Here is a 72,089-nt window from a genome sequence, read left to right on the forward strand (position 1 = left end):
ATCTCAGTAGCATTGGAGGTGAGACACAGGCACAGGTTGGAGGAAAGGAAAAGGATATGAAGTAGTAGCTATAGAGGATGAAGAGTAAGCTGACTAGAGCCCCAAAGGCTGTAAGATGGTACTTCAGGCCCAGCCAAGTTGGGGTTCTGATTTTCTAGAAGCACCACTGTATCTCTTGCACTGTACGATAACCTTCTAGGATCTGTATTAATGTGCCCTTTTCCAGGTCTGAAAGTTGACTCAGAAGTCATGTAACTTGCTCACATTCACAGTAAGGATAGGTAGAACTTGGATTTGAACCCACATCCTTCTGATTCCAAAATGTGTATACTTAACTACTACCTTGCATATTTTTAGGTAGCATCAAGCACTACTTATGCTATTGACTTATAGCTGTTCCATGCTATATTATGTAAGCTTTCTTTGATTATGATGTAGAGGTATTATTGCTTTGATTATACACATATATGCACTTTCAATTCCACATCTGTACAGGTACTTTGGAAAATACTCCTTTCACGGCATGTGTAAGTTTGGAAACAAAGCTAGGAGAGGGAAGATCTTAGGTTAGGACGACTGCCTGCTCTGAGTCATAGGGTCACAACATACTGGATGGACCATTGGTTGTTGGGGGAGATCAATGGTGATATGTTACTCATAACAGTCATCACATGGCAATTTACATACCACTTATTTTTTAAAATAAAAAGAATTAGAGGCTATACAAAATTATTTTTTGCATGTATATGGTAGGGCAGGGGCCAGCAATTCCATAAACAAACACATTATCTCCCTCCTTTCCATTAACAATGGATTGGGAAACACTTTCCACTTGTGAGGCACCTGTGTGTATGCAGGGTAGGAGGGGTGGGGAAGGCAGGGAACTGATCTGCATTCTTTAGAGTGTTTAGGGAAAAAAACCCTGGAACTTCAAAGCTCTCATTGGCACTTGGTGTTGCCAAAGATAAATTCCTTATCATTTTGGGGAGAGATATAGATGTCATTTTGGTTTTTGGAGTAAACTTTTGCATGAACCTTGAGTTATGTGAAGGTAAAATAAGATCCTATTTGAGAATGACGGATTTGGAAAAAAAGAAATCCAACTGCTCCACAAAACAACGTAAATGACTGTGTTTTCTGTGATCACAATAGCACGTCTGTAAGATTGTTATGGGGTCAGCTGGTCTGATTTCTCCTGAGAGGCTAGAACAAAGTAAAGATAGGTTTTCCTCAGTGGGATGAATGAATGGGCCCTAGGAATTCAGCTGAGAGTTGAGGAATGATGACTGATTTTAGGAGTAGGGTTTCCTACTGTTTTGTGCTGTAACTGCCTTATGTTTCTATAAACTTTGCATTTATTCAACAGGGCTTTACTGCATGTTTTACCGCGGTCTTTTGAAGAAAAAAGTCTCATGTCAGCTGTGTTTGTAGAAAGAAAGGCCGTGTCTAGTTTCAGGGTGAGGCAGAGCAGAGACGACATCACCAGCATAAAGAACAGCTGTGAGATGGTGGGGCTGGGGAAACATGGTGAGGAAGCCTGGCATGGCCACAACCAGGAGGATGTCAGCTCCATTTGCAGATTCTCAGAACTTATGAAGGAGCACTTTGTGTCATCATACATAATAGAGACCCAGATGGTAATTATTTAGGTATTAGAAGGAGGGAAAATTCAAGAAGCTAGTGGGTTCTTGTGTTATGTCTATAATAACATGAATTTAATTCTCAAATTGTTGACTATATATACCTGGAGTGAAAGAAAAAGGTGGCATCAGAAAGAGTATAGAAATAGTATAGAAACTGTATAGAAAATTGAACTTCAATCTCATTTATGACCATTGCATATCTTCTGTGGAAGAAAGCTTAAGAATCATTGGTGTATCTGTTCCCCAGAAATATACTTACTAACATAAAGCAAGTCACTTGTCAATATTGTCTATTGACAAGCCACAGATTGTCCTCTGTCTAATAGAATCCTAGATTACATTTCTCATTAGCTATTGTCAGATGGAGATATTTTTATTTTCAACCCAAGGGTATTGTCCTTATAAATATTGCTTCCGTTCACCCTATATGGTCATAATTATATGATTAATCACATGATTATTTTTCAAAAACACACATCGTGTAAGAATAATTTTGGTTATTATGGTATTTTTCTATACATTTTTCTATTTTCTTCCCAGAGTTTTTCCTCCACTAATGAAATTCTATTCATTTTATTTTAGGTGCATCAGTAAGTTGTGCTTCTTTGTGTTCTATGATTACATTTATCAGGTACATTTCTAAATTCAGATACATTTCTAAATTCAGTTTGGCTTTTATTTTATAATACATGGTGTCTTCCTTTGGTTTCCTAACCACACAGAACACCAAATGGACTTTCATTTATTTACCTTTTAAAAAAATTATTTATTTATTTGATAGAGAGAGAGAGAGCGCGCGCAAGGGAACATACAAAGGGGAGGGAGGGGCAGAGGGAGAGGGAGAAACAGACTCCTCCTCGCTGAGCAGAGAGCCCTATGCTATACTCCATCCCAGGACCTTGAAATCATGATCTGAGTCGAAACCTGACTAAGCCACCCAGGCACCCCAAATGGACTTTAAAATGCTTATGGAGTTATTGACCCAAACCATTACTGACCTTTGGGTAACATTAACAAGGTATGGAGAATTTACGAGAAAAAATTTGAATTTTCAGTCATATATGAGTAAGCTTTCTTTGGCCTATGTGTGAAATCCTTCTTTAGCTTTAGCTTTGCCTTAAACATTCCAGTATCTTTTTAAATTCCATGTTGGATTCTTAAAATTCATCAGGTAGTACTTGGTCTGCTATGTCAGGAACAATAATGGCCACTCAAAGATGTCCACATCCTAATCCCTAGAATCTGTGAGTATGTCAAGTTACATAGCAAGGGAGAATTGAGGTTGCAAATGGAATTAGTTGCTAATCAGCTGGATTTAAAATAGGGAGATTATCCTGGATTATCTGGGTGGGCCCAATGTGATCACAAGGGTCCTTAAAAATTGAAGAAAGAAGCAGAAGAGTCAGAGGGAAATGTAATTACAGACCAAAGGTAGAGGGAGATGTGAAGTTGGCTTTGAAGACACAGGAAGAGGGCCATGAGCCAAGGAATGTGGGTGGCCTCTAAACCCTGGAAGAGGCTACCTAAAGGATTCAGGATTCACCTCTTGAGCTTTCAGGAAGGAAGACAGACCTGCCCATACTTTGATTTTAGCTTCTGAGCTCCTGAATGGTTTTATCTCAGATAAATTTAGGTATTATGTGGTTTTTGAACAATTATTAATTAGTCTATTTCATCTATATTATTTCATCAAATTTATGTGCATAGACATGTGTGTCATGTCCCCTCATTTTTCTTTCAGTGTCGGCTGAGTCTGCTGTGACAGCCCCTCTTTCGTTCCTGCTCTCCAAGTCTTTGCAGTCCTGTTTGGATCTGACCTGTGAGTATACCATATTTGATTTGCAAGTCTGGTACCTGGGCAATGATTGTGCTTTTAGTTGACTTCTCAGAATGTTTCCTAGGGCATCTGGGGTCAGCCCCGTGCATGCCCAGGTTGGGGGTGTGACCAGGAGTGCACAGCCAACTCTGGAAGATGGCTTCCTTGAGCTCCTCCCTTTCTGTGTTTTTCCCATGCCTTTCCATGTCCCCAAGGCCCCCCTTTTAAGTCCTGCTGCCAGAAATCTGAAATCTGATTTACTCTGCTCTGCCAGCATTTCTCATGGCTCTGCCAGTGTTTGTAGCTTGGAGGTTGAAAGAGAGAGAGGGAGACAAGCAGTAAGACTTTACCTCTCCCTCCCCACTCTCTTAGGTCTTAGTAGCATAGCTCTTCCAAGCAGGGAAGTAGGGGTTCCTTCTTCAGAATTTTAGACCCCCGTGGACCCTCCTGCTCCGTGCTGGCAAGTGACCCCTCAACCACTCCTCAAGCCTAGACTAGGGAGGTTTGCCTGGTTCACTAATGCTCACCTCTGGGTGTAGGCACTTTGGCAGTTAGGCCAGGGGAGAGCGGGGGTACAGAAAGGTAAATACCCCATTGTTTCCATGGTGTTCCAGATCCTGTCCTCCTTCCTAGCCCACCTGTTGCACGAATCACCGTTCAGTGTCTAGCTACATTCAGTGGGAGAAACAGAACAGAAGGCTGATCCTGTCTTCCTCCCAACTGGAACTGGATAGAAAATGCGCATTAGATCGGAAGGTAGTGCACGTTGAAGGGATGAACCTTTGCAGTCGTAGCCTTGGTGGAGGAAAGGGGCACCCTGGTGGGATGGTGTGGATGAACGGTCACGTGAAGGGGTCTTCTCCTAACGTCACCCAGGCTGTCTCAGCTCCCAAACACAACATCCCCCGCCCCATCCCTCCTTGAAGACACCATACATGGGAAGCCTCAGGGTTGCAGGAATATTAGCTGAGTGTCCCAGAATTCCACCCCCAGGGCTCACTTCCCTCTGCCTCCCCACCTACCCCATCATTGTCTTCTGATAGTTTCATTTATTAACACTTGCTCACCATCATTTTCTTTTCTTTTTTTTTTTTTTAAAGATTTATTTATTTATTTATTTGACAGACAGAGATCACAAGTAGGCAGAGAGGCAGGTAGAGAGAGAGAGAGAGGAGGAAGCAGGCTCCCTGCTGAGCAGAGAGCCCGATGCGGGACTCGATCCCAGGACCCTGAGATCATGACCTGAGCCGAAGGCAGCGGCTTAACCCACTGAGCCACCCAGGCGCCCGCTCACCATCATTTTCATGTGACATCTGGGGAAATGTAAAGATCATTACATATAAAATTTCTTGAATAAAGAATAAAGATCCTTATATATTTTTTTTAAAGATTAACGTTAAGCTGTTTAAAGGGTTTTTTGTTTTGTTTTGTTTTTCGCTTTTTTTGGTTTTGTTTTTAATTTTTCCATGCTCGCCGTTAACAAATTCAGGAGCGTGTTGGAACAGTGAGAGTTCACACTGCTCTAAAGCACACAGAAAGATGATTACATGTAATTTGCTGGAATCCTCCTTGAGTTTATGTCACTAGTAAATCTCCTGTAAGCAGTTTAGTTGTTCACACACTGAAAAGTATGTGGATTAGGGAGAGTAAAAGACTGTGTGGGAATTTATACAGATCAGGAACGCTGGCTGGCCCTTGTTGAATCCAATTTTCTCTTCTTCATGATCAGCTTAGAACCAGAATATTATTGCTGAAATGGGCTATTATTGCTGAAATTAGCCTAACAGGCTAATCTAACTTAAGAAAAAAAAAAAATTCAATGACTTTCTCGGGTCTCACGGCCGGTGGATGCCCACAGCAGGTGCAGGCTACAGGTCTTCTGACTTGCCGCCTGTTGTACTGTTTGCGAAGCGATTCTAAAGAATTCACCAGTCCTGGGAGTGGTGTTCAGGGTGCCGGTGGTCCCCCGTTGTAACAGGCACGTGGGGCGTTTGCCTCCTTTGAAGCCTATATCCTGGCTTCCCTTCTTGTTTGGGGTGGTGATGTTCTTTTGTGTGTTCGTATATGAATTCAGCTCCAAGAACAGGAGAGGGCTAAAGGTCAGGGGGTTTACGACTCTGTCCTTTGGTCCCTCAGCAGGACACGATCACAGACTTTTGGAGTTCGTGTCTACCCAGTTATCATCCGCAACCACAGTAAGGAGGGCAGACCTTCACGGGGAGCGTGTGAGTGCCAGGCCCCGGACGGGTCGCTGGTGAGAAAAAGACCAGTTGTGGTGTCTGCCCTTCTGAGAGCCGTGTGGTCTGGTCTGTTAGCAGAACTGTTTCCTGAGCTAAAGAATACGTAAGTGGAGGTTGGCCTCTTCTCCCCGCTCCGCTGGTCTTTTATTTTGTACTCGTTATTCTTTCTAAAGCTGAGATAGGCATGGGAGAACTCTTTAATCTTACTTGCCTTTTGGAAGGCCCTTTGGCATCCTTGGTGAGTCAAGAATCAGGGGCGGAAGCGGACGGGTTACTAACACTGCCTCATGAAAGAGGACATCACGGCTTTCTCTGGTTTCCTCTTGACTCCAGCAGCCTCAGACCTCCGAATGCCCTGAAGTCTCTACGGTCCTATCCTCATGCCCGCCAGCATGTGAGGGTGCTGCGTGTTCCAGGCCCGGCCCGCCCCTGCTGCTGCCTTCTCACCACCGGCTCTGACCGGGGCGGTTGGGCCATGTTCTCTGATTCATCCCAGCTTGTCAGCCCTGATATCCTGGCCGGACTCATCTTGTTGCACAGAGCAAGTCATCAACGTACATCGATATTACTGCTAAAGAAATTATATACCAAACATAGAGTTAAAGAAAAAAAAAAAAAAAGAGAGAGAGAGAGAAATTTGTTGCAACGTAGGTAGTTAAGGGATGGTTCCTGGTAGTGACTCCAGCTAGTTTTGCTTTGCTTTGCACCTTAATTTTGCTGGCTATTAGCATCCAATATTCTCAAAGCGATGATAGCTAATGAGGTCAAAGCAGCACAGAGACTCCTAGGAATTCTGTTTCAGGACTTGATGTCTTTGGCATCCTTAATATTTTATGTGTTCAAGGCTTTAAACCAATACCTGAGAGAAGCTGGCAACTCTCATCACATAATACATAACACAGTATGTTAATTTGGAAGTAATAGAATGGATGACTGTGGTGAATCCAGAGAGCCAGTTTAAGGAGGAGCCAGATACATTGGCTTCTGCAATCAAGGTATAGGTATCTAGGTATCTTTCCGTTTCTAGTCTCTGCAGTGTTTTGCTAAGATCGGAAGCTCGCCCGCCTTACCTGCTGGCCTTCAGGTCCACCCTGCATTCCCTAAGGAGGACTCCATGAGACTCCAGGGTACAGCTCCACATCAGAGGACACTTACAGGGCTCTTTCAAGGAGTTTCAGTGAGAACTGATTGAGGCGGAACACCTCGATCCCTTCAGGACTTAGATATCCAAGCCTGGAACTTTTTGTAGCACCTTAGAGTGGGGAGAATTCTCTGAGAGATTCCTGGACCTGTGGGCTGGTCCTGTGCAGACTCTGAGCCTGTAAGTGAGAGTCAGCCTGAAGCCACTGGCATAGCCTCTCAAGTTTCAGGAGAAAGCGCTGGTAGGACCATTATATGGTCTGTGAGAGGCCAGATGCCATGGAGCAAAACCATAACAATAAAAAATTATCACAGCTAACACTTATTAACCGCTTTACTCGTCATATCTGTTTACTCGTTATAACACCACTTAGAGATACTAATATTTTCCCCATTTTACAGATGAGGCAACAAAAATATTGTTAATTGTCCAAGGTCTCACAGAGAGAGAATGGACGTTTTCTTCGTGCCAAATGCAGACGGTTTGAATGGCTTAAGGTGGAAAAAGAGACATTCGTGTTTGAACACATCATGTTCTTGCTATGACAACAATATTCAATCGTAGCGTTAGATCTGGAAGATGTCCTTTAATGTGGTGGTAGGTAATCAGAAACCTCAACACACTCATATGCCCAAGATCATACAGTTAATAAATAGCAGAGCTGAGAGCGAAACTCAAGTGTTTTGATAACCGTGGCAAAGTCCTACCATTAACTTTTTGATAGTGGGATTCAGGATGCTACAGAGACAGAACGCAAGGCCTGCAATTGTACAGTAACCAGGATTCTGCTGCCATCTAGTGGGACAATTGTATAATATATTTTTTTATTAAAAAAAAATTTTTTTTTTAAATTAGTGTATAATGTATTATTAGCCCCAGCAGTACAGGTCTGTGAATCACCAGGTTTACACACTTCACAGCACACACCATAGCACATACCCTCCCCAATGTCCATAACCCCACCACCCTCTCCCTATCCCCCCACCCCCGGCAACCCTCAGTTTGTTTTGTGAGATTCGGAGTCTCTTAGGGTTTGTCTCCCTCCCCATCCCATCTGGTTTCATTTGGGTAATATTTTTTAAAAAGTTTCAGAACCTGGGCTTGGAGCCACACCACCAGCACAACAGTAAACTGCTGTCAGAGATACAAGGATGACAAGGAATTGGAGAGGTTATTTAGTGTCCTGGCAATATTTTGCAGATGGGACTGGGGGGCAGATTGGGGAGTTTATTTTATATGTATATATAAAACTCTGGTCTCTACTTTTGTTCAGCTCAGTGCTCTTTTCCTCTGGTACCGCACTGATGGGAAACAGAAGTTCCTTTCGATTCAGACTCCAAAATCAGTGTATTTACCTGAAGTATAGTGAGGCTTTCAGCACACGTGGTATCACTCAACTTTTTATTTTGACAGATAGTTCTTAGTTATAGTACTGGAAGGGAGCACTAGTATGTATAATATGGACATATATCTATGTCTCCATATCTATATATTTTACGACTATGTCTCCACCTTGATCTACCAATGCGGTCTTTTTTTTTTTTTTTTTTTTTAAAGCTTACACTAGAATAAATTTCTATTTCTTAGGCACTTGATAACTTATGATAGCCTTCAAATACACTGGCTGTCAATAGACTGCTGGTCATTATTTTTTAGAAAAGTTAATGAGATTAGTGGAGGCTGGGTGGCTCAGTCGGTTAAGCGTTTGACTCTTGATTTCAGCTCTGCTCATGATCTCAGGATTTTGAGATCAAGCCCCGCGTCAGGCTCCACGCTCAGTGGGGCGTCTACTTGAGATTCTCTCCCCCCTCCTTCTGCCCCAGCCCCCTCACATAAACAAATAAATAAATATTTTTAAAAATGTTGGTGAGATTTAAAAAGTTAATAGAGTATACATAATAGAATACACAATATACATCAATAAAATACACTGTATGCCACTATAGTCTTAGCAGTAGAGGAATTTTATAGCAAGCTTCATAGATGCTTATTTCAAAATAGATTTTTATTTCTACCTCTGATAAATTTGTTTTGTATATCAGGGTCCATACAAGATTTTAAACATTCTGTAAGAACTTGTTTGTTGAATCTATGCATGAAATGGACAGTAACTAAAAATGGTGATTTCTTCTCTCTTTGTCACATTTGCTAGTTTGTTTCCTCAATTCTTTTACCTAAAACAATGTACTGAATATCTGGGAGAGTAAGAGCCGTTTTCATTTGGTGCTGGTGTTTTTGAAAAATAGCATGGGGGCCGGGACAGAGAGAAACAGACTTCTATCAGGAGAAAAAAGAGCTCTTGTCTTTTTTTTTGGAGGATCTCAACCATAGGGAGGATTTTAAAGATTTTTCTTATTTTTACCTCTTTTCTGTATGTTCTAGATACAATTCTTCAGTAGATGGGAACTATCACCAAGTGTCTTATCAATTGTTATAATCTTGCAATTTTGCAAGATGCTGGACACATATTAAAAATTCTGCCATATTGGCAACCTGGGTGGCTCAGTGGGTTAAGCAGCTGCCTTCAACTCAGGTCATGATCCTGGAGTCCCGGGATTGAGTCCCACACTGGGCTCCCTGCTTGGTGGGGAGTCTGCTTCTCTCATGCTCTCTCTCTCTCGCTCTCTCATTCTCTCTCAAATAAATAAATAGAGTCTTTAAAACAAATTCTGCCATATCTTTAGCAATTCTGTGGCAGTATCAGAAAGGAAAGAAGGAAGTAAGAGAGGAAGGAAACTTTAAAATCTTCAGATGCAGACAAAAATAAACGAAATGAAGCTGGCTATTAGAATATATGGGTAGACAATGCTTTCCTGACAAAACCATGAAAAACTTCTTCTATTGTAACTTTGGCATAATTTAGAGAAGTTGCAGTGAGGTATATACATGTTGGGAAGGGTATGTGCTATGGGGAGTGCTGTATACACACACACACACACACACACACACACACACACACACACACACATTGAAGCCATGGCTCTGACGTCAGCCTGCCTAGCTCTGAATCCCAGCTCCACCGCCATTTACTGAGGGTAACCTTCAGCCCGTCACTTCATGTCCTATGTTGTCAATTTTCTGCTTTTTCACATAAATATTGCATAATAACTGTAGCTATTTCATAGAGCTTTGTGTGTGTGTGCTGGAATGAAGTAGTGCAGTTAAAATTGTTTTGAACAATGCTTGGCACATAGTCCACACTAATTTTCAGCTGTTAAAATAATTGTTACCAGTGGCTCCAGTTAGAGATCTTGAAGGGATTAAAGTCTAGTCTTAACTCAGTGGAATCATGAGTCTGATAACATTTCTTGTGAACCAGTCTCTGTTTCAACCACTTAGAACTAATTCTGTTCCCTGGAGAGTTGTTCCTCAACGTCTTGAGCAGATCAGAGTTTCTTCTGAGTCTGTTAAATCTGGCTCTGCTCAGTACCATGTGAGGGTTAGGACATTGAGGCAGGACTCAAACTTGGGGAGTCATTATCACTTTTCTGTCTCAGCAATTGTTGGAGTCGGTTGGTATTACAAGTGTAAATGACAACATAGGCTACTCTTCAAGAGCACATAGAAGATGAAAAGTGTGGCCTGCTCCTGGTTTTACTGGTCCCTGGGCAGGAGACCACAGGTGCACCTGATCTCTGAGAGTGGTATCTTTATGACAGATTGGGCCTGTGCCAAGGAGACATGGGTACGGGAGCCCTAAATAATTTACAATGGAGAATTTTTTTTGGACACCACATAATATCTACTTCTCCCTCAGCTAGTATCACAGACTGTGGGAGAGTTCTTGGAAAAACCGTGGACAGTGTAGAGCTGGACAAGACCTCAATTGTAGGAATGAGGAGGTCCTCAGGCCTTAATTTTTTTTTTAAAGATTTTAATTATTTATTTGACAGAGAGAGGGAGAGATCACAAGTAGGAAGAGAGGCAGGCAGAGAGGAGGGGGAAGCAGGCGCCCTGCTGAGCAGAGAGCCCGATGCGGGGCTTGATCCCAGGACCCTGAAATCACGACCTCAGCCAAAGGCAGAGGCTTAACCCACTGAGTCACCCAGGCACCCTATCAGGCCTTAATTCTATATCTGACTTGGGATCTTTTTCTCTTGTTGGGTCTCATGTGCCTAAGGCAAGTTAATGATGTTAATCATACCCTTCAGTTAATGCACGCTATCATCTTTGGGGCACGGAAGGCTCAGCTCTTGTTTAATTTACGCCCATTCCTCATACCCCATTTCCCTCTGCCTATGCTTGTATGTATTTTTAATCAACATAGATGGTCATGTATAAAAATTCCATGTGTTTTGTATTTTTTTTGCCAGCACTGTGATTTTAAGACCGATCCATGTTGCTATACATACACTGTTTGCTGTGTTTAACATGTGTGTAACTTCCCATGGTGTGCATTCTTAACATTCTACCTGTTTATTCTTCTAGGCTAGGACTGGAGATCCAGTTTTCATTTGACTCTCTGCCTGCACGAACAGTGCTACAGAGGCATTCTCCTGCATATTCTCCTGTGGACCATGTGAAAATTTGGTATGTTTTATGTATCTCCAGGAGCAGAACATACAGAGTTTCTGTGTATGTGTAATTGACCACGAGCCTCTAGATTCCTCCCAGAATGCATAGAACAGCCAGCTCTCCAACCAGCGGTGCATGAGGGGGCCTTTGTCCCCAGATCTCCACCAACCCTGGGCTTTACACAGCTTTGTAATTTCACTCAGTCTCACAGACATAAAGTGATATCTCATGGTTGTTTTAATTAGCATTAGTCTGATAATTAATGAGTTTGACTATCTCTTTATATGCTCTTAAGGTTTTTGGATTTCCTCATCTGTAAATTGCATTTTTAAAAAATTAATAGGCTTTATTTTTTTAAAGCAGTTTTAGATTTAGAGAAAAGCTGAGCCCACAGTGCAGTTCCCACACTCTCTCTCACTCCCACACAGTTTTCCCTATTAACATCTTACATTTGAATAATACATTTGTTACAATTAATGAACGATAGTTTATTTGGATTTCCTTAGTTTTTACCTCATACACTTTCTTGGTCCAGGATCCCAAACAGGTATCACATTTTATTTAGTCTTTGGGTCTCCTTGGGCTCCTCTCGGAGTGATGGTTTTTCAGACTTTTCTTGGTTTTGATGAACTTGACAGAAGTTTGAGGAATACTGGCCCAGGTATTTTATAGAATGTCCCTCTCTTGGAATTTGTCTCATGTTTTTCTCATTAATAAACTGAGTTTACAGCTTTTTAGGAGGGAGCCCACAGATGTCAAGTTTCATTTTCATTTTCTTTTTTTTTTTTTTTAAAGATTTTATTTATTTCTTTGGCAGAGGCAGATCACAAGTAGGCAGAGAGACAGGCAGAGAGAGGAGGAAGCAGGCTCCCTGCTGAGCAGAGAACCCTATGCGGGACTCCATACCAGGACCCTGAGATCATGACCTGGGCCGAAGGCAGAGGCTTCAACCCACTGAGCCACCCAGGCGCCCCTCAAGTTTCATTTTCATTCCATCATATCAATCATCAGCATGATTTATGATTGTTGATGTTGATTTTGATTAGTTGGCCAAAGCAGTGTTTTTCAGGTTTCTCTCTTGTAAAATCTCTTTTCTCCCCCCTTTTTAAACATAGAGAATACTTTGGAAGAAATTCACTATGCAATATCTATGCAGAAGGCGTGGGGACTTATGGTCCCTTTTTTTAAGGGGGAAAAAGTTCACATACTTTATTTGTAATGCTTTTGCAGGAAAGTTTTGTCTCTTCTCTCTCATTTATTAATTTATACAATCATTTATTTATATTAGTGTGGACTAACTCATGGACATTTATTTATACTTTGGGTTATAATTCAGTACTACTGTATATATTTTGTTCCAGCTTTGACCACTAGGAACTCTTTATATTGGCTCCTTTGTCCCACTGACTTACCCCAGTCTTCGTGGGGTTTTTCCCCCCTTTTTTTGAGCACTTCCAGTCTTCCTGATACTACAATATACTCTAGGCTCATTCTGATTATTAACAGTCATTTCTACTAGGATCCTTTACTCCTTTTGTTGGTGAGAATGGCATTAGAAACTAGGGTCAGAGTGCTAGGTATGTTCATGGCTTCTGAATTATCATTTCTTTCAGGCCTTCTCTGTGGACAGAGCAAGCACACATGTGTATGTATGAAACCCAGTGTATATACACATATTCATAAATATTTCTGTATGTAACCATCTGTAGCTACCTTAGGTTAAACATGGGTTCTTACTGATTCTCCAGCTCGACTCCATTACCACCTGGATCATTTCAGCCTCCTCGCCTCTCTTATTTGTTAATGTCCGTTCCAACAGTGAGAAACTTGGCTCCTAGTATCTTCCATCCACTTACTAATAATTCAGTTCCAGCACACATGGTAGCAGTATCAGAATTGTTAGCAAGTATCTCCACGGGAAATAACTTTATCAGCTGGAGTGTAGTGCTTATGCATTATTCCTTTGGCCCTTCGTCTTAACAGAAGGTTTCTAAAGTTGTGAGGGTTGACACCATTTCCCCTGACCCTTCTGGTGAAGTTGTTTCGTACATTTAGAATACAGTTAAATTCTCTTGTCATAGTCTGCATTCTTTCCTCTGGTCTTTGACCTCATAAATGATGTTTTTGAAGTTGCGTACATTAACGTTCAGCATTTGGGTTGTACAGTTCTGTGGGTTTTGACAAATGCGTAATGTCCTTTGTCCACTGTCACAGAACCATGCAGAACAGCTTTACTACCCTAAAAATCCTCTGTAGGACCCCTGGCCATTTGATGGTGCATTTTATTTTATTTTCTTTGTGGACTTTCTTTTATTTTCTAAATTTTAATGCCTTGTCAGTTTTAGAATTGCAAATCTACCACTATTTTGCTTAAGATTTGTTCTTTTATGAATCTTTTTGAAGTAGGTTGTTCCTGACCCCATGTTATGAATATGTTTACTTACATTCTTCCCTATTAATTCCAGAGTATTATAAGTTTACCTTAAAGAGTTTAGTCCCTTTGTATCTTCAAATGTTATCTATTTGATAACATTCCAATTTAATTTTTCTACACATTGAAGAAAAATGTCACAATAGCTACAAAACAACCTTTTCACAGTGATTTATGATGCCATTACTATAGTTTTAAGTTCCATATAGACCTGGATTTCTATTCTGTTTTAATTAACTATTTGTATATGTTTTTTTATTATATCTTAATATCTACTTATGTACATTCCCACACATTACTTTTCCTTTTTTGACTTCTTTCTTGTAGATTTTAAAATTTCTGCATTCATTTTCAAATAAGGATTTTGAATTAAAAATTCACCTGGAATTTTAATGAGGATTGCATTTAACTTATAAATTTGAAGAGGATTGATACTTTTGTGATAGTGAGTTATTCACTTCAAGAGCATGGACTGTCTTCTCATTTATTCAGCCCATGTTTTATGATCTTATTAACATTTTAAAGTTACCTGAATGCCTGAGCAGATTATAGAAGCTTTCTTCCACTTACACTGCCCAGGGTTGAATCCACTCCACTCAACCTCTCTCCCAGTTCAATGTTCCCAAGACTAAGACGACTTTCAGGGGATTCCCCAGCCTTCAGACTCTCCAAAGATTCTCATAATTATTGTTGTTATGGTTGTTAGCTTTCCACATCATTTTAGTTTCCCTTCACATTTATGGTTTTCCAGCCTTGGAGGAAAGAGTGCCAGCAGCTTGCTTGACGTCACCATGCTGAAGAGCCTGGATGTAATTCGCTGGTAAGCCTGTGTGAGCCCCGCATCGGGCTCTCTGCTCAGCGGGGAGCCTTCTTCCTTTCCTCTCTCTCTGTCTACCTCTCTGCCTGCTTGTGATCACTCTCTGTCAAATAAATAAATATAATCTTAAAAAAAAGAAGCCTGTGTGAATGAGGCTGTGTATTGTTTTCATGTTTTTGTGGGCATCGGGGGAAGAAGTCACCGACTTGATCCATTTCAGTACCTGTAAAATGAGGACCTGACCTGGACTTGCTGGCCCAGGTGGACAGGCAGAAACAGAGGCCCATAAAGCACATATCTAAATATTTGACAGTTTGAAATACATCTGACAAACTGTTAAATAAATAAAATATGTTTTATCCTCCTTGTTTGGCAAACGTAATTTTATAACAACCTGAAAATCCAGGTTCAGGTCTGAAATTCTTAGATCCTCTGAATTCTGTAGTAGAACTTGGCAAAATGCAGAAAGGCCGCCTTGACCTGTCTCGGTTTCCCTCCCAGATCCAACTCTCCGCCTCTGTGACGATCTCATAGCATGCACGTGCACATGTTGGTCCATCTGTCTAAAGCCTATCTACACCTTCTACAAACAAGTGCCTCTTGGTGCACCAATCATGTGGTCCCCCTAGAGAGGAGACCTATGTAGATGCTGGAATGGAATGGAATTCTGGCATCCTGGGTACTAGAATAAGGTCTGGAAGGAGGAAGAGTTGATTTTAGGGTGGGCATGTCCCTTTGGCTTGATAGATGCCTAGCCCCTTGGTGGGAGGGAAGGGGGTCCCGGCTGGACAGAGGGGAGAATAGGGCATCTTAAATTTTGTTGCCCAGAGTTAGAGCTCTGTGTGCCTAGGCCCAAGAGAGGGACTGGTCAAGTACTATTGCTTCTTTTAGGCTTTGAAGAAAGAAGTATCATCCATTCCTTTTAAATTCTGAAGAGACTTAGTTGTTGCCTAACCCCCTGATGCAGGGGAGAAGTTTCCATTTTGGGGGTCAAATAAAGTATGGATTATGAGAAGAGGGACATCTTCCCCCAAATCCCTCTTCTTTCTGTTCTACCTGCATAATGTAGAGATGAACCACAAGTTCCCTCTTAGCCCGGCTATTTTTTTTTTTTTTTAAGATTTTATTTATTTGTTTGAGAGAAAATGAGAAAGTATGAGCAGTGGGGAGGGGCAGAGGGAGAGGGACAAGAAAACTCCCTGCTGAACAGGAAGCCCAAAACAGGCTGGGTCCTGGAATGCCAGGGTGCCAGGATCATGACCTGAGCTGAAGAGAGCTGCTCACCTGACTGAGCCACCCTGGTGCCCCTAGCCTGGCTGTTAAGAGAAAAGGGAGTGACTTAACACAGAGGCTGGACGTGCGGATGGTGGCTGGGGAAAGTCTGTCTTTCTAAATGAAACTTCACTAAGTCCGGACAATGTCGTCATTTTAAAGTTGTGTTGTGGCTGGGTTTAAAATCAAATCATGTGTTTTCTTAATTATCTATGCATAGAGAAAGGGGCTCCATCCTGAAAAGTCCTAATCACCACTGATGTTCTTAGCAACTTAGTTGATGAGATAAAAGAGTCTTTTATGAGGGAGAGGGGGGTGAGGAGCACGAGATACAACCCTTGATTCTATTTTGTAAAGATTGTGTTCTGGACTGGCAGAGTCACAGATCCATCTCCGATTGGAAAGGGGTCAGTGGTACTGAATTTTGTATAAAGCAGCAGAAAAGAATCAAATCTCTTAGGTAGGCAAGTCAGAGAGACAGTGGTGTTCAAATGACTTGTTACTTCTTGTCTTTCCTTTGTCTCAAATCTTCCTGAAGGAGATGAATGATAAGTAGTGATGACCTCGTTGCCCTTGGAGCATGAACAAAGGTGTGGGTAGATGGAGGTCTTGCAGCTGGTATGCTCTGAAAGCCCGAGTTTCTAGGTGGAAGTCCAGTCCTTTCATGTTTTGCATACTCGTCTCGTAAATTTCAGAAGAGTGGAGACAGTGATCAGTGTCACAGACGCGTGCTCCGGGGAGAACGGTCTCTTCTTTTTAGTTAAGTATTAAACCGCAGCACATCCTGGCTTCATGGTTGTCTTTCAGGAATAGCTAAGTAATAGAAGAAAGACCTGGGCGGTCTATTTTCAGGAACGATGATCTATCATATATGTACGGCAATAATGATGCAGTTCTAAAATTTTAACGTGTCAGACAATTTTACGTAATGTTTGCATTATATTCACTCAGTGTTTCCAAGATTACATGGAAATGCTCGGAGCCACTATTTTGAAGTACAGACTTACCAATTAAAAATTATATAAATGACTATATATAATTGCCAACCGATGAGAGTGTTGATTTTACTTGCATCAAAATTAATCACAGGTTTCATCATTGCTATCTTTGTGTTAATAACTGACGATGCATCGCTATGTGATTCTCTGCTTCTTTTTTTTAAATATTTTATTTGAGAGAGAGACAGAGCATAAGAATGGGGAGGGTCAGAGGGAGAAGCAGACTCCCTGCTGAGCAGGGAGCCTGATGTGGGTGGGGCTCAATCCCAGGACCCTGAGACCGTGAGTCAAAGGCAGATGTTTAACTGACTGAGCCACCCCGGTGCCCCTAATTCTCTGCTTTTTACATACAGATAATCTATTAGAAATTAGAGCAACAGCTGAGTGTATTTGTTGGTTTAACGTGAGTGTATGAGACATCATAACTGGGAACGTATGAATGACAAGGAGCCAGATATGACAGACTGGGTGACAAAAGCTCATTGGAGACGAATTCACTTTATTTGATGTTAAGTTCGAAGCAATATTGACCTTATTCTGTTTATATTTGTTTATTATTTTCATCTAATTTTATATCTAAACTTACTCTACGAACTACTCCACAGATTACTAACCTAGAAAGTAATTTTTTAAAAAGTTGGTGATTTTCCTTCTGGTCAGCAAATCTGTGCTGGGATCTGATCCCTATTTAAATACATCATTTCCCCAACCTTTGGAGCGCGTTGACGGGTTCTGCATTCCCACTGCGAGGACAAATGTGTTGATCGAAACATGTTGTACCGACGGTGGAAACTCCGTGGATCAAACACCGCAGTGCACGTCGTCTCCTCGCCGAGCCGCCGGGGCGTCCGCGGGGCCTGCGGGCCAGACGCAGCGGGAGGGACGCCGCCTGCATGCCCAGGGCGGACGCGAGAGGACAGCTTGCGCCGGTCTGTCCTGGGAACCGGGGGCACCTGCAGCCGCCGCGGGAACGGGCTGGCTGCCCTGAGGCTGCCTGCGGAGACCCTGAGCGCAGAGCGCCCGGAGGGAGATGCTCCCGGGGCCCCGCGGTTGGAGGCTTCCACGCAGGTCCAGCTTCTGCGAAGGAAAACGCCTTCGGGACGGGCGCGCCGCGGCCCGAGCGCAACTGCCCGGGAAACGCCGAGCTCAGTCCGCACGGACCGGGGAGCAGAGTTTTGGCGGTTGCTACTGCTCTCAGCGGCTGCGTCAGGCCACGGCCCGAGCGGTCAGGGTCGGGCGCGAGTGGTACCCGCCCCGCCCGACGTTCGGAGGTACCCGGCGCTGCGCTCTCCGTGCGGCTCTGCGGGGGCTCGAGCTCGTCCCGCGGAGCCCCTGTCCCCTGTGCATTAGTCGTAGCAGGACCAGATTCTCGGCCACAGGTAAATCTGACGAAGACGGAACCAGATAAGATGGGAAAGTTTCCGAAAAAGTAACACTGAAACCGCTCAAGAGCCTAAAGTTGGACAAACATCAAAACGGCTGCACCAGGGTTGCCGCGGCGGCTGGGTGATCAGTCAGCGAAGCATCTGCCTTCCGCTCAGGTCATGATCCAGGGTCCTGGGGTCAAGTCCCGCATGAGGCCCCCTGCTCTGCGGGTGCAGGTTCCCTGCTGAAAAGAGCCCGACGAGGGACTTGATCCCAGAACCCTGAATCATGACCTGAGCCCAAAGCAGAGGCTTTAACCCTCTGAGCCAACCAGGCGTCCCAATCAATAAAATCTTAAAAAAAAAAAAAAAAAAAAAGAAAGAAAGAAAAAAAAAAGATTTTATTTGTTTGTTTACAACAACAGCTATTTGTTTGTTTATTTGTTTATTTAGAGAGCGATTTCGGGGAGGAGCGGAGGGAGAGGAAAGGATTTCCAGCAGCCCCGAGCTCAGTGCCCAGCTGAACCCAAGACCCCGAGATCCTGACCTGAGCGGAAATGGACTTGGATGCTGCACCCACCCAGTCGCCCAGGCTCTCAGGGAAGATCTATTTTTTTTTTTTAAGATTTTATTTATTTATTTGACAGACAGAGATCATAAGTAGGTAGAGAGAGAGGAGGAAGCAGGCTCTCTGAGAGCCCGACTCGGGGCTCGATCCCAGGACCCCAAGATCATGACCTGAGCCGAAAGCAGCGGCCCAACCCACTGAGCCACCCAGGCGCCCCATCAAGGAAGCTCTATTTTAAATAAACCTTTTAACTCTTTTCTGAAAAACTCCCCTCCTCCTCTCTTAGCCTTTTGTTTCAGGAACCTGGTACCACACCCAAGGGGGCTAAGGCTGGCAGTGCATATATGGTTCCTGATGAAACCTGTAGATCCTGTATTTCCCCATAAAACCCCCAGTCCCTTGCTCTGGGAGGGATCTGCAGCCTTGTTGTTGTTATTGTTGTTGTTTTTAGTATGTGTGTATTTTTAAGATTTTATTTATTTATTTGAGAGAGAGCGAGCAAGCGGAAGCCGGGGGAGGGGTCCACGGGAACGGAGCAGCCGAGTTGGGCTGAGCTGGGAGCCGGAGGCAGGACTGCATCCCAGGACCTTGGGATCATGACCTCAGCAGGAGATGGAGGCTTAACCAGCTAAAAGCTATTGTTCTTCTTTATCCCAAACCGTGTCTTCCAGTCATAATTGGGTTCAGAAGCTCAGAGGGCGGCTATTGACAACAACACAGTGTGTAAAAAGTGAAGTACTGTACTGTTTTTTACATTTTCTTACCTAAACTTCGCAGGAGTTTAATATGGACACGATAGTCCTACTCCATCACTAACATGCTATCTTTTAAGAAAAAAAAATGGCGTAATTTTCTTTTCTCAAATTTTTAAACATCCTCAAGAACTAAATGAAAAAAAAATTAGATCATCTGGCCTATTGTGTACAAAATGGCGAAATTCACACAGTTGCTAAAATCTCTGGGAATAATGGTTGCTCATTCTTTTAACTTGGCTTTTCATGTTGTTCTACACAAAGCTGTAGCACAAGGTGATCAGTCCCTCCCACTTTTATGAAAATCTGTTTTCAGAATAGCTTTCTGCACAGCTATCTGCATTTAGGTCTGTTAGCCACAAGGTGGAGGCAAAGATATTTTTATTTGAAGCAAGCGTGTCCTGCCTGGCCAGGCTTGCCGCGGTGCACCATCCAGGGTTGCAAGGATCTGTGTTTCTGGGCTTGTAGCATGATAAAGACACTTAATCCATTATTGGAAACTTTCTTACTGGGGCAGAAGCAATATAGGAATTCCGAACCCCTCCTTGGTGGATGGGTAAGTGGGTATTATTACTGCAAACTAGAATTTGCCGGAAAGAATTAGTTGTAAAACGATAAGACTTGCGGTGGTGCATGTAGTGGAAAGAATAATTAGGTATTTTCTTGGCCTGGTGGGGAAAAGAATATTTCAGATCCTGAAATGGACAAGGAAGAAACTGCCTCTGGGAAAGGCCATCTTTTGACTTGATTATCCATGACCGGGTTTTCTGTAATGGGAGACAAACATTTCATTCCATAATTGACAGCCTTTTCATAATGCAATGGCAGACTGAGAGAAAGTAGTATTAGAAATTCATGCTTGCCCAGTATAACCACTTAGCCCGCAGGTCCTTCACTGGTTGATTTCAGATGCTTCCCTTTTTCTAGTTTGGGTGAGGGTGCCAAGACTTTTTTTTCTTTTTTTTTTAAGATTTAATTTATTTGAGGGAGAGAGACAAAGAAAAGAGAGAGAGAGAGAGCACAGAGGGAGAGTGAGAAGGAGAAGCAGACTCCCCACTGAGCAGAAAGCCCGACTTGGGGGCTTGATCCCCGGACCCTAAGGTCATGATCTGATCCAAAGGCAGATGCTTAACCAACTGAGCCACCCAAGTGCCCCATGTACTAGGCTTCTAAAGCAGTGAGTTAGACTTTTGTACAGCAGGTTCCATTTAAGACTGATTAAAACTGAATCTCTGAGAATCGCTGGTCTCTACACTGGGTGAAGGCCAGGCTTTGATGGTGGGGAGGGGTACACAGAAAGAGTCATAAAACAGAAGCTTCTTAGTCTTCTTGTTTATTTCTAGCTGTTTGGAAATTGGGTAGACTGTGAAGTTGACTCAATTCTTGTTTCATTAGAGCATATTGCTGTTGGATCAAATGACGTAATAGAAAGGCTTTCCCCTTGTTATGTTTTTAAATTAAAATCTCCATAAAAAGGAGCTTTGCTTTTTTAAGAATTTCCAGGAAAAGGTATTAATATACTATTCCTGTGTAGACCACTTAAGGTGATGATTTTCAGGTGATGGTTTAAGAATCACCAACAAACTGAGGGTTTTGGAGGGGAGGGGACTGGGGTTTGGGTGAGCCTGGTGGTGGGTATTAAAGAGGGCATACATTGCAGGGAGCACCGGGTGTGGTGCATAAACAACGAATTCTGGAACACTGAAAAGAAATAAAATAAAATGAAATGAAAAAAAAAAAAAACGTACAAAAAGAAAAAAAAGATTCACCTGTGGAGTGATTTAGGCATCTAGAAAAACACAGGGTGTTAGTACTACAGTTTGAAAGACATTAAGTCTTGTATAGGACGATGCAATTTCCAGTTCTGTGTGATGGCTGAACTTCATGGGTCAACTTGGCTACTAGAGTATGGTGGCCATTTGTTTAGTCAAATGTTAGGCTAGAGGTTGCTATAAAGGTATTTTGTAGATGTGATTAACATCAATCACCAGCTGACGTTAAGTAAAAGAGATTACTACCCTTTAGGATGTGCATAGGCCTCATCCAATCAAAGGCCTTAAAAGCAGAACTCTATTTTTACCTCGAGGCTGCAACACAGAAACCCTGTGTACGTTTCCAGACTGTCCGCCTGCCTCGTGAACTTCAGACTCGCCACTCCACGACTGGGTGAGCCAGTTCTATGAACTCTCCCTGTTTTTCTGTCTCTTGGAGAACCCCTACGGATACAGCTGTGATTGCCATTTTTAGAAACAAGGAATTGTGTTTGTTTCTATTATGGTGAGTACCTTGTTTTTGGAAGAAGGTGATAGGTAATGCATATAAAACGGAGGATTGTTTATATATAACAGACACTCAAAAGTTAAATCACTTCTGGTTGACAGTAGATGGAAATTCAAAATCATCTCTTTAATGATGAAAAGCACTTAGGAAGTGTGAATTTTGACAATATCTTCTCAAAAGATCTCTGCAAAGTGTAACAAATACAAGCATAATTATGCATATAAAGTCTCAAATTTAAACTTGTATTATAATGATGGTATATTTGGGTCAGAGATCCTTAATATTAAAAAAAAAGCAATGAAAGTTTTTCAGGGAACCATGAAAACATGCACGTGCGCCTGTGTGTACGTGTGCCTATGTGTATGCACACCTGTGTGCACCTGTGTGTACACGCACCTATGTGTGCATACACCTGTGGGCACCTGTGTGTACGTGCACCTGCAGGCACGTGTGTACATGCTGCTGTGTGTACATTATATAACTACTTCCACCATTATATAACATTTATTGAATATTTAGTGACCAAAAAAACCCGGTTCTCCTTGGTCGGGCATAAAAATGCTTGACCAAAATGGGCATGATTGTAGTGGTTTATGAATGATTTCTCAAGAACAGAGCAGAATTTTCCAAGATTAATTTTACAGAGCAATAATTCTGGGTGATACTCAAAAAGGATCAGTGGTTAAATTAGGGACACTAAATGGTACTCGGTCGATTGTGACTCTTCAAGGAAGATACATTATATTGTTTCCAGAACTGATTTCATCAGGGAGCACATTCTTCCAATATACCTTCCAAGACTAATGGGCGCGGCATCCGGACTTGAAGGCTAAGGCTCTGCTTTGTTCTTCCCTGTTACCGTAGGCCACTCATTTGCCTTTCTGGAGTTCCATTCTCTTAATTTTATCAATAATGTTTACATCCCAGAGTTGGTTTTGAAGCTTCACCAAGATACTTTGGAAGTAAAAAAGGGCTTGAAGAAATTTAAAATCCTGCCTAAATATGTAGTGCATAGTTTGTTCCCCCCCTTTTTTTCTTTGAGGCATCTGAAGAACTTTCTACTTGAGGTTAATTTCCCATTTTGGAATCTTTGTGGGATGTAGGACTGACCCCTTCTACAGAAGCTGCAAGGAGACAGGCATTTTATTTTCCAGTTACTGGCCGCTAAAGTCTTGAGGATTTGACCTTGCCTTAGTTAATGATATATTCTTCCTGGTGAGAATACTTAGAATCTTGAGGCATGACCAAGGATGATTTTGGTTAATGTAACTCCGCTTATATTTGCTGCAAAATCTGCTTCATCTCTACCATATAACTCTACATCCACTATGAGATAAATGTAAATTCCTTCAGGCAATTACTTATAAATATAGAAGTTTTCCCTGGCTTGTATTGATTTCAGCGAGGTGCTTATTCTAAAGGTATGACTGTTTTTCAAAACAAAACCCGTCCACTTAGAACATTCATTTTTCCCTGAGCAAAGGAAGCACACAGAAATAATATCTTCTACAGTGTACATGTGGTAAGTTGAATTAAGCTGAAATCAGGTTTTTAGAATTTTGACCCAATAAATTGCTCTGAGGGCTCATCTTTAGCAAAGCTAAAAATGTTCAGACCACAGAGATTTTTATGCAAGGCAGATGTTACCTGCTTAATGCCACACAACCTGTAGCTGGGAGCACAGAGGTGTTCTCAGGAAGGCGGTGGTGGTTCTTTAAGAAGTGAGCTATCCCAGGCTATTTATGATAGAAGTCTGGCTAACTTTTCCTTAATGGTACTTATTAAACCTGAGAAGCAATCAAGAAAGGGAGCTTAGTGTGCTGGGAATTTGAAATTGGATACTTAATGTTGTGGATCTTCTAGAAAGACAGCAGAGAACTAGAAGAAAGCAGGTGCTCATGAGGTTGGGGCTGCCTAAAACAGCATCTTTGTGAAAATCACAGGGAAAGAGCTGAAGATCAACATTGTAATATTATCCTCAGTAACATTTGTGGTCTGCATTATATTTATTTTCATAGCAAATTATCAAACTTATCATTGTATAAAGATATTGTAGCTGATAAAAAGCAGGGAGTATCCTACTGGTCTCCCCAGGAGCTCTGGCTTTGCTTAGGTTAGGCCATCAGATGTTCCCAGGTGGTTTCAAAACCAGATCTATAAGAATAATGAAAATAAATGTTAGAAAAACAGCTAATGGGCAAGAGTCATAATATCACTTAGCAAATGTTTATAAGGTCTGGTTATTTTTATGTTTAAAGAGAAACCTGTCTAGCATGATGCATATATCCAGCATGGCCCAATTCATGGGTCCAGACCAAAAATGTAAGAAATTCCCAAGACCTGTCTAAAAGGCCATCACTGTTGTTATGTCAAGGTACATCGTAGCTTTTCTTTTTTTCTTTGAATTAATGTTGTGTGTAACTTTGCACTCAGAGAATGAATGGTTACAGCCAAAACAAAAAATGCAGCAACCAATAGCACATGAGCCTTCCTCGTCATGGGATTGAGAGAGTAGTTTTTTTTATAAAACACTTAGTGTAAGTTTTTATCAAATCCCCCTCTGCTTTGTAATGAGGCAAATATGTCCTCTCTACCCCTTGGTTACCAAACCCACTGAGACGCGGCAGCAGAGTTATACCATAGTTCAATCTGTACAGTTCAAGGGATTCCATCTTTCATTGTACTGAGTTTATGCCTTTGAGGAAGAGACAGGAGAGACAGGAGACTCATGCTTTCTTCATGAGTTTCTCTCAAGGTGCAAACACCTGGCTGTGGTGAGTGTGATTCTGGTGGTTTCTGTCCAACTTGAATCTGTGATGGGAGCCTGACGCCTTTATCTGTCGGTAACCCAGGGAACACTATTTCCAAAGCTGAAGGTAAAAACAGCTAACTGGCCTCATGGGATTTCACAGGAACCTGTAATTCTCTCTCTAGTGAGGTATGCCATGATGAATTTTGGGGCTTGAAGAAAGAAAGTGATCGAGGGGACCAATATCGGTCAAGAGGACAACTCCGGTTTATAATATGATATTAGTTAAGAACGAAGTTGTGTCTCACTGTTGGCTGGAAGACTGGGATCATAGGTGTACTTAAGGATGAGAACCCCTGAGGTCAAAGCTTCAGCTCTTCATCTGATGAAATACAAATGATATGATACAGATTGACGCAATACAGATAACTCAACATCTCTCACCGAGGTAGAATGCATAGCCAGCTGCAGTTGGTTTAACGGTGTTAGGAGCTACTTCACACTGAATAGTACGTGTCCCTTCTGCCATGGGAGAGTTGACATGTTCTTGTGAGAGAAAACTCAGAAGAATATGAATCTATACTAGAATCTATTCTATTCTAGAGCAATTTAGAATACGAGAAGACTGATCTATCTGGGGGAAACCCATTTGAGTTTAGGTTCATGTTATCTGTAGTTGAAGCCGCAGCAGCAACTTTGTGGGTAGGACTGCCATTTCCTAGGTATTTATCATACATTCCCTCCCCTTCATCATTATAACAGTGCTGAGAGCTAGACACTGGAATGCTTTTTTCACACACACACAAAAAGACACTGAGCTTTAGGGAGTATAATAACTTGCTAACAAAGATAGATAGTTGAAAGGGACATTCTAATGTAGAGTGGGTAATTTCAAGAGTTTCTGTGACCACCCCATTATCCTGCCTCTCAGGATGTTAATTTTCTTTTTTACTGTTTGATGTTCAAAGAGTTTATATTGGATGTGATGGAATGATTTGATTTCCTTAGTCAATGGTCTTTGCTTCCATATCATTTTGAGGAATGTTGTCAATAAATCAGCAAAATAACAATCTTATAACATTAAAAAAGCCTCTGTTCAATGAAGGTCTGAAATAAACCAAAATGATTTTCATCATTTTTAATCTCAAAAGTAATATCTTTAAAATGAATGCAATTAAATCTGGAGAGAATAATCTTGTAACATGCAGAGTTGAGGTCAACTTCAGTTTACGGTGTGAGGTTCTATTTTATGCTCTTAACATCATCATGTATTTTTTTTGTGGGTGAAAGTGTAATATCTAAAATAAGCAAGTGATAATACTTTAAACATGTTGATTTAATTTGAAAAATGCCTCTTTCCTTCTAAGAACCCTGTTCTCTTTAAGACTTGATGGATTCTGACTTTAAACTGAGTCTTTAAACTTTGAATGCATCAAAGTTGCTGAAATGATCTCCATGTTGTCATTATCTTAAATGTGATGTTGTAATGGGTACAGTACCAAGCTGGGGACCTGGATTCTAGGCCTAAATGGGTCAGAAGTTGGTTGTGTATGTGTGTATAAGCTCCTTAACTTTTCCATATGCTTAATGTTTTCACTGTAAAATGAATTTGAATAGATGATAGTTAGCAAGGAGACTATTCAAATTGTTCTTGGATTTTTTTAAGCACATATCTGGGACTTTAAAAACTATACTTCACTGCCTTTAAAAACTGTACTTACCTAAGACCACACACATGCATCAGGACTATAGGATGTTTTTCATTTCAACATCAATCTGAAATGAAAAAACATTATCTAAGTCATAAAGTATCTCATAATCTGTTGCAGAAGGTATACACAAATTTGAACCTTGCTTGGGGGAAAAGATTCTTGTCAAACGTAGCTTTATATTAAATTTTTTATTAGTCATCATTCACATTTATTTAGTTTTATACTGACCCTGCCCTTAGAATTTACTGTGTCGCAGGAAAAACAGACAAGAAAGAAAAGACCGTAGTTCCCAAGCGCCAGTTCCTGGGTGTGCATGGAATGGTAGGGGCTAGCGGAAGAGCGTGAGTGCCAGGGAAGGATTCCTCAAGGAGGTAGGGGAGGTCTAAATTGAATCCTGAGACTTGATGCAAGAGTTAGCCAGGTTGGAGTGAGCATCAGTCTGTGGTGAGTTATTATGTGCAAAATCCTTGAGGTAAGAGCAAGCTGAATGTACCTGAAAGAATGCAAGTAGTTCAGGAGGACAGAAAAAAAAAAAAAAAAAAAAAAAAGGGGCAGGAGGAACTAGAAGTAATGGTGGGTCCGACTGGAAAAGAAGTCAAGGGTCCAAACTCTCTATTACAAAAACAAAACTTTAGATGCAATGCAGATAGAGGAATGTGCAAACTATTTTGTATTCTACAAAGGTTATTTTGACCTCTCTATAGAGATGAGGTTCAGGGTGAGGCATGGAAAGTGGTGGGACTGGAAACAGGAGACCAACTGGGACATTGTAATTCAGGCTTTTGCCTACACTTAAGTACCAATAATGTAGAAGTGGGGAGGTAGAGATAACTGATGTGTTAGAATTGATGGGATTTGGTATTTGGACATATATTTAAAAAAAAGACAATATCAAGGTCACTTGTTAACTTAGACAATGAGTAAATGGTGGTGATTCTCATAACCTTAGGAAACTTTTGAGGGGAAGATTTTGGACATGTTGAAATTAATGAAACACTTTTTTAGGCTGGTTCAGAAGTGCCTTTTGTCATTCTTCCAGTGGCTGTGCCGAGTATATTTAGAAAGGTAGATAGAGGTGGGTCCCTGGGTATAACTGACTTGGAGTCAATGTAGTAGATAGGCAATATTTTTAAGGAAAAATCTGTTAAGCAAATGTAGGGCAAAGAGATTTAATAAACTGTATCCCAAATATTATAGGAAGACAGGACAAATATTGACACCAAGCACTGAGAATCAAAACAAACGCTGTTCTAACATGAAGTCCTGGAGGCCAGCTCATCAACCTAGCTGCGAGATTAGTGTAGAAAACCATCTAAAGGGCTAAGACAGGGGCGCCTGGGTGGCTCAGTGGGTTGGAGCCTCTGCCTTTGGCTCAGGTCATGGTCCCAGGGTCCTGGGATCGAGCCCTGCATCGGGCTCTCTGCTCTGTGGGGAGCCTCCTTCCCCTCTCTCTGCCTGCCTCTCTGCCTCCTTGTGATCTCTGTCCGTCAAATAAATAAATAAAATCTTATAAAAACACATAAAGGGCTAAGACAAACAGCAGAGGGTCTCTTCTCCCAGCAATCCGGACAACCGCATGTGTGCGAGAGCCTCCGTTCCATTTGTCTCCCTCTTCTCTAGCAATTACTGAAAGATTGGCTCTTCGGCAGCAGCACTGCTCTACATTTGCCGGATATGAAGTAAGAAAATCACTGTAAGCCTGCCTTTTCATCATCGTAATTGAAAATACAACATTTCTAAAGGGCAATGTGTTATAATAAAAAATCTGAATGCAACTCAAAAAAAAAGAAAAGCAACAGACTTGAAGGAAGCATGCATTGTGTGCCGTTGTTCAGTTTGTCTTATATGATGTCAAAAAGGAAAGTGTGTCTATGGATAAACTGATAACAAAAACTGCTTTTTGACAAAATGTGAAAATATAAATACTTAGTCCTTTTAATAATTGGGACTCTCAGCAAAATATGCTGGTAACAAATTCTAGGTGAAGCAATTTTATTTTTCTGGGATAAGGAAACCTAATTCAGCTGCTGTAGGTTGGCAGTAAAGGAAGGGACGGCTCAGCCGTTTTATGCTAAGCGTTTTAATGCTGAAAATGACCAAAATATTCTAGCAATCCAACTCCTCCAATTTTTGTTTAGAATTTCACTTGGCTTGCATTTTCATGAAAGATGAACATAATCTACTTCTCAGCAGAATTTAAAGACTAGGCTTTTATTCTTCATCTGGAGTTCTAACTTTATAAATGGCTACAAACAAGATTGACTAATATGTTTGGTTCTAGGGTGTGAATGTACAAATTAGAAGAGAAATCAGGATCTCCTAGGATATTAAGCAGAAAAACAAGGTGATGTAGCTCAGTTTGGCAAACTAATTAGGACTTTGTTAGGTGCTATACAGCCAGAAACAAATAAAACGTCACTAAATTGTTAGTACTCAGAGCACAAACTTGCCTAAAATTTAAGTTTTAAATTCCAGCAGAGTGATTAGTTTCAGGTATATGACATAGTGATTCAGCATTCCCTGTATCACCCAGTTCTCAGATAGTGCTCCGTAATCCCCATTGCCTGTTCAACCCATGCCCCTACCCCTCTCCCTTCTCATGATCATCAGTTTTTTCTCTAGAGTTCAGGGTTTGTTTCTTGATTTTTTTTCCCCTTTGCTCATATGTTTTATTTCTTCAAATTCAACATAGGAAGAAAATCATATGGTACTTGCCTTTCTCTGATTGACTTATTTCACTTAGAATAATACTCTGCAGCTCCAACATGTTGTTGAAAATGGCAATATTTTATTTTTTATGGCTCAGTAATATTCCATTGTGTGTATATATACCACCTCTTCTTCATCTGTTCATCAATAGGTGGATACTTGGGCTATGCCCCTTCAGATCAGTATTTTTTGTATCCTTTGAGTATTTTTTGTATCCTTAGGAGTGTAATTACTGGGTTATAGACCAGTTCTATTTTTAACCTTTTTAGAAAACTCCATATTGTTTTCCAGAGTGGATGTACCAGTTTGCATTTCCACCAACAGTGTAAGAAGGTTCCCCTTTCTTAGCATTCTTGCCAACACATATTGTTTCTTGTGTTGTTAATTTTAACCATTTTGACAGGTGTGAGGTGGTATCTTCTGGGAGTTTTGATTTGTATTTCCCTGATATTCGGTGATGTTGAGCATCTTTTCATATGTCTGTTGGTCATCCATATGGCTTCTTGGGTAGAAGACATGAATAGACATTTATTCAATTTTTTAAAAATTGGATTATTCAGTTTTTGGGTGGTATCTTATAAGTTATTTATATATTTTGGGAGGCCAATGCCTTATCCATCAGGCCACTGGGGCTTCTAGTTATTTATATATTTTGGATACCAACCCTTTATCAAATATGTCATTTAAGACTTGACTAACTTTTAAAAAGCCATTTTAAGTATAAAAAAATACTTATATACATATAAGTATTCTCAATGTGCTCTAATAGAATATTAGAAACAGAAAAATGGTAGAATAATAAGATGAAACCAAGCTTTTGTCATTTTCATGATTTAAATGAAGATCTTCAAGGATTTACACAAATTTATCCAACTTATAGAAGAGGACTTCTAACTGACATTAAATTATTAGCCTAAATATTGACTTACATAATAGTTAAATTCTTTTCATGTAAAAACACAAAAAGGTTGGGTCAATAATGGATCATAAAGGATGTTTCCCCCAACACATGACAAAATAAACAATAGTAAAATCAGTCCAATCTCAACAGCCACGGCCAGAGCAAGAAAAGGATATAATTTAATATCATAAGCAGAAAGAGGGGAGCAAAGGAAGAAAATATTTTGGCATAGAGTTGTTCTTTTTTTAAAATACTTTTTAATTAATTTATTTGACAGAGACAGAGATCACAAGTAGGCAGAGAGGCAGGCAGAGAGAGACAGGGAAGCAGGCTCCCCACTGAGCAGAGAGCCCGATGTGGGGCTCAATCCCAGGGCCCTGAGAACCTGACACTAGTTGAAGGCAGAGGCTTAACCCACTGAGCCACCCAGGGGCCCTGATATAGAGTTGTTCTTAACCCAGCTTCTCTATTCCAGAAGTGGAATTGGTGAGACAACACAGTTCTTGGAATTATTACTAATACCTCCAAATTCACAGTAAAGTGAATGCAATGTTATCTTTTTGACTCTTCTAAATAATTAATGACTGCTGGGGAGTAACAGGTCAAATGGAAGATGCAAATGAGCTTCCTGTATCTGAAAAAGGCCAACAGAAACTCTCCCCATGGAATGGGATAGATACAAGTTGACTTGGTAGAAGACATCCTAGTTTAAAACATTTAACAAAATCTCAGAGAATGACCAGACCTACAGGCAGGGAACCCATATGGCTTACATTGGGCTCTCCTCCCCTCCTTCATAGGTTCAGTCTGCATAAAGGTAGGACACTAAGTACTTGCCTCACACTGGCTTATAAGAGAAAACTGGCAGTCTCAGATGTAGTAGAAAGGATACAATAACAGACTACAGAAGAAAGGCTTGCTGGAAATGCCTGTTATGCACAAGGTAAAAAAATAAGTGACCTGGCATCTATGCAAATTTTATTTAAGGGACAGAAGGAAAGTTAGGAGGGGAATAGGGGAAAGGGAATGGAGGAGGAGGGGGATTAACATGTACATTGAAAGGAAAGTGAACACAAGAGCTAGTGGGAGTGGGGAGGGTAATTGGAAGACGTGTGACTTTTGATTTCTTTAGCTTTTAAAGTTTGGAAGCAAATCAATAGTGTCTAAATTTTTTTTATATAATTTAAAATGACTCCTTTTTAAGTTTTAGAACCTCTTACTCTAGAGAGACATTAGTGACCATTAATTTTCAGTTGAACTTTTTTCTTAAAATCAATTTTTTTTTGATTAAGAGGGAAGGTTTGTGATCCAGGTTTCTAAAAGTATTTCTATCTACTGATACGGATATGCATGTACATATATGAAGTAAAATTCACAAATATTTATACTCATTGTGTGAGATGGACTCTTTCTACCACATTTTTTTTTTGTCTTAAAAAGCTGTTAATATGTTATAGCCTTCAGTTTGAAAAACACTGCAGTATACTTTGTTAACATAGGGTTTATGAATATAGGTAACAAAGTTTCCAACTGCCTCAATTTGCTTTCAAATTAGCATAACAAGGAAACAGTAATTGTTTTGTCTTTCCCATGAAAGTGTCAGGAAGAGTCTGACACATAATGGAATCTCAGTAATAGAGGAGTTAGTAAATCTGAGTATAGAAGTTCTTAAAATACTGTGCAGTGCTAAGTAGAGGGTTAAGTTTTCTTACCTCTGAATCACAGTAGAGTGGAGGTGAGTTTATGGAACAGCACTTGGAGGCAAAGTCTGAGCGCTTGTCAATCAGCCCTTGGAGTTCCACGGCGCTGGCATCAGGCAGTTGTGCTTTTAATTGCTCTGCTAGTCTGAAAGACCATGTGTATGTAAAGTTTTATTAGATGTATTTTATAAACCTTTCTGATGCAAGATCATTACTCCAGGTCTCTCACAATAAAAAAAAAAAAAGTGGAAATAGTTCTTAAATTTCAGATCTGTGGAGTGATTTTTGGCAACTCAGTTCGAGGTTAGAAAGTGAATCTCCATCTCTTTTAAGATCCTAAAAGTAAACTTAAAATTCACGTTGCTGGATTGAATTCCTGTCTTTCCCCCTTTTACTTGCTCAAGGATATTAACATGGCTCCTTCCTCTCCTATTCTTCCTGACTTTTCATCTTCTCTCCAGGGCTAGTTTTCAAGCTCCTTGAAGAGTATTTTCATCATGGGACTTTATGCCACCTTAATACTTTTTCTATTCTCTATTTTATACAATTTCTGCTTCAGTGTGCCTCCTTCTCAACTGGCTGTGTTGGAGAAACACAAAGAAGGTCAGAAAATTTGACTCTTGTTAGCTCTACTATCAGTTAACTTTCCGTCTCGTTTCCAAGATGGTGCTAGGACTTGAGTTCTCAGGATTGTCTGTAATAATCTTGGTATCTCTTGACTCTTCTAATGGGTAACTCAGCCTGGTTTTATGACCTTCTCCGGGAACTACTTGCCAGCCTCGTTGTGGGCAATGGAGGTGGTAGAAACCCAAAATTGTCTAGTTGAGGCAAGGTGGGTGCTGGGAAAGGACAAAAGGATGAGGGGCTAGTTGACTCATAAAAGCATTCCTGAAAGTAGTAAGTCCCAAGTTGGAAGAGGAGGCAAGTCAGACCAGAAGGAACTCAGAGAATGGAGAAAGAAAAAGTGTGGATGTGTGTTTGTGTATTGTTGTGCAGGATTTCAAATACCTGGATGCAGTTGCCTAGCCTTTGATTTCATAACCCCAAACGTCAGTTCTATTCCATTGTTATTTTAAATATATTGCGATTATGTAAATTGTTAGTTGCCCAGTGTAACCTTGGAGTACAAAACTTGTATTAACTATTTAATGTTATTCTATACTATTTTCTGACAATTGAGAAATAAGCATTTTGAACTTAAGGTTTTCATAATTTTTCATTTTCTTTTAGAGTTCTGCTAAAGCAGGCTTCATGGGAGTCATTGAAGGAAGTGACCTACTTTTGGGATTCTTATGTCTTTTTGTGGAGCTCTATTTGTGCTTGCTTTAGGTCTGTGTTGATCAAGATGATTTGAAATGGATCTAAGAAATCTATTTAATGAAGTTGGGAATGCCATGGATCTTTAGGAACCCAGTAAAATTCCTTTCATTACAATGGTCTTTCTTCTCTTACTTGAGAAACAAGACTGTTGACTCACATACAACATGACTGATGATTAGTTATTTTCAATTTGTAAAGAACACATGTTGGTCATGGGTGATACTACACCTGATGGAAAGTTTGTGTTGTCTTGTCAGACCCAATATGCCATAAAGTTAGGTAACTTTTTTAGCAGTTTTCTAGTTCCTCAATTATGTATGGGGACATCTACGTAAGCTTTAGGGCAAGAATGATGAACTTTGGGCTAATTTGTTGTTTTTTGAATCAAGTTCCTGCGGGTCTTATAATTCCTACTTCTGTGGCTATGTTTCTAATTCACCTCTCACCTGAAGCACATGACTTCTTTTCCCCCTCTGAAAAGGACTTCCTTTCTTCCTACATAGATACTAGATTCTACTTTTAAAACTCTTGATAGTATCTCTTCTTTTTTTTTTTTTATTTATCTGAAGATTTATTTTTTTTTTATTTCCAGCATAACAGTATTCATTATTTTTGCACCACACCTCGTGCTCCATGCAATCCATGCCCTCTATAATACCCACCACCTGGTACCCCAACCTCCCACCCCCCATCCCTTCAAAACCCTCAGATTGTTTTTCAGATAGTATCTCTTCTTTATCTTAATCTTCAACTCTACTTTCAAATCACAGTACCAAACTATTATTGACAAATGTGGAGAAAACCGCCAAAAAAATCCCTTACTTTTTCTTATACTCAGTAAAAGTGTTTTCTGAATAATCTGCACATAGTTTTTGTCCCTTCTCAATGAAAGATGATAACTCCTTTTTCAGTTGAGGGCCCTGTAAGAAAACAATTACATACAAAATTACTTGTCTTGAAGCATTGTTCTAGAAGATGTTAAATCAGAATTTTGTTTAATGTATTAGGATATGTGTTCATTATCTACATCAGACATTGGCAGACATTTTCTGCATAAGGCCCGATAGTAAATATTTTTGGTTTTGTAAGCTATATATAGTTTCTTTTGTAATTATTCACTCTGCCAATATGGCACAAAAGTAGCTATAAACTATGTGTAAACAAGGAGTAAGGCTGTGTTGTAATGAAACTTTATGAACACTGAATTTTGAGTTTCACATTTTTGTCATAAAGTTAAAAGCAAACCATTTTAAAATAGAAGACCATGCTTTGCTCACAGGCTGTGCAAACATGGGCACTGGGTCAGATTTAGCCCATGAGCTACAATTTTCCAACCCTTGCCTTCTACCAAGGTTGCTAAAGAAAATGGTAGGGAGTGGTACCTGAGCATTCATACAGCCGGTAGCATCTCCAGAGTCACAGCATTCGGCAAGGCTTTTCAAGGTTGGCTCAAGTATTTTACTGAGGAATACTTCTGGAAGATGAGTCCTCCTGCTTAGTTCAAATGTATACCTGGCATGAGCGGAGAAGGAGAGAATATGCTTTAACATGAGTAGATTGGTGTATGTGTGTCATGTTTGAAATTGGACCTCTATTATGAAGGCTGATCACCTGGCTTGTGCATCTTAATTAAAAATAAAAGATTTAGGTACAACCGACTCCAAATCAACAGGTGTGGGATTAAGAGTCTCATCAAAATGCAAATTATTAATAATTGCTTTGGAGCTATTCAGATTAGTTAATACTGAATTAAAGCTTTATGTGTGCTACACACACACACACGCATAAACACACACACACACACATTCTATATAAACCTATCTATTTCAAATGCATATGGAACTAGCCTTTGTGTAACTATAATACAATGAACACTACATAAAGCATTAAGTAGGTACCTTGAATGGCTTTTCTGTGAAAGTAGATTTGTGTAAATCCTTCCATTGTCTTATTCCATTGCTCTCTTTGCATTTGTGAAAATATTTAGACAAATAGAAATTAGTCTAAAGTTAGTCTGAATTCCGCTCTCTAATACTGGCAATTTTCTGACCCATTAATCCATCCTACTTGTGAACTATTTCTATGCCATGAATATGCACATACTCGTAGTTTATGCAGTTCATGGTCTGTGCAACATACGGAATATTTTAGTTCCTTGTTGGATGAAAAGAGGTAAATGGGGAGAAATGGTAAACCTTTAATTTTTTTGTCATTTAATGCTAGTGAACATCAGTACTGTCAGGAAAAATATTACTCTGATCAACTGTACTTACTGATCTATGGCTTTGGTGTTCCCTTTATCACATACGTCTGAATTTGTGGGCAACTCAATGGCTGGCAGCTCTGGTGTTGGAGCGGCGGGCATGAAGTAAATGCACACAAACACGTCCATGGGCGTTTTTTCTAGACAGCAGTCCTTAAACTTAGAATCCTTTGTGGATAAGTTGTCACAGATTTTTACTGTGTATTCAGGCAGCTATAAAAGCAATTGTGAGTTTGTGCACTATTAGTTTCCTGGTTGGCCTCATTAAAAATAAGGAAGGGTTAGGGAGACTTACAAACCCCGGCATGGTATATAGGAAAGGTTCTAAGTCAGGTTATAGAAAAACACCTGTTAACCCAGACCTGTTTTCTTAGTGGAAAAAGACCAGGTAATACTACGTACCTATTTCTAAAGAGGTCCACAGACTTAGAGTAACCTTTATATAAAGCAACTCTTCAAATTCATATCCACTTGAAAGGATTATATAAATGAGAAATGGTGGGAAAAGAAAGCTGACACAGTTTATAACAGGTATAAACATGAGCAGTTTCCGATAATCTAAAGGTTGCAATATTGTTCAGTAGAACTTAATGATGAAGTGATCTGAGTCTATATTGTCCAATACTATTGAGCATTTGAAATACAGCTACTGGGGCACCTGGCTGGCTCAGTTGGTAGGAGGGTATGTGCTTTGGTGAGTGCTGTGAAGTGTGTAAACCTGGTGATTCACAGACCTGTACCCCTGGGGATAGAGTATTATGCCTCCATCAGAAAGGGCATGCGGCTCTTGAACTCAGGGTCGAGGGTTCCAGCCTCATGCTGGGTGTAGAGATTACCTAAATTTTAAAAAGAATTTTTATTTTTATTTATTTATTTTTAAAATATTGTATTTACTTATTTGACAGAGAGTGACACAGCAAGAGAAGGAACCCAAGCAGGGGGAGTGGGAGAGGGGGAAGCAGTCCTCCTGCCGAGCAGGGAACCTGATCCCTGGGATCATGACCTGAGCTGAAGGCAGATGCCCAACGACTGAGCCACCAGGCTCCCCTAAAAAGAAATTTTAAACTATATGGCTAGTGTTACCTAGGGACTGAAGTTTAAATACTAAGTTTTAGAAATCATAATTAAGTTAAATAACTTATTTAATTATAATTAAACTGAATTGGGCTGTGCGGGTAGAGTAAGATCTCAGGAGTTAGATGATCTTGTCCTTGTGTGTGGACTTTGCTTCTTACAACTTCTTATTTGAAGTTGTAAAACTTCAAATTATTCATCCTGGTTAACCTTGTTTCCTTATCTATAGAATGGAGTTAACAATACACTTAAAATTCATAAGGATTCATTGAGTGAGAAGCAACCTCGAGTGCCTACCACTCAGTGCATGGCCCATGATGAGGATTCTCTTACCTCCTTGGCCATGCAGTCCTCAGAGGTGGACTCACAGCACTTGGACAGGACTGTGTTGATCTCTTCAGCGAGTGGCAAGACATCTTCCAGTTCAGCGGTTGGCACTTTCTGGGCTAATTTTATGAGATGGCTAAACAGTTAAAAATGAATTGTTAGCTTACCCACATTCTGTTTTCTTGGTTTCATTATGAACCTACACTCTGGAGGAATAATGTTTCAAATCTTTGCCCTCAATAGCTGCATGGAACCCATCTGTTACGTGTGTGATGGATCCCCTGGGCTAGAGCCACTATTCAAAATTCAGTCATCCCTAAGGCATCCTATTTTAAGCCTGATATGCAGCTTTTCTTCTTGCCAGATTTACCTCCTGAAAGCATGACTTTAAAATGTTAGATCTAAAAAAGCAATAAAGTACTAATGTCCCTGTTCATAAGGCCAATGTCCTATTTTTGTGGCCCCTCCTTATACTTCTAAAAATGGCTTATAAATGCATTTAGAAACCACAGATTAAAAAAAAAAAAAGACCTATAGCCCTAAGCCACAGAATTAATAAATGTGATATTTTGGTATATAACCCTGGAGCATTTTACAACATCTATCAAGTATTAAGTATTTCATAAGGGATTACACTCTGCCAAACTATTGATATATTTGCATTTTTCACTTAATATACCAGAAATATTTTCTGTATTAAGTATTCTTTTTAAATTGTGGTAAAACACAAAACCTTAAGTTTGCCATCCTAATTATTAGTGTATAGTTCAGTAGTGTTAAAATTATTTACTGTAAGTAAATAGCTGTAAATATAACAGATCCCTAGAGTCTTTTCATCTTGCTAAACTGAAACTGCATACCCATTAAATCCTGATAGCCTCCACTCCAGTCTTTTGGGAGCTACCTTCTTTCTTTGTTTCTATGATTTTTCACTACTTTAGATACTACACAGAAGTGGAGTCTTACAGTATTTGTCCTCCTGTGGCTGCTTATTTTACTTAGCATAATGTCACTTAGCATTCATCCCTGTTGTAGCATGTGACAGGATTTTTTTCAAGGCTGCAAAATATTCCATTCTATGTATATTCTATATTTGCTTTATTCATCTATCAATAGATATTTGGATTCCTTCTACCTCTTGGCTATTGTGAATAATGCTGCAATGAACATGGTTATGATAATATCTCTTGGAGATACCCCTTTGAATAAAAAGTGAGATTGCTGAATCATAGGGTTCTATTTTTAAATTTTTGAGCAAACTCCATACGGTTTTTTTATAATTGCTAAACCATTTTCCATTTCTATTAATAGTGCACAAGAATTTCAATTTCTCCATATTCGTGTCAACAGTCATTTTCTGTTTTGGTAGTGGCCATCTTAATGGGTGTGAAGTGACCTCTCTTTGTGGTTTTGGTTTGCATTTCTCTTATGATTAGTGATGCTGAGCATCTTTTCATATGCTTGTTTGCCTTTTATATACCTCTTGGATAATTGTTTAAACAACATGATGAAACAGAATTGAATACTTTCTTATTGAGTTATGGCAGCCCCTTACATTCTGGATATTAAACTCTTGTTAGGTATACTTGCAAATATTTTCTCATTTGTAGATGGTCTTTTTACACACAGAAGTTTAAGTTTGAAGTAGTCCTATTTATCTATTTTTTATTTTGTTGTCTGTCCTTGGTCATCTGTAAGAAATCATTGTCAAATATAGTGTTCTGAAACTTACCCTTTTGTTGTCTTATTCTAAGAGTTTTCTAGTCTTAGACCTCATGTTTAGATTTAATCACATTTTGAATTTTATTATGTGTATATAATTTTATTATGTGTATAAGGGTTCAATTTCATTTTTCAGCATGTTGATATCCAATTTTCCCAGCACCATTTGTTGAAGAGATTGTCCCTTCTGCATGGTATAGTCCCAGCACCTTTGTTGAAATTCATTTGGCCAAATATGTAAGAGTGTATTTCTGAGCTCTCTGTTCCATTAGTTCATATGTATTTTTTTAATGACAGTCCCGTAACATCTTGATTATTATTGCTGTATAGTGTGTTTTGAAATCCTAAAGTCTGAAGCCTCCAACTTTATTTTTCTTTTTTTGAGATTGTTAGGACTATATAGAGTCCCTTGACATTGCATCTGAATTTTAGAATTTTTTTTCTATTGCTGTAAAAATGCTATTGGTTATCCCTAGTGATTGCACTAGATCTGTACCTTGCTTTGAATATTATGAGCATTTTAACAGTATTCTTCCATTCAATGAGCATGGAATCTCTTTCCATTTATCTGTATCTTCTTCAGCTTCTTTTGTCAGTACTTAATAGCTTTCATTAAATGTCTTTTTACAATAGCATTATAGCAAGCCATATAGCATTCTCATGTGGATATACTATAACTAAGAGAGTTTTCCTAATTTCCCTAAAATGGAGAATCTTCTAATTTTTTTTGTATTTAAAAAGAAATGGTACAGCAATATATCAGCTAAATCTTTGTTCACATTCAATACTATTTCCCTGGGATAAATTCCCAGACACTAATGCAAGTTAATAAGTTAATGATTAAGACAGATATACATTTTATGAGAGGTTTTGTATTATAAACCTTTATGTTCTATTTGCCAAATACACCATTGTAATTCAAAAGGAAAACTAGAGGGAAAATGCCATTTAATATCTGCATGTTTCTAATGAAAGATTATTTTTAAAGAACTTAAGAAAGCAGTTTCTATTACCACTAGAGAACCTTGGGATCTGATGCCAGCACAAAATAGTTTTTTTTTTTTTCTCATTACCATGAGAGGAAAAAAGCTTGTTGATCAGAGTAAAAAGAATTAGAGACTGTAGATAGTGGAGTGATAAATCTGTGAAGTCTAGAAGTCTGGACTGTGTTAACATAGAAACTGTCAAAGTTAAAATATAGTGTTAACAGTAGCCACACAATCAAAGTGAAGGTTACAAATAAAGTAATTAGAATATATTCACAAAGCTTAAGAGATATACATTATATATACCACAAAACTTCATAGAACAAATAAGAATTTAGGAAGTCTCATGCCAAGGGAAAAAAATAGACAAAGGAAGTAACAGGTGATGAACAAACGAGTTTGTTTTTGTTTGTTTTTTTTTGTGATATGTACTAACATGAATACTGAAGAAACAGTTTCTAGTGGTCTACCAGTTTTCCCATCTGTATGTGGAAAGGTTAATTAAAAGCAAATCTCATGTTTTACAACATAGCCTTATTTATTCATATTTTATGTAGAGGAAAAGAACTAGACTGTATTTTTGTGAGTGATCGGAACGTAAGACTAAGGTGTATATATTTCATTACAAATATTTTCTCAGAGCATCCAAATATTACAGATACAGTAGAAAAAATGGCTAAACATACTGATGATGCTTAATCTTTACCTGAGCCTTGATTTCTCCTTCCCATAAGCAGCATATTGTGAGCAGACTCTATTTGACATGGTGGTGAGAAGTGATAAATGCTTCATCTGGAGTCTCTAGAAAAGAAGGGAGAGAATCCTATTAAATGGTTTAGATCCACTGAATACAGTGTGCAGGAAATTCTGAATTCTGATCAAAGAAACTTACTGATATTCCTTTCTAGAGGTAGTTATGTTTGTTTTGCTAGTGAACAACATGTAAAAGAGGCATTTTAGAAAGCTCTACTGATTCTAGAATCTGTACTTTCATTATTTAAGATGAATGGCATTAACAGAAGAAAAAAAATAGAACATAACTACATAATCAAATGATACTTACCTCTTTCAAAAAGCATACTGTTGGGCGTGGTGAGGTACAGCAGGACCCTACCATGGAGAGGTAGCTCTTGGTGTAACCAACTAAGAGCGATAGAGGGGCTTGTCCATAATTAATGGAATATTCATACATAAATCTGTGGAGAAGGAAGTAAGATTGGTTAAAACATTTTGTGGGAAGCAGAATCTACATTTTCATAAGGCTTTTAATGGAGAAAAGGATTCATTACATTAGTTTAGTTTTATTATATAAAAAGCACCAAGGATTTAAAGAACGAGTTTTAATACTAGTCACATTTAATCAGTATTTTCATTAATTTCTCAAATTTCCATGTGAATTACTTAAGAGGAAAGGTTATTTGTCTCTTTATGGTTAGTGTTTACCAGCTGCATGGCCCATGGTAATTGCTTATTAATGTTGATTGAACAAATTAAAATGAGATACATTTACCTTTCATGATCTATCCCAGTTTACTATTCTTGATAATTATGTGTAGGCTCGCTTATTTGCTGAAATCTAATTTTTAGGAACATAAGCCCTTAAGGGTCTATAGGATACTCTGAAATCTTAGGCAAAATCCTCTCTGAAATTTTCAGGGATGAGAAAGCCAATGGATTTTTTTTTTTTAAATAAAATCATGACCTTAATTTCAAACTTCTAAAACCAATTTGAAGGACATTGCATTTGGCTTTCGTATATGTATTTTGTCATTATCATAAACAGAAGTGTATTGCTGTACACTGTTGAAATGTTTAATGTTCAGAAAAGCTTTTTTTTTTTTTTATTCTTACATCCCTAGAAACAGTTGTGAACGTGACCTGCTCTACCACGTAAGTGAACATGTAACTTTGACCATCTCATTGTTTAATATTCACGAGTAGCCAGGTTGTATATTCTTATATTAGCCTTGGAAGATTGCAAAAACTAACAAAAATAGGGGAAGCACCTATCTGATGGAGAATGTAAGGATCCTTCACATAAGGAGAATCCCAATAGCTGTCAAATATTTGAAAACATCCCATAGAGAGGGAATCCAACTGATTCTGCTTCAGACAACAGAATCAAGTTTTGGAGTTTTAGAGGGTTGACTTCATCTCTGTCTGAGAAAGACATTTATAATAATCAGCACTGATGGAGATGAGAAGTCTTGGGTAGGAGTCAAGTTCTTACTGGAAATTATCCAGGTTGCTATAGAAGAGGTGTTTGTGTAGAAAGGGTTAGATTCGACACACTTCTGTTATTTTATGCCCTGAGAACTTTCACTTAAGATAAAAGCAGCTTACTGCTCAGCAAAGTCTTTGGGATCTTTCCTGAATGCCTCACAGATTTCATCATTTGTTGGCTCTACGTAGGTAGGAAATTCTTGTGGCTGGTGCCTCAGGGTAGCCATGCAGAGTTTCCGTTCAAGGCCCTCTCTGGTACAGCACTCAGCAGTTCCTGGGTGTACTGGGAATGGAGAGTCCTTTTCACAGGACCTGGCAGACAATGCTGAAGTCTAGAATGAGAGGAGGGAAACAAGTCAACTCCTGTATGGAAGATTCCAGGCTCTTAGTTCTCCATTCAATATGTCATCTTAGTTTTAAGTTTAAAAATTCTCATTAGTAACAAACCTTCCATGCCAAAAGCTTCATTGGATGTCTTGTCAACATGACAATTTGCAGAGTTATAGGCAAATACAGGGTCTTGGGGTAATAAAGGGCTCACTGGGATAAAAACAGAACCTTCACTAACAAATAGACCGTGTTTGTAGCCATTAGAGGTTGTATCCTTTAGCTCCATGTTGCGCTAGGGGGATATTAAGGGAGGTCATTTGAAAAAGCTCCACTGGTGATTCTGATATGATCTCCCACCTACTTTCTGCTGCAAATACCCCAATGAGAAGGAGCACCTCCTTTAACTAAATGAACAGTCTCTTAATTCTGGACTGTGTTAGTCTTCATTTGTTGACATTCTCTTGCTCAGTGGTTCATGAGCCCATTTTTGCATCAGCATCATTATGTATAAAATTAGGTGTCTGGGGTGTACGATGTAGAAATTCTGATTCATTAAGTCAAAGAGGAGGCCTAAGGAGCTGTTTCCCAAAGCCTCAAAGTTTATGCTGACATGCACAGCTTAAAAACCACCAGGGCAATTAATAATTTACTGCCTCCTCACTGGTGCACTGCCAGCCCATGGGCAGGTGAAACCCATGGTAAGGGCACTGCCAAAGCAACTGGAGTAGCAAAATGTTCTTCTTGGAAAGAATTTGATAATTGGAATAAATGTAGAATTGAAATTGTCCCCATATAAAAATTATCTGGGGATTTCCTTGGGTAAAAGTGCCTTGACATCCTTATATTTATTCTAGAAGTTAGTCATTTTTTTAAAAAACAAAACTTCTAAGGTTCTTTCATATAAATGAAGGAAAGCAACATGATGAATTAGTTATTTAAACCAAACCTAAGCCTTTCCTCCTCTCCCACACCAACTTTCCATCAGACTCTCAGAACTTCCTGAGAAGAATTCCTAGGAACTCTTTTCTTTAATCCTTATCTCTTTTTTCAGTGAATTTCTTTTCCATTTCTTTCCCTAGAAAATCTTTTTTTTTTTAATTACCTCCTTGCAAAAAAAAAAAAAGTTTGAAAAGAGTCAACATGTTTTTAAAAATGCTTTGAACAAATAGAAGGTGTTTAGGAAAAGGCAGTACCATCTCTGTTTCGTTATGATCTGTCTCTATAAACCTGGAGATTTTCTGTGGTCAAGGGATCACTTAGAAAATACGTGTAAAATAAAAATGTGTTCTGTTAGTGATCATGGTTGGTTGTTAATTTTAAGGTGGAGCAGAAGGTCAGGCTGCAAGTGATGGATATTTACAGAGTTGGTGGTGGGAGAAAAAGATTAAAACTCTTAGAAGGTGCATAAGGTAAATGAAATAAGATGGGATCGGGAGGGAGACAAATCATAAGGGACTCTTAATCTCTGCAGAACAAACTGAGGGTTGCTGGGGGAGGAGGGGTCAGGAGAGAGTGGTGGGGTTATGGACATGGGGGGGGTGTGCTGTGGTGAGTGCTGTGAAGTGTATAAATCTGGCGATTCATAGACCTGTACCCCTGGGGCTAAAAATACATTATATGTTTATAAAAAAATTTTTAAAAAATTGAAAAAAAAAGAAGGTGCATAAGGGCCAGATGAAGAAATTAATGGGTGAAAATAATCACTGTGTAGGATATAATCTGATCAGATCTTTGGAGCATGGTTTCTGCAGGCTTGAAGAAGCAGGTAATTGTCTGTAGAGGCCTTTATCAAGATGTATCTAAATATCCTTTGCATGAGGCTCAATGACTGCATTAGTAGATTGCTAGAAACACCTGTGGTTTCACCTTTTTCAGCTCCTGTCTACGTTTTTTTAAGTTATGTAATGTATCCAACTTTATTCACTTTGATTTCAAAAACAGAGGAAATTGAAATCTTTTCCTCAATAAATGATATATAACAAAAATTTTAAAAAATATGTTCTCCTCTTCTATTTTTGTTAAGTAATACAAGCTTTTTTCCAAACACACCCATATTACTAGAATTAATTAATCTTTTATTTAGAGAAAAAACTTTTTAGCCAGTCTACAAAACACTGAAGATATGTGTTTGTTTGCTCAGGTGTATTTTACATGTTGGCACTGGATGCTTTGTATTTGGTCATTTTTTCATTGCTACTATACTGACCTCTTAAAATTTGAAGTTCTACATTTTGAAACTACATTCAATCTTGCATATAAATTCTTTTTTATTAACATATAATGTATTATTTGCTTCAGAGGTGCAGGTCTGTGATTCATCAGTCTTACACAATTCACAGCACTCCCCATAGCACATACCCTCCCCAGTGTCCATTATCCAGCCACCCGATCCCTCTCACCCCTTTCCCCTCCACCAACCCTCAGTTTGTTTCCTGAGATTAAGAGTCTCTTACAGCTTGTTTCCTCTCTGGTTTCATCTTTTTTTTTTTTTTTTAAGATTTCATTTATTTTAGAGAGAAAGAGAGAGAGGGAGAGAATGAGTGAGCGAGAGCATAAGAGGAGAGAGGTCAGTGGGAGAAGCAGACACCCCACCAAGCAGAGAGCCTAATGTGGGACTCAGTCCCCACACTCCAGGAACATGACCTGAGCAGGAGGCAGTTGCTTAACCAGCTGAGCCACCCAGGCACCCCACTGGTTTCATCTTGTTTCATTTTTTCCCTCACTTCCCTTATGACCCTGTCTTGTTTCTCAAATTCCTCATACCAGTGAGATCGTATAATTGTCTTTCTCTGACTGACTTATTTTTCTTAGCATAATATAGCCTCTAGTTCCATCCACATCATGGCAAATGGCAAGATTTTGGTTTTTTTGATGGTTGCATAGTATTGAACCCTGTCACTTCAGCACTTTAACTTTTGCATATGCACTTCAAGGGAGAGTCTGGTACATGATTATAGGGCAAATTTTGAACCCCCAAATAATTTGAGGTGAAACCAAATTATTCTGGGGGCATTCGGTACCAGTCTTAACATGATAGATGGATGCGTAGGAGTAGGCTTTTAAGAGTAACAATATATTATTACAGGAGGTTCATGAATTAATATATTTCTCAGTTTTCCTATTTGAACCTTGTAGGACTGATGGCCAAACTGATACATTACACTAGAATAAGTCTGGGCTCTAAGGGAAATGGGCTTTATAAGTATCTCAAACTTGGAGTAGGTGGAGTTGCTAAGATTTCTCGAAGATATGGAAGAAAAGCCTATCCTGGCTTCTTTCTCTGGGCCACCCTGGACATGGCCAGCCATGTGAACCTACCCTGCGGTCATAGCAGTCGGGGTCAGCCCCTTCGGCGCAGCAGGTTTCTGTCAAGGAGACAACTTCTTTCACAAGCTGACTGATCTGTTCAAATGTGCCACTGGGAAACTTTCTGCTGTATAAGACCATTGATCTGAGGGGAAAAAAGCCAATATATATAGAATTTTTAAAAATTTCAAATTTGCACAAATTAAAATATGAAATTTGTTCAGTCTTTAACAAGAATATTGCACACCTTGATTAGTGAAAAGAAAAGGAGGTTGGCTTTTAAAACTTAGTTTTTGTTCTAGGCAAACTTCTCTTGTAAAGTGGAAGTTGGATTTGGGGTTTTATCTGAGCAGCCTCCTGTTCTTTCCTCTCTCAAGCCTCCCTAGTAGGACCCATTCTGTATCTTGTCTTTGTTCGCCATACTCTTTGCATTCTCATTTACCTGAGAAAACTGTGCTTGTTCTCTTAACTCTCAATAAACTTACTGCAAACAAATTCTTAGACACTAGTAACAATAATTCAACTAGAAACTTTGAATGTCCCTCACTGGCCTGATGTCCATGCCCACACTGAGTTTGGGTTCTATCCTTTTTTTTTTTTTTTTTTAAAGCCTGAGATCAGTAAGTGAATTCACTCAATATGTTGAAAGCCTATTATATGGCCATGGGCTAGTCTAGGCAAGTGCGCATGGAGTATCAACAAAATAGACCAGAATCCCAGCCCTGGGGGACTTACATCCCAGGAGGGTAAAATTAGAAAAGTAAAATATATACTATGTTAGATCAGTGCTTTCCAAACTTTAATGCCTCTAGAACCGAATGGGACTCTTGTTAAAACTGCTGATTATGATCGGTAGATGGGGCCAAGGTGAGGCCTCAGATGCTGCCTCCTTGTTCGGGGGAGAGGGAGAACCTTAGACAGGCTCCATGGAAACCCTGAGATCATGATCTGAACTGAAAGCAAGAGTCTGACCTGACGCTTCACTCCTTGCACCACTCAAGAACCCCTAGGACGGGGCATTTCTCTACCTGCGCCCAGGGGACCAGAGGATGCTGAAATCGCTGGGCGATGGGCCACAGGAACAAAGGTGACAAATCCTTGCAAATAACTCCGCAAAGCAGAGTAGGATAGGAAGTACCTTGAAAAGGGGCTTTTTCCATTAGGAACAGAGAAGAATTTCTTGAAAACGGCTTTCCTTGCTGGCTGAACAACGCACGTCAAGTACACTGACAACACCGAGAAACAAAAAGCCACCCCCAGCCAAAGGCACGCTAGAGCACGTCATGCACGGAAAAAAACCACCGCGAGTTGCTGCTGGTACCGTCACCGTGCACCCACTAGGAACCACGCACAGGCACATCAAAAATATCTGACGAGGGCGCCTGGGTGGCTCAGTGGGTTAAGCCGCTGCCTTCCGTTCGGGTCATGATCTCGACCTCGGGGTCCTGGGATCGAGTCCCGCATCGGGCTCTCTGCTCCGCGGGGAGCTTGCTTCCTTCTCCCTGCCTACTTGTGATCTCTGTCAAAGAAATAAAATCCTTAAAAGAAAAAAGAAACTCGGACGAAACGCCTGTTTTTTGAAAGACCAGAAAAATCAGGGGAAAGCGCGAACGCAGTCCCCCACTACTACAAATTATGCAGTCGAGTTTCCCACATTTGGGGAAATCGCAGGGGTCAGCACATCCGGAGTGCAATGGATAAGCCTCGCCCTGGGAAAACCACCTTCGTGATCATGGTATCTCCCCTGCCAGGTAAGTATGGGTTCTATCCTTTTAAAATGAGCAGAGAGCAGTTCAGCATGCTGAGTTGAAGTTTCCTCAGACATGGTTTCATTCAAGGTCAAGTAGATCAAGGTCCAGTAACCAAAAGCATGAGCAAACACCTCATACTTACAAGGATGCGAAATCATCTTTTCCCAGGTTGGCAAGTTCCTTACAAACTTTATCCTTTTCATAATCTCGGCCTAGGAATCAGAAATAGAAAAATCTATATCTTTTCCTTCTTGATGAATGCTACATTGTATGTATAAGTCTTCTATAGGATTCATCAAAGGTGAAAGTAGCATTTTTCTCTATATTTAATTTCATTTTTGCTTACCTTTTTAACTATTTTCTTACAGATAAATTTTATGGCCTGCTATAAACTGTGACAGACAGCAGAAGAAAAGCACTAATACTGAAAGTAGAAAAGTCAAATGAAGTCAGAACCCTTGACATGGCAATCTTTCTCATAGGCCCCTTCTTTACAATAATGCTAAGATGGAAATTTTTTATCCTTCCCTTCTTTGTCTCCATGTCACCCAAGTGTTAAAAGAAATAATAAAAAGAAAAAATGAAGAGTATGTCTACACACATACTTAGTGGAGAGCTAGCCCCACCTGATGCAGAACTTTAAAGGATGTATGTGAGCTCGTGTTGCCACAGTAACTCCATTATCCACCTCTGATTTCTATCCAGGAGTGGTAAGCATTCAGCTGAGGGGGAAAAATGGAAATTTGACCTCTTTCTCCAAAAAATAATTTGCCTGTGTTGTGGGTTTGGAGGAATGGGTCGAGAGAGCTTCCCCTCACTTTAAGCACAGCAAAAGACTTAAAGGAAAACACGCAGACCCTGGTAGGTGACTTCTGGAGTCTGGGAATGATGACAGGTGTCTGGTTCAGACTAGAGAATGCTAGAGGAAGAGGTTGGTGACGTGGCCTGGGATAGCAAAGGAGAAAGCTTTGTGTGGGCAGCTTTATTGTGACCTGTGGGCCTAATGTAGATCAAGCAGGAGAGTAAGCTGGCCTGGAGTGGTCTTAATTTTGGGGTGGGGCTGAGCTGTCTAGAGGGCAGTTGGCTGCCAACAGTGTACATCTCTGTGCAAAGGTGACAACTTGAAATCTGAAGGTGTGGCTGGATGTGAGAGATCCCAGAAATGATAGGAAAGAGTGCTACAAAGAAACCATAAAGGAAAAAAAAAAAAAAAATCAACCTGGAATATCTCCCATAAGCAGGGGAAACACTCTCTCACAAAAATGTCCCTTGAATTAATGTTTCTGCTGCTTATCTCTCCTGCTGACTTCTCCCTTCCCTATGTTAACCTTGGAAAAGGTAAAAACAAGTCTAGAGAATGGGAGGAAGGAAGAGGGAACAGAAGTAAAGTATATGTGTCTCTTGTTGCCGCCACAGGCAACAGGACTGATATGGGGTGAGTAGCTTCAACTTCAAAACAACTTGCAAATGTTTGACTATTAAACAAACCAGAAATTCCCCCAGAACTGTTAGGAGGTAGTTACTTTGAGGTTCAAAAGGACCAGAAGACCTTTTTAAGTGAACGGAAATATCACTGAACCTTCTCTTGGGTCTGTTCAAATGGTTGGGAAGCGATAGGTCCCACAGGAGGAGATGACTTTTTTTTATTAAGTCCCACTCATTCAGCATACCTACTACCTAATAAAACAGGGTGAGTGTGTAGAAGCCGTCCGTGGGGTTATTTCCTGATGTATCACTTTTGCAAGCAAGTCTAGGAAACATTCCAACATTTCATGATACAGCTTTTGGGGAGAAAAATGTAAGAAGTATATCAATGGCCCAGTTTCTAAATGTGTTAAGATTTAAATAAGTTATTTTTCCTGGAATTTAGATGCTAAGCCATCCATCTCAGGTGACATAATGGCAGCTTCTGTCATAACTTTGACCCTGGGCATGGCTTTGCCTCTCACAGTTCCAGCTTTGAAAGCATGAACATATGGAAGCCAGGGAAGAAAGTGGTATTTGATGGTTTGGAATAGAGGTGGTGGTGCTTGGATACAAGCTGGGGAAAAATTTTTTGGTTCTTGTATTTTTTTTTTTTTCCTTTTGAGAAGGATGTGTTAGATTTAATGGCAAAAGTCTCCTGTGGAAGAAGCTGTTCCCCTCCATCTTCCAAGTGGGCAGCTCAAAGTATATTACTGAGGTGGAAAGAGTCAGAGTTGAGGGACAAAGACATTCTTAAGCAGCACTTTGAGTGAGCCTGTTATTACAAATTCCATCAAAACCCTAAAGGGTGGGAAGGCAACTACAGGATCAAATATCATGTTATCTTGAAAAGTAGGACAAGACAGTGGGATTGTTAACGTTAGCAGCGGAGTATGAAGAACTACTTGGACTGAACCTGTTACAGCTGAGGGCATTCACATCTCGTACATCTTCTGAAATGTATCGACTAGTTTACAAGGTTGGATATTGTCACTGTTTCCAAAGGTCAAAGAATGCCAAAAACTTCCATTAATCATTAACGGTATCCAATGAGACCAGCGATTCGGGCATGGGGAAAGAACTTAGGTGAGAGCGGTCCTCCTATAAGGAAGAATATGCCATTAGGATGTCCATAGAGTTGTTTTATGTTGTTCTTAATGTAGAACTAGGAAAAATAGCTGGATGTTAGATTTTAGTTCAGTGTGTGAGAATTGTTTTTATAGCTGTGACTCATATATGATGAACCACTTTTTAAACAGGTGAATTTGTTTTGCCCTGGAAATAATCAAGTGGAATTTAAATAACCATAAGTATTAAAGATTCTTGAATGTAGTACCAGATTGGGTCTTCGTGATCTCTGAGATCACATCCGAAAGTTTACAAAATAATTCCTTTTAGAAATTATAAATTATATGGACACCCCTCCCCCCAAAGCTTACTGTGTTTTAAACCACAAAAGATAGCTCCAATAAAAGCTTTTCTCTTTTTAATGCAGAGGAGCTAACTCTGTTTAATAAACTTTCCCTATAAAAAGAGGTCATTTTTGTTACTTTGATTGCAAACAATCAATAACATGAAAAGTGAGAGCCAGTATTCAAATGATGCACCTCTGATGAACATTTAAAAAAATATTTTGTTTCTAGACTTCTAGGGTCAGATTTCTAACTTAACCAAAAAAGCAGTTTCAATATGATATGGGAATGGGAAAACATGTGAATGTAGTATCAGTAGATCCCACAGATTATTCTGTTCAATAGCTTTAATTAAATTAACTGATGTTTGCACTAAAATGCCTTAGAATCAACTGGTGTTAGATACTGCTTTAGTTAGAATGCAAAATAACAGCATCAAAGTGTGGAAACTTGATCAACTAATGACTTAAAGTTGTTTGGGAAAGATTTTTGCTGAAAATTCAGCCTTGGGCTTGATAGAAGCAAAGAAGGAAGCTGGGAAGAAAGTCACTAAGAAAGTGTAGAATTAAAATATAAGGGTAAAAAGCTCTTAAAGAAATAACCTGTAGAGGAAGCTGTTGTACTGTGTATCTTTCAGGTAGAATACTCAATATGTTTCTGTATGTTTCCGTTTAAAACTTTTTTTTCCCACTTATTTATCTACCAAGATCTATAGCTTCTAAGTCCAAGTAAATATGTTCATCATTTTCTCATGGTCCAAAAAACAAGTACTGAAGTTAATTTCGATGTGATTATTACAAGTGGATTCCTTATTCCATGGAGTATTGCTAAATGTTTTCATACTGTTTGAATTCTCTTTGATTCATAGAATTAAATCCTATCTAGAATGAATTGTAAACGACATAGTCTGTTCTTTAATGTTCCATGTGGTTGTAAAGAAAGCAATCTGAACTTTGATATGGGCCCGGTAAATATTGGCATAATCTCAGTGACTCTGGTGAAATCATTGTCACATTAAGTGACCCCTCAGCACTCACTGTTTACAAATTTCATTAACAGTTTTCCTTTTTGCAATAGTCTGTCCCATTTCTATCTGTATTGTGAAATATTCTGGTAAGTGGTGTCTAATTCTAGACTTTTGGAAACTTGATTTATTTTCAGGAAGTTTTTATTGCTTCATTTCCTCTCAACACAGATAATGATATTCATACATGCAACAGATATATTTTGAAGACCTGTAGCAGGTATTGGGTTCAGTATTGAATATAAATGAATAGCAAAATAGACTTATTTCTGCCCTCATGGAACTTTCAATCTAGTGTGATAGAAGTAAGATACTACCATCTTGGTGCAAACTTTGCTTAAAAAAAGATGGCGTATTTTTAAATGCTTTAGCCACTGTTAGAATATTTTTCTAAAATCATTTTGGTCCCTTACAAAAGCTGTTATATACCAGGAACAACGGCTATATCCTAAATAACATTGATTTAATAAATGCTTATATAGAATGCTAGAAACTGTATTAAGTTGCTCTTTTCCTATTGTGTTCTGGAAAATTATGGTCTTTAAGAGCTCTGCTGGGCATTCTGTATTTTTTTGTAATTTCATTCCTTTGGCATTTTCTTTTCTATTGTATGCTTATAGACTCATCTGTCAGAAAAGATCAGCATATTTGGGGGGAAATTGGAGGGGGACATGAACGATGAAAGACTGTGGACTCTGAAAAACAATCTGAGGGTTTTGGAGGGGTGGGGGGTGGGAGGTTGGGTGAGGCTGGTGATGGGTATTATGGAGGCACGTATTGCATGGAGCACTGGGTGTGGTGTATAAACAATGAATTCTGGAACACTGAAAATAAATTTAAAAATAAATAAAAATAAAAATAAAAAAAATAAAAAAGAAATATAAGAACAAAAAGGTACCCTGCAAGAAACTCTGAAGCCACCAATCCTTAAGGAATTGAAGTCTGGTAGAGAGAAACATGTAACACCAATAGTGCTCATTGCCATAGAGGAGATTGAAACAGAGTAATACCACACCTCAGAATGAAGAGGGCTTTTAGAAAGCTATTACTTGAAGTGAATCATGAATAATGGGCAGGATTTTAACAGGAGTAGATGAATTGGAAGAAGTGTTTTGTGTGGAGAGAACAACTTGAAGAGTGATCTAAAGGTAGTGAACCACAAGTCTGCTTGAAAAAAAAAAAAGCCCAATAAGGAAATGAAAATGTGGACTTTAACACATGTTTGATAGTCAAAGTTTTACTTTCTAGCTAATGGGGTATCTATTGGAATATATTCCTGTAGGGGAATTCAAGGAAAATAATCTTGGATTTAAGATAGTCAGTAGTACCTTTTTCATAAGGCTGTTCTATGAAATATGTTAATTTAAGTAAAAATGCTTAGCTTCTCTCCTGCCTAATGTGATAAACACCCTGTGTTAACAACTTTTTATAGCAAAATTTAATGATGATATACATTATCAGATTCTATAATCTTGTGATATGGGTATCCTGAGAAATTTTTTTTTTCCACAGGTCCTTCTTGCCGGTGGTAGCTTAAATTACTTTCTGGTTAGAATATGGAAGAGAAATAAAAATAGAAAACTCCCAGAGAGCAGGGAAATGAGTTAACATGCACCCCAGTCATCTGGCGAACTCTTACCGGATCTGGCAAATAGAATGGTAGCCTGTCAACACTGAGATGCCTTGGCTCACTGCTTCTTTTCTCTGGGAAGTTTCATCTTGTCACAGGAACCAGAAACCTACTGTACTAGACTTCTATTGCTACTGTAACAAATTACTACAAATTTAGTTGTTTAATCAATACAAATTTACTACCTTACAGTTCTGGCAGAGGTTTCATTGGGCTCAAGTCAGTGTCAGTAGGACGGTGCTCTTCTTGGAGGCTCAAGGAGATTATGTTTCCTTGCCTCTTCCAGTTTCTAGGGCTGGCCTACATTTCTTAAGTCCAGACCCTCCTCTCCATCTTCAAAGTCAGGAATTTTGCCTCTTTTTTCCTTAGTCACACCTTCCTCTGTTCTGATTCTCTTCTACTTTTTTTTTTTTTTTAAGATTTTTATTTATTTATTTGACAAACAGAGACCACAAATAGGCAGATAGGCAGGCAGAGAGAGAGGAAGGGAAGCAGGCTCCCTGCTGAGCAGAGAGCCCGATGTGGGTCTTGATTCCAGGACCCTGGGATCATGACTTGAGCTGAAAGCAGAGGCTTAACCCACTGAGCTACCCAGGTGCCCCAGATTCTCTTCCACTTTAAAGTACCTTGTGATTACACTGACCCCACCCAGATAATCTGACATTATTTTTCTGTTTGAAAGCCAGCTGATTCCTTTTTTCTTTCTTTCTTTCTTTCTTTTTTTTAATCTGCAAACTTAATTCCCTTTTGCAATGTATCCTACCCTATTCACAGCTTCTGGGCCTTAGATGTAGACCATTTTGGAGGGCCCTCATTGTACTTACCATATATTCTTATTTAAGCCTCAAGTCACTGTCAGTTGACTCTAAACAGACACCAGAAGTGTGGTGGATTTGTATCAGACAAATGAACCCTGGAATCCTACCAGTCCGTTGTATATGCTCAAACTCATCAGTTCATTAACCTCTCAGTAGTGATCCTGACTTTGATATAGTCCATCTTTTGGATCGCAGTTACCAGTTTACCAGGTTTTGTAGTGTATCTTAATATGAATTGGGGAAGAGATGGGATTTGATTAAGAAGCCATTACAGTAGTTAGGTGAAGGGGAACAAGGATCTGGACAAAGACGGGATGTGGAAATGTAGTGGATGTCAGAAGTAGTGTTCACAGGCCTTGCGCTAGATACATATGGGAGGGAAAAGGAGAGAAGCCAAGGGAATACTGAGGAGCTTTCTGTAGTAAAGGGCTCTGGGTAAAGCTGATGTGTTTCGAGGCTGAAATTGGTAGAATGTGGAAACGGTTGGATATAGATCTAGCAAAAATGGATACAGTAAAATCTAGGAAGTCTCTATGGGATTGGACAAAAATGATTTCAAGGTACTGGGAAAATAAGGGGACTAGAAGACAGAGCCAGGTCCATGGAGTACGGATGAACTAGAGTTTGGATCAGTTAGGGATGACCATGAATTTCACTTAATTTCCCTTAAACTGGTGCTAGTGAACTGGTTTTCTCCCCTATTCTTGTACTAGTGAAAGATTGTTGAGATCTCTGTCCCGTGAGAGGCAGCAAAGTCATGATGGTGAGCAGTGTCTTTGTAAACATAATTAATCTGTGTAAAATTCTGATTCTGCTACTTGTTAGTTTAGTTTCCTTAGATAAGCTACTGACCCCTCCCTCCTATAGATTCTCACTTTTAAAGTGGGGATAATAGTACTGAGTTGATCAAGGTGTTATAATGATGAAATAAATCTATTTAAATGATCTTGAGCATTTTAGAACAATGTGAATATTTTCTATTCAGTGCATGGACTCTAAGACCAATGTTTCATAGTGGATACTTCATAAATCTTATTTTTATAATTATCTTCGAGTTTACTACTTCCAGGATGTCTATTAGGTATTTTAATTGAAATTTAATTTTCCTTAAATACTTAAAACTATCTTTTGAGATCAGTACTCTAACAATCCTAACTTTGATTTTTTTACAAAAAAAAAAATATCTATTGAACACGAACTACCTGGCATGTGGTATTTTAAAACTGAGAATTAAGGAAAAAAATAAACACTTTGACCTCATGGAGCTTAGGGTGTACATTTTATATTTGTTATAGTAAACAGCTGGTGATCAGGTAAGGTGATGAATACTAAAAAGAAAAATATAAAGCAGGGTAAGGGGATAGAGAAAAATGAAGTGGTTGGTGCTATTTGAGATGGGTTGGACAGGGAAGCTTCTTCTGTACATGAACTTGGAGCAGACACTGAAGGAGGTGAGGAAGAGAGCCACATGGATCTCAGGGGTGTCAGGGCTCTAAGAGGAGGGGAGAGTTAGTGCAAGCCCCTTAAGTGCAGAGCACATAGCACGTGGGTGAGTGTAGAGGTCTGTGGCTGAAGCAGAGGGAACCTGGGGGAAACAGAGCAGGGTAGCTATGGGCAGAATATAGAGGTTAAGTGGCCATAGATAACCCAGGGAGAAGGGTAATCAATGCCTCTTAAAGATTCTTCATCTCTTACTCCTAGATTAATCTCATGGCCTTTAAAAGCATGCATACTTATGCCTTCACTCTGCACACGCTGGTGAAGGCATACCTGGCATTCCACCTTACAACAGTGGGGTGTCACATTGCTTTTGATTTCCAGGGAGCTTAATATGGCCTTTGATGAAGTGATCTCTCTGACTTCAGCTCCTCCTCCTCCTTCTTCCTGGCTAAGTCTCTTCTGTGCTTTGGCCCTGGCTTCTTTGTGATTTTGAATCAGGCCCTGCTTGTTCCTGGGACTTTTACATCTCCATTCCTTCAGTGTGAAGCATGCTTCTAGATCTTTGCATGGCTGCCTTTTCATCCTGTAGCTCTCTTATCCTAGGTCACCCCCTCAATTAACCATTATATATGTTTGGCAGAGAGGATATAAAGACTTCTCTGGGGAAAATAAAGATGTCTACTTATCCTGCATATTGTACAGCTACTGTCCCTGAACCAAACTGAGGACAACTTGTTTTTAGTATGACTGCTGATGAAGGGGCAACTTGTAGCAAAGAGAAACAGAGATTCATTGGTGATCGGGGAGACTGGGATAACCCATATAACCTAGGGCTGTTCTGGCAGACGAGTGGGAGAAGGAAAATGCAGCTCACCCACCAACCCAAAGGACTTAGGTTCTTCTTGCTCTTTGGTATCCCATCTAGTAAGGATATGCATGCAGAGAATGAGTGCCTTAAAGCAAAAAAGAAAATAAAATTGTTCATAATAAATATCCTGTTATGGCCAACAGCTCATATAAAATGCAGAATTGTGTTTCCTGTAGCATCATTTCCTTAGTGATCCTGTAGCTGTGTCAGCTGCCTTCCTGCTGCTTTGTTGGGAACAGGGAAAGATCCATTTTAGATCTCAGTCCTGAGGAAAGAAGTGAAGTGAGGAAAGAAGTTGAGTGGAGAGGCAACTGGTATACACGGACCGCTTGTCTCTCACGGGGTAGCTAAACTGGATGTATTCTTAGACCCCATCCAGATCTGTGGCATATTTGGTAAAGTCCCTCTCTCCCAAGATGTACTCAAGGGCTTGTGAACTGAATCTCCAGGGCCATTTGTTAAGAGAAGACTGGCCTGACTGGAGCTGATATCCATGTTAAACTATAGTGGTATCCATCTTAAACCTGATGTTTCCCAAAGAACCCTTCCTTTCCCAAGGACATTTTAGGAATGAGCTCATGTGTTTGAGAAACTGGGTGAAATAAGATTTCCTTCTTATAGGACTTCTCAGGACCTTTAGGATAACAAAGCCCTTGACTGTACACCGACCACGAAACACTAATGTGTGGCCTAGTTCTTAAATATGTTGGCCATAGAAAGTTTTTTTTTTCCAAGAGGAGACGTGAATGAAACAGACTTTCAAAAAGGTGTTCTAGATATGTACTATGGACTATTGGCCTGCTCTCTAGAGCTAGAACAGGCAGAGAGAACTGCAACCCAAACCCATCCCCTACTAGTCAAGCCTCCTCTCAATTCCTTGAATCTGGGTACTTTGTAACTTTCTTCCAAGAGACTGTACACCTACATTCCAGGCAAATCATTGGCTTGGTCATTGGGTCATGCTTATGCATTATCGAATAGAGGACTAATGTGTCAGGACTACTCTTCCCAAATATTGGACAGGTGGTACTTACAGATGTATTTTATATCTCAGAATACCATCCGGCCTGTAGCACCTACGTAATCTTTTTTTTTAATTAATTAATTAATTAATTAATTTTTTGAGAAAACAAGGTGTATAATTATCTTTTGCCTTACTTAGGTCACATTACATTCATTTACTGGCAATTTCTTTTTTTTTAAATTTTTTATTTTTTATAAACATATATTTTTATCCCCAGGGGTACAGGTCTGTGAATCGCCAGGTTTACACACTTCACAGCACTCACCAAAGCACATACCCTCCCCAATGTCGCACCTAGGTAATCTGACTGAAGTTGACCTTGAGGTTCAGATGTTTAAGAAAGATGAATTGTAGTTTTTAATATCCATTTCATTAGAGTGTGAGACAGTGCTGAATGGTGTCCAAACAGAGGGTGCAGACCCCTGCTTTCCAGAGGATGTTTGTAATCCTTTGTGGTGAAGCCAACATATACTTACTGAGTCACTAGTTCAAAATGACTCATGCCCTATGCTATGGGTCCACACACAATCCCAGGACCTAGTTACTCCTAGATCTTCTGTTTCAGTGATCTTTATCTGAATATATTTCAGTAGAATTTTCCAGGTTCAGATCTGTAAGAGTAAGCTTTCAGGGTTTCTTTGGACTTAGCCTATCGAGAGGTCTTTTAAAGGACGCCATTTATTTTATTTATATCTCAGACTTGTAGTCTCAACATTAGGACCCATAGCTTGCTAAGAATCTATAAGTGAGTAACTTAAAATGCCAAAGAACTTCAGGGACAAAAGATCAAGGAAGAATGAATGTAAAAAGAAGAGCAATAAGGTTAGTCACGTCACCGTTGGTAACCAACAATTTCTGGGATACACATCTTCTACTGGTTAGATAGATTACCGATATGGCTATTACCCTGTGACTTGGGTGAGACTCTTCACTGAGAACAGTAGATGGACGTTTTAGTTTGCCAAAGCGAGACCAATGCAGATTTCCTTATAAGCATTGAAGAATCAGCCAGAAAAGGAAAAGCTTCTGAATTTTGTACTTTGGGAACTTCTCATAAAGTTGTATGCTTCACATATTTTAGCTTGTATCATTTATAAGTTTTTTTTTTTAATTAATTTATTTATTTATTTATTTATTTATTATTATTTTTTTTTATTTCCAGCGTAACAGTATTCATTATTTTTGCACCACACCCCGTGCTCCATTTATAAGTTTCTCAGAAATGAAGACACCATTTGAAGAACATTAGTGAAAAATACACTTAATTGTTTTGATAGTCATGTTTCATATCTTATTAAATTCTTTTGTGTGGGATCTTTTAGAAACTATAGTACGTTTTCAAGTATTATACATACACAGAATTCCTTAAAGAGGATCAAGGATCTTAGCTGACTTCATGCATCATTGATACGGCATACCATGCTCTCAAAGACAATAAATCTTCGAAGTCTGGGGGGCAGGGAAATGCTCAGTGGTAGACTACAGTTTCCATTTGCATTATCTTTTAGCCACGAAAAAATTCCTAATTTCAAGTGATTCGCTCTAGATCTTCATTTTCAAAACAGGGAAGGATAGTTAAAAAACAAAGATTTTTTTTCTTTTATGTGGTTCTTGATTCCTTGCAAATTCCAGTTCAATGCTATATGCCCCATTTGAGCTCAGATTGGTACCTCTTTGATTCTACCATTATCCTTCACAAAGCTTACCAACTCTCTGTTCTTCACTTTTTTGTAGAATTTTTAAAAATAGTAATGGAAAATAAGATTAGTAAGAAGTCTTATAAGTGATTGTACCACTGAAATGTCTTACCTCTTTCTAGAGCATGCACCCATGCTACAGCAAGCAGAAGAACCAGGATCCCCTTCATTTTCTTGCCGGCAGTTCTGCAGCACCCTGTCTCCTGTAGGTGACCCAGTACAAAGTAACAGCCCAAAGTAACCAATTTCCTTTTACTGAGATTCCTGACTGTGAACTAATCAATTATTAATCTCCACACAGAAGCAAGGGCAGTCATCCTTGGCCCAAAAGAGATAAAATAATATCTATCAAGGCAAATAGACACTCTGGCAGGGGGGAATGTAGGAGATTTTAATCATTAACTTTGTCAACCTGCACAAGAGTCAAGGAATACATAGAATTTTTTTTTCCCACTGCTGCTATTTACGAAGATTGATTTAATATATTAACTAGTATACATCCCTCCCCTCACCCCCTTGGAGGGTTATGTCTTTGGACTCTCCCTACCCTTCTCATATATAAATGGGAAACTGGAGATTTCTCTACTGGACTGCTTTTCTTCAAATTTACTACAAATAAGGATTACCTTAAAATATTGAAGACTAGATATTTTTAAATCCTAAGGTAGATGGGGATGAGAAGCCAATTTATCAGTTTCCTAGTTCCATAATCTTAATGATCTACAATTTTATTGAAGATGGTAGGATAGTACTGTATGTGCTATCTTACTTTTTGAGGCACTGACATATTTTAATACATACTTTTAAAGATATTTATTTATGAGAGAGACAGACTAAGCATGGGCGGTTGGAAGGGCAGAGGGAGAGAGGGAAGTAGATGCTCCACAGAGTGAGGAGCCCAATGCAGGACTCGATCCCAGGACCTCAAGTTTATGACCTGAGCTAAAGTCAGATACTGAATGACTGAGCCACCCAGGCGCTCCCATTTTAATACATATTAAAAATAACCATTGATTGGGGCAGATAGCTAGGATGGTGGTGGTAAATGACTTGCCCCAAGTCACAAAAGCTAGTTGCAAATCTTGGATTCCCCAGAGGTCATTGAAATTTCTTTCTATGGGGGCGCCTGTGTGGCTCTGTTTGTTGTGTCTGCTTGAGGCTCAGGTCATGATCTTAAGGTCCTGGGACTGAGCCCTGAGTTGGGGAAGTGAGAGGGTCAGGTCCCTGCTGAGCAAGGAGTAGGCTTCTCCCTCTTCCTATATCCTTCCCTCTGGCTTGCACGCTCTCTCTCTCTCTCAAAGCTTTTTAAAAAATTTTACCTGAATTCTATAAAATAAGTATATTATGGGCTAGTATAACTGGAGAGCTCACAGTGCCCTTGTGGAATGCTGAAGAAGGAGCATTTTACAGAAGAGGGACCAAGTCCCAGGTATGTTTTATAACTTGCCCAGAGTGGCACAGTTCTCATTCATTCCTCATGGGAATCAGGTCAGTGCCTGGGTCTTGCAGCAGCCCTCTTTCCCAGAAACAGGGTGAGGTTAGGATTAGTATACAAGCTCTGAAACCAGATCCTTATTCAGCTCTTATGGGCTGTGTAACCATGGGAAGTTTTGTCTAAGCCTTATTTTTCTCCTATGTAAAATGGTGGTAACTCTAGTATTGTCACAAAATTGCTGTGAGCTTAATGGAGATAATCCATGCACAGGGTTTACTGTTACATCAAACACAAAGAGATAACATTAATGTTATCTATTACTGTTGTTGATGTTAGTTATTGCTCTTATTCTAGTTATTGTTCAATTTCTTCACGGGTTCTCCAAACCAAGAGGGTCACTGGAAATCTGTGGAACATTTAAAGCCAGCCCTGTATCTTGGATTTAGGACCATCACAGACAAATGAGCTAGAATTTCGGTATCCATTTAGTAGCTAAGGATAAATTGCATGGGCAGATTCCAACCAAATCCTAGTAAGCTGCACAAAGCGATTACATTTTTAGCCTGATCCCCCTGCTATATTGAAAATAGTGGGGTTTCAGGTTAAGAAAATGGAATCCAGTTAGTTGGGAAAAGATCTCTACTTTGATCTGGTTTAGTTACCTCTGTAAGGCCAGTATAAATCTATGTGGTAAAGGATATGAAAAGATACTATAAACCTTGCAAGAGGCAGTATGGGAAGATAGTCTTGCTGTTCAAGAACCAACTCTATACTGTTCAAAGGTTAAATTTCTGCCTACCAAAAAACTTCTAAACTTTTCTTTTGGCTAAACTACGAGTTTACTTTGTAAGTTAATTAAACAATGTTTTAGGCTTACTGTGAATTATTTGGAAATCAACTGTTAATGAGGGCCAAAGAGTCTAAAAATAAAGAAACCCAGAGCTGAGAATAACTGACAGATTAATTTCCATTTTTAAGATAACACAACATATGTATTCTTATAATTTTTAATTTAACAGTATTTTAGTCCTCTTTTGATTAGTTCATTCAAAGATAAAGTAGATGGTTTCCCATTAAACTTGCTACAGCATTTAAGATCAGCCTGTTCTTGCACTTAAAAAGATGACTTTATCTCTGCTTTTGCAATAGCCTCTACCATTTCTGTTTAAGGACAAATTACATGTAGCAAGAATTGCAACATCTCGTTTAGGTCTCCTCTTGAGAAATCTGTCTACACAAGCTGCCAAATGCCTTCTCTTGGTTGAGTATCTTACTAACTGAAAATTAGCTCTCACATGCTAGTAGCTAAATATATGAATCTTTGCTCTGTCTTATTTCTGTAAGTTTCCTTAATCTTTCAAATGTTGATTGCTTGCAATGGTTCAAAATTTGGGAAAAAACAATCCTAATTGGCTTAAATGAGAAGTTTCATGTTGAAATGGCTAGTACATCTGAAGTGTTACAGTAGCAGTTATGGCAACTTAAATTTATTATTGAAATATATTTTTAAAGATAATTATTAAATAAGCGGTAGGAGGGCAAGGAGTTGTCTTGCTTGTGAAGAATTGAAATAGGACTCTTGGCTGGCTCAGTTGATAGAATATGAAACTCTGTATTTCAGGGTTGTAAATTCCAGCCCCATGTTGGCTGTAGAGAATACTTAAAAAAGATTTTATTTATTTGACAGAGAGAGAGCGAACACAGCAGGGGGAATAGCAGACGGAGAGGGAGAAGCAGGCTCTGTTGAGCAGGGACCCCGATGCAGGGCTCAATCCTAGGACTCGGATTGTGACCTGAGCTGAAGGCAGACACTTAACTGATTGGGCCACCCAGGCACCCCTTAAAAATAAAATCTTAAAAAAAAAAAAAAAAAAAAAAAAAAAAAGGATTGAAGTAGTCTCTGTATATCTTGCCATTGGCTTTAGAAGAAATGTAGATTTTTTTTTTAATCTAAGCAGGCTAGTTCTAGGCAAAATTGTGAGACCAAGCCCATCTTTAGTTCTTTTCCTATTATGTTCTCTTTTTTTGCTAGACCATACACAGTTTACCAAAGCTGTTTTTTGAACACATCTATGCTGCTATAGGCTGCTTAGTAACTCTTCCATTATAGCATAAAAGTAGAAATTACCTTCAAAGTGATTTTATTTGCTAGGGTGTTCTTGTAATTCAGATTCCCTCTATGCTATTAAAGTGTGGTGTCAATAACTTGCCCTGAAGAATGACCTCATGAGATGGATGTTAGTTGCATAACATAGGTATTATCCTTTAAGTTCATGAGCAGAGCAGAAATAGAACATGATCTACATTGTAGGGTACTTTTTTTTTTTTAAGATTTTATTTGAGAGAACACATGAGCAGCGGGAGGGGCAGAGAGAGAGAAGCAGACACCCTGCTGAATGGGAAGCTTGATGGGGGGCTTAGTTCTGGGACCCTGAGATCATGACCTGAGTCAAAGTCAGATGCTTACCTGACTGAGCCATTGAGGGCATTACTGGTACTTCCCCCCCGCCAATTCTTTTAATTCCAGTATAGTTAACATGTAGTGTTACATTAGTTTCAGGTGTACAGTATAGTGATTATGCACTTCCATACATCACCCAGTGCTCATCACAAGTGCACTCCTTAATCCCCACCACCGCCTTCACCCATGTCCACACCCACTGCCCCTCTGGGTCACCATCAGTTTGTTCTCTGTAGTTAAGAGTCTGTTTCTTGGTTTGTCTTTTCTTACCCCTCTTTGCTTGTTTCTTAAATTCCACATATGAGTGAAATCATATGGTATTTGTCTTTCTGAGTGACTTGACTTATTTCTTTTTTTAATTTTATTTTTTATTTTTATGTACTTATTTTTAAATTTTTATTTTTTCTCACCATGGCACCTACCCTCCCTAATGTCCAACACCCAGCCACCTCACCCCTCCTAGACCCCCTCCTCCAGCAACCCTCAGTTTGTTTTCTGAGATTGAGTCTTTTATGCTTTGTCTCCCTCTCTGGTTTCATCTTATTTCATTTTGACCTCCCTTCCCCTATGATCCTCTGCCTTGTTGCTCAAATTCCTCATATCAGTGAGATCATATGATATTTGCCTTTCTCTGTTTGACTTATTTCGCTTAGCATAATACCCTCTAGTTCCATCCATGTCATTGCAAATGGCAAGATTTCATTTTTTGATGGCTGCATAGTATTCCATCATATATATACACCACTTCTTCTTTAGCCATTCATCTGTTGATAGACATCTAAGCTCTTTCCATAGTTTGGCTATTGTGGACAGTGTTGCTATAAACATTCTGGTGCACGTGCCCCTTTGGGTCATGATGAGGCTTTAACCCAGCCACCCAGGCACCCCTACATTTGTATCTTTATGGTAAATAACCAGTAGTATGATTGCTGAGTCATAGGATAGCTCTGTTTTCAACTTTATAAGGAACCCCCATACTATCTTCTAGAGTAGCTATACCAGCTTGCATTCTCACCAACAGTGTAGGAGGGTTCCCCTTTCTCCACATCCTTGCCAACACTTATTGTTTCCTGACTTGTTAATTTTAGCCATTCTGACTGGTATGAGGTGATATCTCACTGTGGTTTTGATTTGTATTTCCCTGATGCTAAGTGATGTTGAGCACTTTTTCATGTGTCTTCTTTGCAGAAATATATGTTCACATCTTCTGCCCATTTCTTTGGGTATTGCGTTTGATGAGTTCTTTATAGATTTTGGATACTGGCCCTTTATCTGATATGTCATTTGTAAATATCTTCTCCCATTCTGTCAGTTGTCTTTTGGTTTTGTTGCCTATTTCCTTTGCTGTGCAAAAACTTTCTATCTTGATGAAGTCCCAATAGTTCATTTTTAACCTTGCTTCCCTTGCCTTTACGGATATTTTTAGGAAGAAATTGCTGTAGCTGAGGCTGAAGAAGTTGCTGCCTGTGTTTTCCTCAAGGATTTTGATGGATTCCTGGCTTACATGAAGTCTTTCATCCATTTTGAGTCTATTTTTGTCTGTGGTGTGAGGACATGGTCCAGTGTCATTCTTCTGCATATGGCTGTCCAATTTTCCCAACACCATCCATTGAAGAGACTGTCTTTTTTCCACTGCACATTCTTTCCTGCTTTGTCAAAGATTAGTTGACCGTAGAATTGAGGATCTATTTCTGGGCTCTCCATTCTGTTCCATTGATCTATGTGTTTGTTTTGTGCTAATACATACTGTTTTGATGATTACAGCTTTGTAAGAGAGCTTGAAGTCTGGAATTGTGATGCCACCAACTTTGGTTTTCTTTTTCAATATTCCTCTGGCTATTCGGTGTCTTTCCTGGTTCCATATAAATTTTAGGATTATTTGTTCTATGAAAAAAGTTGATGGTATTTTGATAGGGATTGCATTAAATGTGTAGATTGCTTTAGGCTGCATAGACATTTTCATAATATTTGTTCTTCCAATCCATGAGCATAGAATGTTTTTTCATTTCTTTGTCTTCCTCAATTTCATTCATGAGAACTTTATAGTTTTCTGAGTAAAGATTCTTTGCCTCTTTGGTTAGGTTTATTTCTAGGTATCTTACGGTTTTGGGTGCAATTGTAAATGGGATTGACTCCTTAATCTCTCTTTCTTCTGTCTTGCTGTTGGTGTATAGAAATGCAACTGTACATTGATTTTATATTCTGAAACTTTACTGAATTCCTGTATGAGTTCTTGCAGTTTTGGAGTGGAGTCCTTTGGGTTTTCCACATAAAGTATCATATCATCTGCAAAGAGTGATAGTTTGATGACTTCTTTGCTATTTTGGATTTTTTTTTTATTTTTATTTTCTGACTGCTGAAGCTAGGACTTTTAGTACTATGTTGAATAGCACTGGTAATAGTGGACATCTTTGCTCTGTTCCTGACCTTAGGGGAAAAAATTTAGTTTTTCCATGTTGAGAATGATATTCACTATGGGTTTTTCATAGATGGCTTTAATGATATTGAGGTATGTACTCTCCATCTCTACACTGTGAAGAGTTTTGATCAAGAAAAGCTGCTGTACTTTTGTCAAATGCATTTTTAGCATCCTTGAGTATCATATGGTTCTTGTTCTTTCTTTTATTAATGTATCACATTGATTGATTTGCAGATGTTGAACCAACCTTGCAGCCCTGGAATAAATCCCATTTGGTAGTGGTGAATAATCCTTTTAATGGAACGTATTAGCTAGTATTTTGGTGAGAATTTTCACATCTGTGTTCATTAAGGATATTGGTCTGTAATTCTCCTTTCGGCTGGGGTCTTTGTCTGGTTTTGGGATTAAGGTAATGCTGGCCTCATAAAATGAGTTTGGGAGTTTTCCTTCCATTTCTATTTTTTGAAACAGTTTCAGGAGAATAGGTATTAATTCTTCTTTAACTGTTTGGTAGATTCCCCTGGGAAGCTGTCTGGTCCTGGGCTCTTGTTTGTTGGGAGATTTTGGATGACTGCTTCAATCTCCTTACTGGTTATGGGTCTGTTCAGGTTTTCTATTTTTTCCTGGTTCAGTTTTGGTAATCTATAAGACTTTAGGAATACACCCATTTCTTCCAGATTGTCAAATTTGCTGGTGTATAGTTGCTCATAATATGTTCTTATAATTGTTAGCATTTCTTTGGTGTTGGTTATGATCTCTCCTGTTTCATTCATGATTTTATTTATTTGGATCTTTATCTTAGTATTTCTCTTCTCCTGCTGGGTTTAGGTTTCTTTGTTGTTCTTTCTCCAGTTTCTTTAGGTGTAGGGTTAGGTTCTCTACTTGTGACCTTTCTTCTTTCTTGAGAAAGACTTGTATTGCTTTCCTCTCAGGACTGCCTTTGCTGCAGCCCAAAAAGTTTGAACAGTTGTGTTTTCACTTTCATTTGTTTCCATGAATTTTTTTAAGTTCTTCTTTGATTTCCTGGTTGACCCATTCATTCTTTAGTAGAATGCTCTTTAGCCTACATGCATTTGAGACTTTTCCAGCTTTTCCTTTGTGATTGAGTTTTTTGTCAGAGAGAGAGCAGAAGCATGGAGAACTGTAGGCAGAACAGGCAGAGCAGGCAGAGGGAGAAGCAGGCTCCCTGCTGAGCGAGGAGTCAGATGCGGGACTCCACCAATATGTGGGACTGGACCCAGGACCCTGAGATCATGACCTGAGCCGAAGGCAGACATTTAACTGACTGAGCCACTCAGGCATCCCTAAAAATATTTTTTTAAAGAAAGTTATTGTTAAGATAAACTAGTTTTAAAATGTTAAAAGGGGAAAGAGGAAAATTTAAAAATTAGAATAAGAAATTTTTTTTTTAATTTATTAACTTTGTAAGACTAAAGAATCATGGGGAGAAAGACATAAATTCCATTCTTTGCTGTCCCCTCCTCTGGAATTCCACTGTTCTCCTTTATCAATGAGCTTGGTCTTGGCTGGATCTTCTTGCTGATCTTCTGGGGAGAGGGGCCTATTGTAGTGATTCTCAAATGTCTTTGCCCAAGGTGGAATTGCACCACCCTTGCCAGGGGCTGGGCTAAGTAATCTGCTTGGTTTTGCTCTCAGGAGCTTTTGTTCCCTGAATGCTTTCTGTAGAACTCTGGAGGATGGGAATGAAAAGTGGCGGCCTCCCCAACTGCTGCTCTTCTCTTTAATCTCTTGTTGGGTTTGTAGGCGTTCAAAATGGTTTGATAACTGTCTAAGCTGAACTCCTGCAACCTGATGTCATCTCAGTCTGCTACTCTTCCACCATCTTGACTCTCCCCCTAAAATCTCTATCTTTTTATAGTTTCTATTTTACTATTACATTTCTGTTCATTTAAGACCATATTTGCTTTTAATTCTTCAAACATATTCTTTAAATCTTCCTTCATATTAATATAAGCTGCTTTATAGTCTTGGTATACTAAAAAGCATGTGTGGGCCATCTCAGAGTTGGTTTCTATTGACTGATTTTTATCTGGATTATCAGTGACCTTTTTCTGTTTCTTTTCATATGTAGGACATTATTGCATATGTTATTAAAAAACCTGCATTCCATTATATTCCTATAAAGATTTGACTTTTTTTTTTTTTTTCAGTTGGAACTTCAATTACTGGCCAACTTCATCTTAAACTTGTGTGAGATTTATTTTGCCTTTTATTAGGGTAGATGAGTGAAAAGCATGAAGTATTTTCCAAGTCCCTGTACCTTGGAGGGACTGAACCCCTCCAAACACTGTCTTTTATTGCTTTTGTAATGACAAGGATATTAGGCTCTGTACAGGTGGATCCAGAATAGGTTTTACTCTCCATTGAAGCCTGTATGTCTAGAATGTAGTCTTTTTAGTGTCTTAGCTGGATGTTTTGATGTTTAAGAAGGTGGTGATGAAGTCTTTCCACTAGCAGGGTCTGGGGTGTGGAAGGTTCTAGTGCTGCTTGACCTCTGTTCTCTTTTCACTTCTCAAAACAGTAGTGACATTTTGGTAAGCTTCATATATTCTTTTCTTAATGGCAAAATTACTGAGATGTAATTTAATTTGAATTCCATAATGTTCATCAGATTAAGGTATAAGATTGAATGGTTTTTAGTATAGTTAGGCAACTATCACCATCTCCAGGTTTAGAGCCTTTTCAACATCCCCCCTGAAAGAAACCTTGTAGTTCCTTTGGCATGACAATATGAGGAATATCATGGACTTGCTCCTCTAGAAAACTAGTGAAAGTCTCCAGAAAAAGGATATATAGCAAATGAAGAAACTTTTTTTTTCCCCAAGAAAATCTAAACTTGGTAAGGAAAGTGACAGTCTGTGGTATTTAAAACAAGACCCACTCACTCCTCACTCCTAGCTCAGCAAGACAAGTACAACTACATGGGACTTCCTTTTCCCTCATCTCTCAGTTGGTAGGGCTACCCACCAGAGGACCAGGATGCCAGCATTCCTCCTCCTACCTTTTATCTACCTGCTACTGATGCTATAAGCTCCAGGTGAGTGTGGCTGAAAAGCAAGTGACCCTTTTCTTCCTAGCTCTTGCTTGTGGTATATAGGTTCAACTTTGGGCGTGGAATCACTGAGAAAACTTGAACACTAACTGTCCTTGCTTTGGCTTGTGGGCAGTAGCTCAAGGACAAGAAAGGTACACCAAGGAGACCTGGAGCTGATGTCTGCTCACTCCACTAAGTTCTCAGCTCCATTTCACTATTTCTAGGAGAAAGTATAGGGGTATTCTTGAAGACAGTGGATTCCTAGATATGACACCATAAGGATAAGCAACAAGAGAGAAAATAGATAAATGGACTTCATCAAAACTAGTGTCCTTTGTAGTGCAAAGGTTTTCATCAAGATCTTGAAAAGACAGTCCTTAGAGTAGGAGGAAATATTTGCAAATCCTACCCAATAAGGGTCTTATATCCAAAATATATAGAAAGAACTCTTACAACTCAAGAACAAAAAGAGAACTGAATTTACAAAGGGAGGGGTAAAAAATTTGAATAAACATTTCTCCAAGAAACATATATAAGTAGCCAATAACCACATAAAAGATGTTTGATTTCATTAGTCATCAGGGAGATGCAAACCAAAACCATAATGAGGCACCACTTCATACCCACTTGACTGAATATTTGCAAAGTGGGATAATAATGTGTTGAGAATGTGGAGAAATAGAAACTCTCATAAACTGCTTGTAGGGGATATAAAATGGTGCAGCCACTTTGAAAAATGGTCTGCAAATTCTCCAAATGGTTAAACATAGTTACCATGTGACACAGCAGTTCCACTCCTAGATTTCTTCCCAAGAGAAATGAAATCTATGTCTGCACAAAATCTTTTAACAAATGTTTATAGTCACACAACTTGTAATAGCCAAATGGTACAAACAACCCAATTGCCCATCAGCTGATGAACAGGTAAACAAAATGTTATATATCCATACAGTATACTGGGAATGTAGTATGGATACTTGTTTAACATGGATTAACCTTGAAACTGTTATGTTAAATGACCACCTATTACATGATTCTATTCATGAAATATCCAGAATAAGCCAAGCTATGGAGACAGAGTAGCTTAGTGGATGCGAGAAATGGTTTGGAGAAATGAGGGAATCAGTGGGGTGATAACTAAAGGATATAGCATTTCCTTCTTTCTATCCTTTTTTGTTTTTTTTTAAGATTTACTTATTTTAGAGAGTGTACATGCACACATGTGCAGGGGGGTGGGCAGAGATAGAATCTTAAGCAGACTATTCCCTGAGTGTGGAGCCCAATGCTGGGCTTGATCCCACGACCCCAAGATCATAACCTGAGCTGACACCAACAGTTGGTCTTTCAATCAACTGAGCCACCCGTGCTTTGTGGTGTTTCTTTCTGAGGTGATGAAAAGGTTCTAAAATTGACTGTGCTGATGATTGCATGTGGATTCTATCTGTGGATAGACTAATATTTTAGATGATTCTATCTGTGGATAAACTAATATTTTAAATAGATGAGTTGCATGGGGTGTGAATTTTAATAAAGCTGTTATCAAAAAGAAAAATTATGCATAGCAAGGCTTATATGTCTTTGCCTTGTGCATGCACAGCCATCTTTGTCCTAGATCATATGGGGAAGCTCATAGGCTTCCGAGCCCGTTTCTGCTGCCATGCATACTCTCCTCCCCAACCCCATACCCTATGCTGCAAATTGCTCAGTTCAGTGGGGCCACTGCACTCTGCATGGATTGCAGCTTGTTGCAGTTGAGGTCAGCACACTTTCTACAAATAGAGAGCCAGGATAACCTTGCAGTTTACCTTCTGAGGCTCCTTATTCAGAGGGATTCAAACTTATCTATTGTCTATTGCCTGAAAGCAGGTACCTCATTAATGGTTTCTTACAGCAAAAACTCTAGCATGGTATTTGATTTCCTGTTATTCCTTTTTACCTGGAAGAGGAAATAAATACTCTTTATACATAAATAGAATTACAAATATCTAAAATATAAAAACTCTGCCCATAAGTGTTGATAATAATTATTTAAGAATATCACTAGTCATTTTTAATTGACTAGTCTTTAATTTTTAATATTTGTAATCAGCTTTCTTATAAACTCATGATAGTTTCTTCTTTTTAGCTGTTCTCAAAGTTTATTTTGAGAGGAAAATTAATCTTAGTATTAGAAGAACTGTTTGAAAATACAAACTTAATTTTTAACTTTGTAGAAGGGAGCAAAATAGCTATCTTTTTGAGCTAATTGACTTTATTATAGTCTTGAATAATGTCTTTATTTCTTTGGAAAGGAGATTTTACTTGTCTTGGTTAAGTATTAGATATAAGCTTTTATTCTAATAGCTCCATATACTTATTATTTTAATTATTTTTCACTCTTACCTATTCCAATGAATACTGTTTTAATAGTCTTAGGTTCTCCAGTACTTTCAATTATTGCAATTAATGTTTATTTGGATTTGAGCTTAATATTTTTATTTTGATATTTACCTTCTAGCATTAGTCACATGCAAGATCCTATTGGCATTCTGCATAGAGCTGTACCTACACTGATTAGGTTAGTTCAATATGTTCTTAACAGAAAACCAAGATCCTTTGGACAGTCTAATTAGCACTCATGATGTTATCGGGAATTAAGAAATCAAACTGTACAGAACCATCAAGTTGTTTTCACATTGCTTTTTATTCATTCTTGATATCCTAGAGTTTAATTAGTGCTGTTCAGACATGCTTTTGATTGAATCAATTGGATAACTACCAAATTGCTGCCCAGTTTAGTCAAACCACCATTTAAAGTACTCAATTGTGGGACTAAGATAAAAAGATCTGATGAACTTAGTTTGATGTCCTTCCTAAAGTCTAATTTGGTTGGGGATAAAGGGAATTAGCAAAGAAAACTTTTCTGGTAACAGAAATTTATTCTCATTCTATTTCTGAACCAATTTTTTTTTTTTTAAAAGAAAGGCATCTGATTACCTGCTAGAAAGTTTACTTCTGATTATCACTTCAGATATGGAGACTTTCAACAGCTTAATGTGTAATGAGTGGTAAAAAGTTACCTACTTCTCCCTGTCTTGCTTTATTCAAAGTACTGCCATGCAAATTCTGTACAAGATGTGTTCTGAAATAAAGTCCAGTTAATATAAAGTCCGGGTAAATAAAGGAATATGCAGGATACAAACACTGGCTATTTGTTACTCTATTTTTTTTTTTTTTTTGGTCCTCTTTAGATATCAGGACTCTACTGCATTTACACAAGTAAAATTTGGTGTAAAATCATAGCTCTTGGAAACAAACAAACAAAAAAAACAGGGGCGCCTGGGTGGCTCAGTGGGTTAAGCCTCAGTCTTCGACTCAGGTCATGATCTCAGGGTCCTAGGATCGAGCCCTGCATTGGCCTCTCTGCTCAGCAGGGAGCCTCCCCCCCCTCCCCCGCCTCTTTGCCTACTTGTGATCTCTCTCTCTCTGTGTCAAATAAATAAACTAAAATCTTTAGAAACAAGAAAACAGAGAACAATAATTTGGGACGCCTGGGTGGCTCAGTCATTAAGCATCCACCTTCTGCTCAGGTCATGATCCCAGGGTCCTGATATGGAGCCCTGCCTGGGGCTTCTTTCTCAATGGAAAACCTCCTTCTCCCTCTCCTTCTGCTTGCTGCTCCCCCTGCTTGTGCTCTATGTCAAATAAATAAATCTTTAAAAAATAAATAAAAAATTAAAAAAGCTTTGACAAAGAGTGAATATAGATGAGTGCTAATACCAGCCATATCATATACTTCAGTTGCTTTACAACTTATAAGTCACTTTTCTATAATTATTTCATTTGCTCTGGACAACAATTTATGCATTAATAGTCAGAAGATTATAGAATAATTTCACAAATAAGAAAGCTGAGGATTAGAGTACCTATGGTACTTGAAATCTTTTGAGATTAAAATAGAAGACCAGACTCTGGGCTAGAGTGTTTCTTGTTAATTGAATTAGTCCAGGTCATCACCATTGATAGCTAAGGTAGATGATTTTCTCCTGATGGAGTAAGCAATCTCTTAGAAAAGTGCGAAGAGTATGAACTTTGTTTGTTATAGACAGTTGTGTGCAAGCTTTACTAAAGGTTGCAAGATTACCTAATAACCTCGATTAATACAAGTTGAATGATACTAGTTAAAGTGGAAAAATGAAGACATTTGGCTAAACCTAAACATTTGAATTCAAAACAGATAACTTCTCTTTTTTCAAATATGTTATTTTTCTATCATGACTGATTTCTAAGGAGTGTTTAAATTTTTGATTCTACAAATGTTGAGGTAACAAGTCAAAGGAAGAAATTTTAAAAAGCCCACCTTTTAAAATAACCTAACTCTGCTTAACCTGTAGTCATGTGGCATAAAAGTGGTAATCCATTGTTCCTAACATAATGTTACATTGTTAATTAT

At 39.1% G+C, this 72,089-nt stretch overlaps 1 protein-coding gene, 1 long non-coding RNA gene and 1 other non-coding gene across 3 annotated transcripts; 1 reads left to right on the top strand and 2 right to left on the bottom strand.

The window, feature by feature from the left end:
* The first annotated feature begins 3,200 nt into the window (after positions 1-3,200).
* On the top strand, positions 3,201-14,617 carry LOC116585176. Its single transcript, XR_004283489.1, has 4 exons — positions 3,201-3,276; positions 3,385-3,462; positions 11,269-11,370; positions 14,538-14,617. It is a non-coding gene; the product is annotated as an uncharacterized LOC116585176 (long non-coding RNA).
* A 9,202-nt stretch (positions 14,618-23,819) lies between these two features.
* GC (GC vitamin D binding protein) lies at positions 23,820-58,580 on the bottom strand. The gene is made up of 13 exons (XM_032334540.1): positions 58,400-58,580; positions 47,053-47,122; positions 45,172-45,304; positions 41,644-41,855; positions 40,364-40,496; positions 40,007-40,101; positions 36,599-36,728; positions 35,202-35,404; positions 34,311-34,440; positions 33,751-33,848; positions 31,621-31,753; positions 26,308-26,362; positions 23,820-23,991 (listed from the first exon to the last, which is right to left on the bottom strand). The coding sequence occupies exons 1-12, from the start codon at positions 58,455-58,457 to the stop codon at positions 26,333-26,335; spliced, it is 1,425 nt and encodes a 474-aa protein (XP_032190431.1). The 5' UTR covers positions 58,458-58,580; the 3' UTR covers positions 23,820-23,991; positions 26,308-26,332.
* On the bottom strand, positions 46,755-46,918 carry LOC116585464. The gene has a single exon (XR_004283649.1). It is a non-coding gene; the product is annotated as a U1 spliceosomal RNA (small nuclear RNA).
* Positions 58,581-72,089: the final 13,509 nt, after the last annotated feature.

Source organism: Mustela erminea, chromosome 2 (assembly GCF_009829155.1).
Source record: "Mustela erminea isolate mMusErm1 chromosome 2, mMusErm1.Pri, whole genome shotgun sequence".
In the NCBI taxonomy this organism is placed as follows: Eukaryota; Metazoa; Chordata; class Mammalia; order Carnivora; family Mustelidae; genus Mustela; species Mustela erminea.

Excerpts from the sequence above, each read along its gene's own strand:
- GC (XM_032334540.1), bottom strand. The coding sequence starts at position 58,457 with ATGAAGGGGATCCTGGTTCTTCTGCTTGCTGTAGCATGGGTGCATGCT. Across the intron at positions 40,102-40,363 it reads CAGTATGCTTTTTGAAAGAG|AGACTCCAGATGAAGCATTT; the intron begins GTAAGTATCATT and ends CTTCTTTTCTAG. Across the intron at positions 33,849-34,310 it reads CCGGCTGTATGAATGCTCAG|GGCCCTCAACTGAAAAAGGA; the intron begins GTACCACTCCCT and ends GTTTTCTTACAG.